General features: G+C 43.5%; 1 long non-coding RNA gene across 1 annotated transcript; it reads right to left on the bottom strand.

Moving 5' to 3' along the window:
- Positions 1-56,589: 56,589 nt before the first annotated feature.
- On the bottom strand, positions 56,590-59,812 carry LOC123188622 (uncharacterized). The gene is made up of 2 exons (XR_006494969.1): positions 57,382-59,812; positions 56,590-57,161 (listed from the first exon to the last, which is right to left on the bottom strand). It is a non-coding gene; the product is annotated as an uncharacterized lncRNA (long non-coding RNA).
- Between the last annotated feature and the right edge of the window lie 12,277 nt (positions 59,813-72,089).

Here is a 72,089-nt window from a genome sequence, read left to right on the forward strand (position 1 = left end):
GTCCCTGCTGCCGCCGCTGCTCACTGGCGAGCCTGTGCGCGGCGGCTGCTGCTGCTCTCGCGTCGTGCATGTCCCTGCTGCTGCCGCTACTCGCTCGTGCCTTTTCCTTCTGTTAGTTTCCTGTCTAGGTAGCCGAAATCACTCTGAAGCTGTGAACCGAACGCGTGTGTTTTGAATCTTCTGAACTGAATGCTTGAAAGATCGGTTTGTCCTTCTGAAAAGATTTGCTTGCTTGTCACTGTTTGAATTGGTTATTCCTCAGTTATAGTGCTTGATGGATTTGATAATCTGTGATAGCCTTACTCATATAGGACTAATGAAATCCAATTGCATACTGAAATCTGCTTGGTTATTCTTACTCATCTATTAGCTTTGCAGTGGCATACACATGAATAGATATCTCAACATATATTTGAAGAGTAACCAGCCTTCCGCAGTTGGATGTATTCTGAACATATGAGTTTATCTCCTGAACCCATGGTTACTTACTGAACATAGAGTAGCACGACTGAAAGTATATATACTGTATTGTACTTTCAGTAATATAGATGCCAATATCATTACCTTTTTCAGCTAGGGGGTAGTACGGATTCACTTTGGTATAAATCTGATTGATAGTTACTGCTCTGGTCTTGATTTCTTTGCACAAGCCTACTTACAGTAGCAGTGCTTATACGTATTTGCTTACCTTTTACATCAGAGTTAAGGTAAACTCAAGTATAGAACTTTTTTGCAAATATTGAAACCCCTGCTCAATTGCTTCCCGTGCTCGACATCAAGTGCGGGTCCTCTGCCCCTGCGGAGTTTGCCATAGGCCGCCAACACATGGGCCGTCGACACATCGTCGTGTTCCTTCCAGGGCTCCAGACATGGATGGGCATGGATTTCTCCTAGGTGCTCGTCGGGCTCTTGGAAAAGAGCATGGTGGAGAGGCTGTGGACCCTGAGAATGGTTTTGTCTGAATTGTTGTCTGCTTTTGCGTGGCAGATGTTGACATCTGAATTGAATCTGGGTTTGATTTTCTCATTTGCCGCTCTGTGCATGATCTAGCACTGTTAATCTCTTGCAAGCGTTGGAAAACTACTTGCCACTTCTTCTTGGATTCGTCAAAGAAGGTGACTAATTGCTGAAATTTGATGTTCTGTATACAGAATCAAGACATGCCTCTGTAGATTTTTTTAAGGCAACTAGCTACTTGGGTTGTGCAAATCAACAAGTACTCCTACAGATACCATCAGAACTAAGGTTATTCTTAATTAAGTAGCTCGCTAGATTACTTTTAAGGATTTTTCTCCACATGAAAAAAATAAACTTGAACTTCAAATCTTCTATTGAAACTCCTTTTCTATGTATGAACCTCAGGAGATAACTTCCAGTAGACCTGGCCAATGGAAATCTCAATTCTCTTAGCATGTAAGCTCTCGTTCAGGTATTCTATTCGTAACTCAGCGCATCTTTTTTCAGAAGTTTTATGTCTAACTCCCAAACATCTTTTGTCAAGAGTAAGAATGCAGCTGTTGAGAACTTGACATAAATGGTTGCTTGCTGCAAGAAGAGTGGTATCAATATTACCATAGAAGTAGACATTGTTTGAATTATTCTTGATTACTACAAACATCATATGTCGAGAGTAAGACTGTAGCTGTTGAGAACTTGACATAAATGGTTGCTTCCTGCAAGAAGAGTGGTATCATTATTACCACAAAAGTAGACATTGTTTGAATTATTCTTTATTATTCATATCATGTTAATAGCTCTTTGTTATGTTCTTAACTGGGAATCCTTGCTCCTTGACCCCCAGTCAATTGTAAAAAAAGTGATTTATCAGAATCTTATGGTCTTTTAGTTTGTTCTGAGCCTCTGAGGTTCCTTAGTTTCACGTCTGAACGATATTAGTACACTCAGTTTCAGTTTTGCAGTTGATTTGCTTGCTTGTGTATATGTGCATGTATACTGTGAGAGAGGGAGAGATAATTCTGTTCTAGCAGTCGTATTCTGTGACAAATCTACTCCCCTCCACTCCATTTTTGATTGCCTAAAATCAATTGCAAATTGGGAGCAGCAGAGCAAATGTGAAAAAGTTCAAAGCAGGTGCATGTTTTTGAGATTTAGAGGACGTGTAAGCTGGGAGATGGCTTGCATGCTTTATAAGTATGATTAAATGGATTAGGAACTTGTTTCTGTGTTTGCAACACAATGCAATTATGACAAACTATATGTAATTAAACTAACTGCATATATTTTGGACTCTAATTACATGGCTAGGCAATGTATATTGTGCAAAATTCATAGATTCATGCTTAAATGAAGTGTAATATATTTTCTCGGTGGAAAGATTTGTGCACGGGGACGGAGGTGATCAAGGGAAGCAGTCATGAGCGAGGTATTTGAGGGCTACGAGTGCCAGTAATGCGAGGTCTCAGAAGCCTCCACACTTGATGGAGGTATGTGTCCACCCGCCCCCTGTGCCTAATTCTGTCGGTGAATTTCATCCCCTTTTCACTGCCATCATCATTAGTAAGACGAAACTGATAGCAACGAAAAGGGGGAGAAATGTATTGAATCGAGGAGCACATAGGTAGACCAAAAATTGCAGACACCACCAGCAAAGCAAAGCTATACATTGAAAGTGAAATGGCGTCCTCTCCAGACAACATTTGCAAGGTTTGTGTCACATTTCAGAAACAAAGAAGTGCCATGGTCGATTGTTGCTTGAGGAGATACGATTGTTGTCAAGGTTGCCTGAGGATGTGTGTGGCTCCGAACAAGCTCTCTTCCATACAATCCAAGTTCTTTCACTTACATTATTTGTCTACTAGCACTTATTTTATGTGATGTGTGATTTCCTCCTTTTCAAAGTCATTGATGAACTAGCCTGACCTAAAATTGATTAGACTTATGGTTACTTGGTAATGATTTTAGTTTGCTAGGACTTTTTATGCCTGAAAGAAAGCAAAATGCATATATGCTAGGATCAGGAATTCTTTAAGTTATCTTAATATATTTCTTTCTGGTTTGATTTGAGTATCGTTTTTTCATGCAGTTAATTTGCTGCATAGGTGTCTTCCTAAGATGCTATAAGGATCACATAACTTCGTTTACCGAATACAGCGCCGATGGTGGCAGGATACGCTTTCTATCTGCAGTTGTCCAACTTTAGGATGGTGGCCACCTGTTTCTTAATTGTAAACTGATCAAGCAACGATGGCGAGCACTGCTGCTTGAGGATATCAGACTTAGACTGCTCCAATGTACATCTTCCAAAGAAATTCTGTCTATAATCCTTGACCTGCTAGAGGAGAGGAAGCTGCTATCCATCGCTTTGCCCTAGTGTTGGTGGATGGAATGGAACAAGGGCAATCATTGGGAGCGACGGCTGGAAGTTGAAGCTTTTTGATACACTATCCGTCACCACACTGATGAATGGACAGAGTTATTGAGCGCTAAGCCTACAGAACCGATCATGCGGCAGCATAAGTGGGAGAAGCCTCCAAGCAATATGGTGAAAATAAACGCCAATGCTGCATTTGCTGAACAAAGAGGAGTTGGAGGCTGGGGCCTAATCTGCAGAGATGACGCTCAAGACATCCGTTTTGCAGTGGCTGGAGCCCATCATGATCTGCACTGCGCCCTACAAGCTGAAGCGGTTGCTCTTTCCAAGGCAGTGACTCTGGCGGATAGGTTAGGAGTTGGGCGCGTCATTTTTGAAACTAACTGTATGGTCCTTAAGAAAGTAATGAACTCAAACGACTATGAGTTGGCACAACTGGGTGTTTTGTTTAGTGATATCAGGTTCAGACTTAGGACCCATTTCATTGAGGCTCATGTGGTGTATGTGCCGAGACAGTGTAATGGATCAGGGACCAGCACATGTGCTGGCGTCCGTAGGTGCAAGTTTAGCTGATGGTGGGTACCGTGAGTGGTTCACCAATTACCCCAATGATGTAATCAGTGCTGTGACCAGCGACCAAGCCGTGTTGTAATGGAATACAAGTGTTTTATTTCAAAAAGAGGTCATATTAGGTCAACATGATATATAAAATCGTCTTTACTTAGCTAGCTGAAACTCGCGGACTATGTATTGTCTGCTACAGTATATCAAGTAGGCAGCCTTGCAACCACAAAAGTTGCAGACTTCTCTGTGTATATATGTATTTTGTGACCTATTTTTGTTGATCTTACTAATTTGAGTTCACGGTAATTTAGTTACTCTCTCCGATCTATATCACTTGTCGCTGGTTTAGTACAACTTTACATGAATTATTAAACTTTGGAATAATGTGTAACAATTGATACGGATCTCAAAGGACATCCTTTCTATTGTTTTTTTTTTGCAAAAAGGCCTCAGGCTAAATATTAAGTAACACGTGTCCTTACAAACCTGGAAGAAGGGGCTGCAAAGTTGTTCATGTAGACCATGAGAGGACATGTAGATACTCCGAAGACCACAAGAACTGGTTTAATTTAGACAGATCCCTAGGAAACCTAAACATAATAGATCCGGAAGACCCGCCGGGGAAAAAGATCCACACGCCCTTCAGTGACGATGAGCACACTAGAAGTGGCACGTAGTGGTACGCGGAGTAGTTTTTAAGATATTTTTTGCCCGATGCAACGCACGAGCATGTACTAGTACGTATAGAGAGGACTCGACATGCTAGCTAGTAAGCAAATGAAGGAAACCATTAAGTACAGAAAATCATCATGAACATATACAGAGAGAAGTGATCGACCTCTCCTTCTCCGAGAGATTGGTCGAACAACAAGTTTTCGTATATCTATCCGACACTACTGGCTACATATATACAATATAAGATCTCTTACAATCCCTAGCATCTTAACTCAACTTCCACATGGTATTCTCCGTCTTTATCTATGATGTGGTCAACAAAGAATGCCGCCAATTCCTCTTGAATTGCTTTTATGCGATCTTGTGGTAGGAGTTCATCCCGCAGCTGCCAAAGCTAATTTGAAGAAGGGGGTCAATACATATATATGAATGAAACTCAACACAAATGATGGTAATAAAATAAAATTGTGAATATTATTTCTTACGCACTTCATAATCTTCTTTAGAGTAGCCCTGCTTAGAGGTCGCCGCGTTGTAGATGTACTCGCAAATGTAGTATCCACAAAAATTATTCCCGCCTTCCTGCCACAACCACTTTATGAGAAATAGAGGTCAATCAAACTTATAATCAAGCATTATAAATGGTATTGATGAAACTAGCTAGCTAGAATCAATGAGAGATGCACGGAACTAGCTAGTAGTACTTACTTTCAGGTGTGTAAATTGCAGCTTCCCCGGCAGTCCCGGAGCTTCTGCGGTGAACACTTTCCAAACCCTGTGAGACAAAGAAAATAATTATTACTTGATATCAGGAAATGAACAAAGTTGCCAATATGGTGCGATAATGATCGATTGAACTTACTTCTCGAACATTTCAGTCATGGCCACATACTCCTTGGGATCTTTTTGTCTTGAGTCTAAGACGGTTACTAGTCCCTGCTCAAGCATAATCTCTAGGAGAATAAAGTGGAAGCTGCGCACGCATGCATAACTCATCAATTACATTACTATAACCAAGAGTAATAAGGGAAACCGAATATGCACAAGACAGTAACACTCACTTGAAGTTGTAAGGAAAGAGTATTTTATCTTTGTCTGGATTTTGAAGCAACGATTTTAGCAAGTTGGCCTCGGCTTCTTTGGCATCATGTTTAACCGTCCATTCATCTATGATATTTGTGTTAATGAACCCAATATCATATATTTGTCTTTTCTTGAATTCGACGATCTTCAATCTGCATAATATAGCAAGGATAATTATATATACATGCAATGAAAGAGCTGAGCTATATATAGAGACTTAATTACAGAAGTAGTACTTAAAGACAATAGCAAGTGATGATTATTTTATCGAGGGCCTTCTGATTGAAAAACTGGAAGAACTCCTCAAATGGAACAGACAACAGATCAATTCCAATTAGGTCGTGCTCCTCTTTAACTCTCAGCGTCATAATATCCTTCCCAGACTTGCATGTGTTCATGTGCCGCTTATGGAATCTTCGCATCATCGTTGTTAGAGGAGGAGTTCCAGGTTTGACGAGAGGCTTCCCGTACCGGTATTTGTGTTCGTCCACCTCCATTGAATCAAAATGTGCAGAGTCGGGCAGGTAATCACCAGGATTGGTACCAGGCAGCACCCCCGGCAGATTTGCGACGATATTGCTAGACACCTTCAGTGGAGGGGGGGCATGATTGGTTCGCCTGTTCGCCGAGCTAGTGAATTTTTTCCCACTTGTTTGTTCTTGTAACCTTTTGTCACTTGAAGTTGTTCCCGACCGACGCGCTTCTTGTGCTGCCTTTTAAGAGCGCGGACATGGTTGTCATCTGGCGGAGGCGGTGGTGGTCGCTTTAGGGCATCCAAAGTGCGCTTAAATTTCACTGGATCTATCTTCTCCTCCGGAGGTGGATGTTTCTTAGCTCTTTGCGTTTCAAAGATGTCTTTCACATAGGCTTGACAGATCTCCGCGTTTTCCTCCACGGTCCTCTCGTATGGTAACTTCTCTAGAGGCTTGAGAGATGGACCGAATTTGTATTGCCTCCTGCCTCTGGCTGTACTGCTAGACACTGGAGCGGCTGTCTTCCTTTGTTGCTTATGAGGCGGAGAAGAAGGAGGCAAAGTGCTACGACGCGCCGGAGTAGCCGGAGTGGCAGCGACTCTCTTTCACCCTTGCTGACAAGGTGGAGGAGGAGGCGGGCTGCTCGGACGCGTCGGCGCAGGCGGAGTGCCGCCACGTGCCGGAGCAGGCGGAGAAGGAGGCGGAGTGCCCTAATCACTCGCCAGAGGAGGAAGCGAAGGAGGAGGCGGAGTGCCCTGACTTGCTGGAGTAGGAGGAGGAGGCGGAGGCGTCTAGTTCGAAAGGTTGATGAGCTCCTTCTGCCATAGACATGGAGTCTTCAGAGCAAGACCCAGCCGAGTCTCCCCTTCACCGGTAGGGTGGTCAAGCTCGAGCTCCTCAAATCCCTCCGTTATTTCATCCACCATCACAACAACATATCCTTCTGGAATCGGACGACAGTGAAAAGTTGCGCCGGGTTCAGGAGGTGGAACAAAGCCGACAACCGCCTTGACTTTGAAGTTTTGCCATTGTGTCATAAGGTGGCAATCTTGAGCCTCCATGATAGCATCCATGGGGTAGCTAGCAGGAGCCGTGAAGACAGGCTCCTGAAGCGGCTCGGTGGAAGCCACGCTGCTTTTCCGCTGAGATGGCGGGGTAGCTTCGGCAGGTCGCTTTGGCAGGTCGCTTGCTGTGAACTGTCTGTTCCTCTAGCCCTTGTACCCTTGCGTGCAGCTTCTGTAATTGGGTCTGCTCCACTTTCCTCCTCTCCCGGGTTTTGTAACCGCCTGCATCGAGAAACCCAGCCTTCCATGAAACGAAGCCTGGCGTGCCTCGTGTCCGTCTAGGGTGCTCAGGATTCCCGAGGGCCTGTGTGAGCTCGTCGTTCTCTCTGTCGGGAACGAACGTCCCTTGCTGCGCTACGGCGATATACTCCTGAAGCTTCATGATGGGTATTTCTAGTTGTTGGTTCGTCCAAACGCACTTCCCTGTTTCCGGGTCCAATGTTCCCCCAACCCCGAAGAACCAAGTCCTTGAACGGTCTGGCCAGTGCAATGTCTCTGGTTCGACCCCTTTATCAAGCAGGTCATTCTCAACCTTGTCCCACAACGGCCGGGCTTTGAGGTAGCCACCTGACCCTGTGCGATGGTGAAGCTCCTTTGCAACATTTTTCTTGTTTGTCGCTGACATCTTCTTACTCTTCTCCGATGTCTTGTGGGACACAAATGCGTCCCAGTGATCTCTTATCTTCTCAAATCGGCCAGTGAATTCTGGAGTCTTGTCTTTGTCAACAAACATTGTTTTCAGCTCATTCTTCCACCTCCTGAATAGATCTGCCATCTTCTTAAGAGCATGAGCCTTGACCAATGGCTCTATAGCTGGCTTCTCCGGATCCTCCTGTGGCGGTAGGGTGAAATTTGCCTTCAGCGCGGTCCAAAGATCATCTTTCTGCCTATCATTGGCATAAGACACCTGAGGGTCTTCGTTCTTAGGCTTATACCATTGGTGGATGCTGATCGGGATCATGTCCCTAACAAGAACCCCGCACTGAGCAGAAAATGCTTCCTTGGTCCGGATGGGTTCAATCGGTTGGCCATCGTGCGTGATTGCTGTGATTGTGAACCTTTCATCCTAGCGCAACTTTTTCTACGGGCCTCGTCTCGTTACCGAAGTTTTGCTCGATACGGGGGGCTAGAAAAGAAGAAAGAAGAGAGTTAATATGTGTGCGTACCAAAACAATTAATGCATCAATTAGCTACACTACAAAAAAAGACACATCTGTGACATTTTGGGCCGAACGAAATTTTTTTTGTCATACTTATGACACTTCTATGACGATAATTGTGACAAAACCCGGTATCATCATATATGTGGTGGGGTCCTACTTCTATGACAAAAAATCATGACAGAAAATGGGCTTTTCATCCTGGGCGGGCCGGAGACGCAGCTGCATGACATTCTTTGGGCCGTCCATGACAGAAAAAATCGTGGTAGAAGCAAGGGCGAGGAAAATATCGGGGTGTTCCCAGTTACGGTGGGTGGTCGGGGCCGAGCGATGCGCATTTCTCTCGTACACGCACGCGCGTGGGTGTGAGGCGTTGGGCTCTAACTGAACCCGAGCGATTGCACTGCAGGCTACGCGTTACTGAACCCGAGCGATCGATCGATGGCTGTTAACTGAACTCGATCGAGCGATTCCTTCGCTACTGCTGCTAACTGAAGCCGATCGATGCTGCCTCTGGATGAAAAGTGAGCGTTGCTAGGGGGGTTTCGATGAACAGTTCCCGGGTGGGTGGATGAACAGGACCCCATGGTGTTGCCTCTGGATGAACAGGACCCCGATCGATCGAGCCGGTTGGGGCTGGATGAACAGGACCCCGTGGAGGGCTGGATGAACAGGACCACCCCGTGGAGGGTAGGATGAACAGTAGATGGTGGAGGGCTGGATGAACAGTAGCCCGTGGAGGGGTGGTTGAACAGGAGCCCGTGGAGAGGGCTGGTTGAACAGTAGCCGGTGGAGTAGCGCGCGGTGGAGGTTGGATGAACAGGAGCCCGTGGATGAACAGTCATAGGTGGAGGCTAGAGGAGGTCGACGGTGGATGAACAGTAGCCCGTGGAGGCTGGAGGGGGTCGACGGTGGAGATGAACAGTATACCGTGGAGTCCCGTTTTGCGGTACGCCACACCCCTCCCTATGAACAGGACCCCCGTTTCGACCGTAGCGCTCCAGCACAAGTCTGTTTCCTCTGTTTTGCGGTGCGCCACACACCTCCCGATCAACAGGACCCCCGTTTGGACCGTAGGAGGTTCGTTTCCTCCATTTTGCGGTACACCAGACCCCTCCCGATGAACATGATCCCGTTTCGACCATGGTCGGTCAAACACAAGGCCGTTTCCTCTGTTCTGCGGTACGCCAGGCCTCTTTTCCATCGGCTATTCCATCCAAGCCCTCCCGATGAACACGATGACGCATTCCGTTCCGACCCAGCCGGTTGGCTCCCCATGAACACGACGATGACGCAGTTTCTCCGTTTCGACCCAGCCATGTACACGAGCCCTGGCCGTACGTATGCGCGAGTAGGCGTTCAAGACCCTACCCGTATGTACGTACGTGGCCGTATTTTCTTTCTTGCACACTGGCCGCTGTACGTACGTGTACATGCTATGTGTGCGCCTCTATTACAACACGTGCGCGCCTCTACATCGACCAGTATATACGTACACGTGCACGGCCAGAATGACAACACTACGTACGCTTCGACCAGGTGGGTCCCGACTGTCAGGCACTTCCTTGCGTGCGAAGATGTAGCTGGTGGGTCCCAGGAGTCAGGGGGCGAATCGTTTTTTTACTCAGACGCACTTCCTTGCGTGCGAACATGTAGCTGGTGGGTCCCAGCAGTCAGGGGGAAATATTTTTTTGCGAAATATGGTGGCCCGTCTGGCGGGTCCCCGTTGTGATGAGGACATGGCTACCACAGTTACACCCATATCCCCTGTTGTTTTACCTCTTGGAACAGTTGCTAGAGCTCAGATACACCAATTAAATTATCAGGTACTTTCGTTTCTTGGTAATGTTTCTAGTGTTCATGAGAATATGATGCTGCCTAACTTAGATACATTTGTGTTGCTTGCAATTGAAGGGCCTAGCACGGACAAGAAGGATGAACATTGGAGCATGGTAAAGCACGGAGATGAAGGTGCGTGCAAAGAGAACAAGAACGGAGGTTCAAGTGGAGATTTCCGGACTTTGAAGCCACCATGATGACATACAAGAAGATGGACGAAATATACAAGATGGCCTTTCATAAATTTCCTCCATAGCTTATTATTGGTGTCGCGCCACCTTATTTTGGGCCAGGCCCATGTAATCTATTTTTAGAGTCCATATTATAGGGGAAACGACTTAGGAGGTGTTTTAGTCCCACCTTGCCAAGGGTGGACAAAATCCCCTCTCTTTTCCCTATATATATAGCCCTTAAGGCTTCATTTAGACTTGGGTTTTATTTAGTTAAAAGTTAGCCATCGCTGCAACTTCGTGTACTTCGTTTGTGTCCAACGACCAGACCAAGACCGCTTATGAAACCCCACTTTTATCAATACTTCATCCATACTCGCAATATTCAGATTGCTTAATCATATTCTTGCTTGTTCTTTGATTGCTTGCAGGAATAGACCTTCGTGGTCAGGTTGATCGTGCTCCAACGTGGTCAATAACCTCCCGGAGTTGGTTTACCGATTGCTAAGGCGCAACGTCGTGCACGTTTGTAGTCAGATCGTCAAAGTCGTCTCCACGAAATCGATAGTTATCATCTCATCGAAGGATCGGGACCCTCGCCTCTATCACGTTATCAGGTGGAGGAATAATTATTTTGCGCGTAATAAGGAGGCACTTCCTTACTGCGGCCGTGGACCCAGCTGTCAGCCTCTCCATGTACAGTCCACGTCCGATGGAAGCCGTTCCTTGACCACGTTGACCATGCTGCGCCGAGAGAACCAGGGCGGTGGACGACGGCGAGGCCTAGGAAGGGGACGACGCGGAGCCGGGGAAGACGCGGCAGTGGAAGCCCACACGGAGAGGAGTACGAGGGTTCACTGGTTCGACTACGGTGTGAGGCTGCCATCGCCGCAGGGCCTGGCCAGCGGTGGGAATAGTAGGGTGAGGCCTCCGTGGTAGCACAACTGGCCATGGGAGGCAGGAGCATGCGGCACGACCGGTGCTGCTTTGGGCGGCTGGAGCAAGAAGACCAGAGGTTGAAGAAGCACTACGGCCGTTGGATGGACATCATACGGTCAGTGGAGCTAGAATCGTTCATATTGACTAAGTTGACAAAGCACTCCGTCCCCGTCAACTTAATAGGCCAACAAGTTAGCCTCCCACCAAGGTGGGTCCCAACTAGTAGGGGGAGTATTCATTTTTTTGTGCGTAATAAGGAGGCACTTCCTTGTGTGCGAAGATATAGCTGGTGGGTCCGACCTGTCAGCGGTGGGAACGTTTTTTCGCGAAATACAGAGGCCCTTCCAGTGGGTCCCAGCTGTCAGGTGGAGGAATCATTATTTTGCGCGTAATAAGGAGGCATTTCCTTGCGTGCGGCTGTGGACCCAGCTGTCAGCCTCTCCACACACAGTCTACTTCCGATGGTGTCGTTCGTTGACCATGTTGACCACTCCGCACCGAGCACATCCAAGGTGGTGGACGACGGCGAGGCCCCGGACAGCAACGAGCCGGAGATGGGAAGACGCGGGAGTAGAGTCGCAGACGGAGAGGTGTACGAGGGTTAACTTGTTCTGGTGCGGTGTGGTTCGGCAGTCGGTGGAGAAGAACAGGAGGTGTGGAGGGGTGGAGGGATGGCCTGGCCAACGGTGGAGTAGCGCTTCATAGCGAAGCGTGCTAAGCAGAGCTGCTAGCAGCAGGAGGCGGGAGCAGGTGGTCCCGGCGACGCTGGAGGAAGAAGACAAGAGATTGAAGATGGATGCCGGTCGTTGGATGTAAATCCAACGGCTAACGATGTCAGAATCATTTGTTGACTAAGTTGACAACAACTTGCATTGGCTTCGGCCTACTGGCCCACATTTCAGCCTCCAAAAATGTGGCACGTATTCAACCCATTTTTTCAGAATTTACAGCCTTTTTTTGCGGGGTAGAATTTATAGTCCATTTGATTTTTTGTGAATTATAGTCCATTAGCTGGGCTAGGTGAACAAATAATGTAGCGTCCATACGGCCCATTTATGTTTTTCCTAAAAAATTACAGGCCATTTGCACTTTCTCGAAATACACGATTTTGCTGGGCTGATTCTAATTATAATGTTGGGGTGGGCGCAACAATGTTATCAAAAAATAAACAGGGGCTGAGCATTTTGTTATATATATATATATATATATATATATATATATATATATTTAAATAATAAGTGATTTATTATTACATTGGTCCTTAAATCTTACCAAGCTTTTGTACACAATCACCAGGATTTTCGTTGCCAAAAAAATCCAGCATTTTATTGTTAAGAAATTATTTTTATAAGTTAACAAGATGTGGGATATTGTTTTCTTACATATGTAAGTATCTGTTAAATATATGATGACAATAACAATAATATATAATATCATATAAAATAATTGAAATATATATAATATAGTTAGAAGGGAAACATAAGTTGGACCGGGCGTTCCTATTCTTATGTAGAAAAATAGAACAGACCTCTGCGTTTTCTTTAAAAAAAATATAAATTGGGTTGCCGATGTTTCAGGAAAAAACCTAGGATGGGAGGTCCATAGGTCGGTCGATACACGACGGCCCTCAAGAAAATGCAAACAAGCCTATGGACCTCCCATCCGAGGTCGTGGGCTGCGCATGTTTAAAAAGGAAGCCTGGACAGGGTAGCCTAAAACCCAGCTGATACTTGCTGCCCCAGTGATAATAAATAATACCTGCCAGCTCCCCGGCTTCGTTGTGAATTTATCTCCTATAGTAATTACGTTGAAGCACCTAAAAAAATGTAACTATGTTGACAAACCCGTGGGCCCCAACGTCAGTATAGCATTAGGAGGAAGTATTTTTTTGATGAGGCACTTGCTTGCGTACGGCCATAGACCTGGTGGGTCCCGACTGTCCGCCTCTCCACGTACAGTCCTCTCCAGATTCCTCTCGTTTGTTCAGCATGTTCACAACGGCAGACAGCGGCATCGCGGCGAGCGCACAAAGGCGCAGGAGGAGATCCGACCACCTGAGGAAGCGCCTTATAAGTAACGAAACAACTGAACTAGCCCAGTGGCCGAGTGACACTACCCGACAGCTGTTCCGCCCGGTTTCGATTCCACATGTGCAGAGAAAATATCTCCAAATTTTTTGCCTCTGCCTTTATTGACATGTGGGTCCCAATTGTCATCTATGCACACCACGTCCTACACTTGCCAAAACTTTGTCCCTCGTTTTCTCTATTTTTTGCACACTCGACATCGTGTGGGCATTTTGAAAATAACATATCTTTTTGTTTGTGCATCATATGAAGATGTGCTATGCATGAATGTTGATCAGCATGATGTTAACTGGCTGGTAGTTCTAGTTTCGACCATGAATACAACTTCCAGCATGATGTTAACACTATTTGAAAAGGCCGCATTAATATAAATGCTCTGCCTCTGAAAGTTGCAGTTTCTTATCTGAAACTGAACCTGGAGTTTCTTATCTGAAACTGAAACTTGCAGTTTCTTCTCTGAGAATCACATTGTCTGCACTTTTATACTCCTATGAAACTACATTTTTTAAGTGCTAAAAATAGAGATCTAGAATTCATAAAATACTTCATATGCTCAATACTGCAAATCTAAAATTCAAAAGACATTCATATCTGAAAGTACTCTCAAAATACACAACACAAAACACAATTCACAACCTGCAAATACTAACAACCCTAAGCTCCTCCTGACAATTCACAACCTGCCCGACTATTGGTCTGGGGGGCAATCCCTCCTATTCCTCGACGGCAGACAGCCGCCCCGTGAGATGATGTGAACGGCGAGGGAGAGGATGGCGGGGAAGCATCGTTGGGCCAACTGTTTTTCTCCTCTTGCAGTTGGGTTCGGTCGACGAAGACTCCACCGGCTCGCTCTGGCACGACACCCTCACAAACGGCACCCTGTAGATGCTCGATCCTTCAATCTCTGGTGGATGCTCCATCTGGGATCGATACTCCCACCACCGCTCCCTCACGACCGAATTCGGTGAATCTGTTTGCTCCATGGCCCAGAGGAGCAGCTCTATGTACTCCCACGTGACTCCCTCCGGGAGTATCGCCGCCTTTTTGCTCTGTTGCAGATATTTGGCCATGGATGTCGCCGTCGCCGCTAGTTGGTCCTTGTTGTCAAACCAAGACTGTATCTCCAACATCCTAGCTAGCTTCACAGGGTCGCCGTCTGCGATCCTCACGTATCGGTTGTACTCCTCCATCGATCTACTTATCCACAACACCTTCACTCACCGGCGGTGGTTTTTGAATGGAAGAGGAGAGGAGCAGCGCTGGTTTTGGTTTAGAACAGGAGAGGAGCGACGCTAGTTTTGGATTGGAACAAGAGAGGAGGGGAGGTGGTTTTGAAATGGAAGAGGAGAGGAGCGGCGTTGGATTTAGATTGGAACAGGAGAAGAGCAGCGGTGGTTTAAGAGGAGAAGAGCGGAAGAGCGGCGCTGGTCTTGGAAGTATTTTTTTTGTTTTGCATATTTTGGGTCAAAGTTTGACCACGTATTGTATTTCACAAGCAAAATGTGAATGCATGTCACCCAAAATTGTATCGTTTGGTTCGTATCTGAATGTACTTTCAAATTATATTATTTTTGCAATGTATAACATATATTTTATTTGCGAAAATCATGGTCAATTATGACCCAGAATAAAAGGGAGACTAGTTAATGTGGGGTCGCTTTCTTAATTGATGGGTAAATTGATTTTGATTTTGATCCAGTCACAGTGCGCCGGCCCTCTCGTCTAATCCTAAATCGCTGCCACACGCTCCTCTCCCTCTTCTCCATTGCAAAACCACCTCCTCTCCTCTCCATCATCTCCATTCCAAAACCACCGTCTCGCCTCTCACTCTTCTCCATTGCAAAACCACCTCCTCTCTCCTTGGATGAGGATCCCCTGACGTAGCCATCCTGCCATTGAGACACTGACACATGGGTCCCACCAAGCGCGAGGCCCACCTATCAGCGATCAAAAGGTAGGGGAACCTCTCCTCTCCATCATCTCCATTCCAAAACCACCGTCTCGCCTCTCCCTCTTCTCCATTTCAAAACCACCCCTCTCCTCTGCATCATCTACATTCCAAAACCACCATCTCGCCTCTCCCTCTTCTCTATTGCAAGACCACCGTTTCTCCTCCCATCTTCCAAAGCTAGCACCGGACCACTCAGAAGGACATCTATGGAGGGGATGCAGCAGCGAATCAGGCAGATCGCCGGCGGTGACCAGGCAAAGTTAGCCAGGTTGAAGGAGATCCTTACTTGGTTTGACAATGAGTGGGAGATTTCGAGGACGGTGAGCGCCATGTGGCAATTTATGCGAAAGAGCGAGATGACGGCGATGTACTCCTCGGTGGCAGTCACGCCGCAGTCCTTCAAATTCATTGAGTATCTCCTTTGGGCGATGGAGCAGACAGATTCTCCCGAGGCGAAAGTCAGGCGGAGGTGGCGGGCGTACAGGTCGAAGGTCGAGCACCCAGAGGATAACGAATCGATCGAGTACAGTGTGCCGTTCGTGAGGGTGCAGAGCCAGCCGGAGCCACAGGAGTATCCGTTCTCCCACCGCAAGAGGAGGCCGGATGGCGCGACGTCGCTTCCCCGCCGTTCTCCATGGTTCCCTCGATGCTCGCCTCGTTTCAACGGCGTCGGTAGGGTTTAAGGTAAGCTTCGCACTAACCTAATCTTCCATCTGCTCATGCTTACAATCAGTGTGACAACTAATAAAAATCATGCTTACAATCATTCTCCAAGTACTACGCCAATCACCCTAAAATAGCTCTGGACCTTTGGGTCAAAGTTGTGACACTGTGTACAAATAAAGAAAAATAGATTGGTGCTTCTTTCAGAAAAGACTACACCCCTAGAAAATTGCCAATATAAGCTATTAGTATTTTTTTAAGTATAAGCTACTAGTATTTGGTTAGACAATTTGCTGCCGAGAAAGATCCGTCCACAGTGAGCACCACACATCCCAGTGATGGTGGTGGATGCCAATGCTTAGATGGAGCAGGGTTGGTGTCGGTAATTTTTACTTGGCACCTCGCACTCTGCATATATGCCGGTTCCATCCATACATTTATGCAGTTCCACCAAAATGCAGTTGAATAACCCTGTTTGCACAAATAATGAAAAGGCGTGATTAGATTATAGTGGCACTAGTTGATGAAACATACACTAATAAACAGAAGAAAATATTACATCATACTGGAAATCGACCCAAGTCTCCCCGATACACCTTCTGCCAGTGATGAACATCAGTGTATAGCAGTAGTAAAAGGAGGGGCCTTGAGACATTCAAATCTCTATTTTTGTGAAGATCAACTAAAATTAAGCACCCCAGTTTGCAGAAACGCTTAAACATTAACAATGGGACTAGTTGATGAAACATACATTAACAAAGAGAAGCACTTTCTTTATCTACATTGGAAATGAAATGATAGAGAGGACAATCGCTCTATTTTAACTGTATTATTACTTCATTTTATCAGTGACACTAGGGTCGAGCAGGTGGCAAACAAGGTGTACCATGCGTCGCAAGGAAGAAGGCCGGGGGTGCTTAGACTAGGATGCTAAAGCTGGCTGTTTCAGTCCCTATCTTCCCCCTGATGTTTGTGTGGTAGCATTTGGGTTGTAATCCAAACTTGGTCGAGCTGGTGCTACGTCCCCCTACCAGCCTAGCTTATGTGGCGAACTTGTCTCCTGCTAGTAGTCGGTCCATTCTAGTAGTAGTTGCATAACTGCCCGTTGAGGAACGTAGTAATTTCAAAAAAATTCCTACGCACACGCAAGATCATGGTGATGCATAGCAACAAGAGGGGAGAGTGTTGTCCATGTACCTCGTAGACCAAAAGCGGAAGCGTTAGCACAACGCGGTTGATGTAGTCGTACGTCTTCATGATCCGACCGATCAAGTATCGAACGCACGATGTTCAGCCCGATGACGTCCCTCGAACTCCGATCCAGCCAAGTATTGAGGGAGAGTTTCGTCATCACGACGGCGTGGTGATGATGATGATGATGTTCTACCGACACAGGGCTTTGCCTAAGCACCGCTACAGTATTATCGAGGTGGACTATGGTGGAGGGGGGCACCGCACACGGCTAAAAGATCAACTGATCAATTGTTGTGTCTCTAGGGTGCCCCTGCCCCCGTATATAAAGGAGCAAGGGGGGTGCGGCCGGCCTAGAGAGGGGCGCGCCAGGAGGAGTCCTACTCCCACCGGGAGTAGGACTCCCCCCCTTTCCTAGTTGGATTAGGACTTGGGAGGGGGAAAGAGGAGGGAGAGAGGAAGGAAGGGGGGGGCGCCACCCCCCTCTCCTTGTCCTATTCGAACTAGGGGGAGGGGCGCGCGGCCCAGCCTTGGCCGCCTCTCCTCTTCTCCGTAAAGGCCCACTAAGGCCCATTAACCTCCCGGGGGGTTCCGGTAACCTCCCGGTACTCCAGTAAAATCCCGATTTCACCCGGGACACTTCCGATATCCAAACATAGGCTTCCAATATATCAATCTTCATGTCTCGACCATTTCGAGACTCCTCATCATGTCCGTGATCACATCCGGGACTCCGAACAACCTTCGGTACATCAAAACATATAAACTCATAATATAACTGTCATCGAAATGTTAAGCGTGCGGACCCTACGGGTTCGAGAACTATGTAGACATGACCGAGACACGTCTCCGGTCAATAACCAATAGAGGAACCTGGATGCTCATATTGGCTCCCACATATTCTACGAAGATCTTTATCGGTCAGACCGCATAACAACATACGTTGTTCCCTTTGTCATCGGTATGTTACTTTCCTGAGATTCGATCGTCGGTATCTCAATACCTAGTTCAATCTCGTTATCGGCAAGTCTCTTTACTCATTCCATAATACATCATCCCGCAACTAACTCATTAGTTGCAATGCTTGCAAGGCTTAAGTGATGTGCATTACCGAGAGGGCCCAGAGATACCTCTCCTCCAATCGGAGTGACAAATCCTAATCTTGAAATACGCCAACCCAACAAGTACCTTTGGAGACACCTATAAAGCACCTTTGTAATCACCCAGTTACGTTGTGACGTTTGGTAGCACACAAAGTGTTCCTCCGATAAACGGGAGTTGCATAATCTCATAGTCTTAGGAACATGTATAAGTCATGAAGGAAGCAATAGCAACATACTAAACGATCATGTGCTAAACTAACGGAATGGGTCGTGTCAATCACATCATTCTCCTAATGATGTGATCCTGTTAATCAAATGACAACTCATGCCTATGGTTAGGAAACATAATCATCTTTGATCAACGAGCTAGTCAAGTAGAGGCATACTAGTGACACTCTGTTTGTCTATGTATTCACACATGTATTATGTTTCCGGTTAATACAATTCTAGCATGAATAATAAACAATTATCATGATATAAGGAAATAAATAATAACTTTATTATTGCCTCTAGGGAATATTTCCTTCAGTCTCCCACTTGCACTAGAGTCAATAATCTAGATTACATAGTAATGATCCTCACACCCATGGAGTCTTGGTGCTGATCATGTTTTGCTCGTGGAAGAGGCTTAGTCAATGGGTCTGCAACATTCAGATCTGTATGTATCTTGCAAATTTCTATGTCTCCCACCTGGACTAGATCCCAGATGGAATTGAAGCGTCTCTTGATGTGCTTGGTTCTCTTGTGAAATCTGGATTCCTTCGCCAAGGCAATTGCACCAGTATTGTCACAAAAGATTTTCATTAGACCCGATGCACTAGGTATGACACCTAGATCAAATATGAACTCCTTCATGAGGACTCCTTCATTCACTGCTTCCGAAGCAGCTATGTACTCCGCTTCACACGTAGATCCCGCCACGACGCTTTGTTTAGAACTGGAACAACTGACAGCTCCACCGTTCAATGTAAACACGTATCCGGTTTGCGATTTAGAATCGTCCGGATCAGTGTCAAAGCTTGCATCAACGTAACCATTTATGATGAGCTCTTTGTCACCTCCATAAACGAGAAACATATCCTTAGTTCTTTTCAGGCATTTCAGGATGTTCTTGACCACTGTCCAGTGATCCACTCCTAGATTACTTTGGTACCTCCCTGCTAGACTTATAGCAAGGCACACATCAGGTCCGGTACACATCATTCCATACATGATAGAGCCTATGGCTAAAGCATAGGGAACATCTTTCATTTTCTCTCTATCTTCTGCAGCGGTCGGACATTGAGTCTTACTCAACTTCACACCTTGTAACACAGGCAAGAACCCTTTCTTTGCTTGATCCATTTTGAACTTCTTCAAAACTTTGTCAAGGTATGTGCTTTGTGAAAGTCCAATTAAGCGTCTTGATCTATCTCTATAGATCTTAATGCCCAATATATAAGCAGCTTCACCGAGGTCTTTCATTGAAAAACTCTTATTCAAGTATCCCTTTATGCTATCCAGAAATTCTATATCATTTCCAATCAGTAATATGTCATCCACATATAATATCAGAAATGCTACAGAGCTCCCACTCACTTTCTTGTAAATACAGGCTTCTCCAAAAGTCTGTACAAAACCAAATGCTTTGATCACACTATCAAAGCATTTATTCCAACTCCGAGAGGCTTGCGCCAGTCCATAAATGGATCATTGGAGCTTGCACACTTTGTTAGCTCCATTTGGATCGACAAAACCTTTCGGTTGCATCATATACAACTCTTCTTCCAGAAATCCATTCAGGAATGCAGTTTTGACATCCATCTGCCAAATTTCATAATCATAAAATGCGGCAATTGCTAACATGATTCGGACAGACTTAAGCATCGCTACGGGTGAGAAGGTCTCATCGTAGTCAATTCCTTGAACTTGTCGAAAACCTTTGGCAACAAGTCGAGCTTTGTAGACAGTAACATTACCATCAGCGTCAGTCTTCTTCTTGAAGATCCATTTATTCTCAATTGCTTGCCGATCATCGGGCAAGTCAACCAAAGTCCACACTTTGTTCTCATACATGGATCCCATCTCAGATTTCATGGCCTCAAGCCATTTTGCGGAATCTGGGCTCACCATCGCTTCTTCATAGTTCGTAGGTTCGTCATGATCTAGTAACATGACTTCTAGAACAGGATTACCGTACCACTCTGGTGCGGATCTTACTCTAGTTGATCTACGAGGTTCAGTAACAACTTGATCTGAAGTTCCATGATCATCATCATTAACTTCCTCACTAATTGGTGTAGGCATCACAGAAACCGGTTTCTATGATGAACTACTTTCCTCCCACTCACTTCTTTCGAGAGAAACTCCTTCTCTAGAAAGGATCCATTCTTAGCAATGAATGTCTTGCCTTCGGATCTGTGATAGAAGGTGTACCCAACAGTCTCCTTTGGGTATCCTATGAAGACACATTTTTCCGATTTGGGTTCGAGCTTATCAGGTTGAAGCTTTTTCACATAAGCATCGCAGCCCCAAACTTTAAGAAATGACAACTTTGGTTTCTTGCCAAACCATAGTTCATAAGGCATCGTCTCAACGGATTTTGATGGTGCCCTATTTAACGTGAATGCGGTCGTCTCTAAAGCATAACCCCAAAGCGATAGCAGTAAATCAGTAAGAGACATGATAGATCGCACCATATCTAGTAAAGTACGATTACGACGTTCGGACACACCATTACGCTGTGGTGTTCCGGGTGGCGTGAGTTGCGAAACTATTCCGCATTGTTTCAAATGTAGACCAAACTCGTAACTCAAATATTCTCCTCCATGATCAGGTCGTAGAAAGTTTATTTTCTTGTTACGATGATTTTCAAGTTCACTCTGAAATTCTTTGAACTTTTCAAACATTCCAGAATTATGTTTCATTAAGTAGATATACCCATATCTGCTTAAATCATCTGTGAAGGTGAGAAAATAACGATATCCTCCACGAGCCTCAACATTCATTGGACCACATACATCTGTATGTATGATTTCCAACAAATCTGTTGCTCTCTCCATAGTTCTGGAGAACGGCGTTTTAGTCATCTTGCCCATGAGGCACGGTTCGCAAGTACCAAGTGATTCATAATCAAGTGGTTCCAAAAGTCCATCAGTATGGAGTTTTTTCATGCGCTTTACACCGATATGACCTAAACGGTAGTGCCACAAATAAGTTGCACTATCATTATCAACTCTGCATCTTTTGGCTTCAACATTATGAATATGTGTATCACTAGTGTCGAGATTCATTAAAAATAGACCACTCTTCAAGGGTGCATGACCATAAAAGATATTACTCATATAAATAGAACAACCATTATTCTCTGATTTAAATGAATAACCATCTTGCATCAAACAAGATCCAGATATAATGTTCATGCTCAACGCTGGCACCAAATAACAATTATTTAGGTCTAAAACTAATCCCGAAGGTAGATGTAGAGGTAGCATGCCGACCACGATCACATCGACTTTGGAACCATTTCCCACATGCATCGTCACCTCGTCCTTGGCCAGTGTTCGCTTAATCCGTAGTCCCTATTTCGAGTTGCAAATATTAGCAACAGAACCAGTATCAAATACCCAGGTGCTACTGCGAGCTCTAGTAAGGTACACATCAATAACATGTATATCACATATACCTTTGTTCACCTTGCCATCCTTCTGATCCGCCAAATACTTGGGGCAATTCTGCTTCCAGTGACCAGTCTGCTTGCAGTAGAAGCACTCAGTCTCAGGTTTAGGTCCAGACTTGGGTTTCTTCTCCTGAGCAGCAACTTGCTTGCTGTTCTTCTTGAAGTTCCCCTTCTTCTTCCCTTTGCCCTTTTTCTTGAAACTGTTGGTCTTATTGACCATCAATACTTGATGCTCCTTCTTGATTTCTACCTCCGCAGCCTTTAGCATCGCGAAGAGCTCGGGAATTGTCTTATCCATCCCTTGCATATTATAGTTCATGACGAAGCTCTTGTAGCTTGGTGGCAGTGATTGGAGAATTCTGTCAATGACGCTATCATCCGGAAGATTAACTCCCAGTTGAATCAAGTGATTATTATACCCAGACATCTTGAGTATATGCTCACTAACAGAACTATTCTCCTCCATCTTGCAGCTATAGAACTTATTGGAGGCTTCATATCTCTCAGTCCGGGCATTTGCTTGAAATATTATCTTCAACTCCTGGAACATCTCATATGCTCCATGATGTTCAAAACGTTGTTGAAGTCCCGGTTCTAAGCCGTAAAGCATAGCACATTGAACTATCGAGTAGTCATCAGCTTTGCTCTGCCAGACGTTCTTAACGTCGTCAGTTGCATCAGCAGCAGGCCTGGCACCCAGCGGTGCTTCCAGGACGTAATTCTTCTGTGCAGCAATGAGGATAATCCTCAAGTTACGGACCTAGTCCATGTAATTTCTATCATCATCTTTCAACTTTGCTTTCTCAAGGAACACATTAAAACTCAACGGAACAACAGCACGGGCCATCTATCTACAATCAACATAGACAAGCAAGATACTATCAGGTACTAAGTTCATGATAAATTTAAGTTCAATTAATCATATTACTTAAGAACTCCCACTTAGAAAGACATCCCTCTAATCTTCTAAGTGATCATGTGATCCAAATCAACTAAACCATAACCAATCATCACGTGAAATGGAGTAGTTTTCAATGGTGAACATCACTATGTTGATCATATCTACTATATGATTCACGCTCGACCTTTCGGTCTCAGTGTTCCGAGGCCATATCTGCATATGCTAGGATCGTCAAGTTTAACCTGAGTATTCTGCGTGTGCAAAACTGGCTTGCACCCGTTGTGATAGAGGCGGGGTGTCCCGATCTTTCGATGAGATGATAACTATCGATTTGGTGAAGATGACTTTGACGATCCGACTACAAACGTGCATGACGTTACGCCTTAGCAATCGCTAAACCAACTCTGAGAGGTTATTGACCACGCCGAAGCACAATCAACCTGACCACGAAGGTCTATTCCTACAAGCAATCAAAGAACAAGCAAGAATATGATAAAAGCAATCTGAATATTGCGAGTATATATGAGGTATTGATAAAGGTGGGGATCCGTAAGCGGTCTTGGTCTGGTCGTTGGACACAAACGAAGTACACGAAGTTGCAATGGCTAACTTTTAACTAAACAAATCCCGAGAGAAAAGCTACTAGATGGATCTACTTATATAGGAGCAAGGGGTGGCGGACAAGGAGGTGGGAGGACGTCCCAAGGCAGCCTAAAACTAACCCTAGGTCGTACAAGGCCAATGGGCCCAAGTGGAGGTGACGTAACACCTTTGGACTTGTAGTTTGACTCGGATTCTGGTGCAGCGTCAGATTGTTTCGTCCATAACTCAACGCTCCGGACGGATTTTAAGGTGATTCCACTTGGGTTGGAAAGAGCATGAAATCTACTTTCCAACAAAAAAGAATCACCCAATTCGGAGTCCGTATGAAAACGTTGTTGGCGTTTTGAGTCTGGTATATCTGTGCAGTCCGAATCTGAATCCAGAACGTGAGAGACTTGGACTCTATCTTCTCTTGACCCAAAAGTGACGTGAGAGGACTTTTTGAACAGCACCTAAACTTCTCCTTTTCCCTTATCTTCATATGTGGATTGTACAAATAACCCATACACCTGCAATTAGACAAAACACAAAAGTATGTGAAGTATTTTTGTTCTGGATAACATAAATAGATTATTGAATAATTTGCACTAGAAATCACCTGACAAATATGCATGTATGCAATATTTTTGGTCTTATCCAAGGCAGTCATGTCCTCATCACGTTGTAGATGGACGTAGAGCTTATCACACCAGATCATCACGTCATGTCTGGGCACGACGAACTTTGGCAACGGTGCATACTCAGGGAGAACACTTTTATCTTGAAATTTAGTGAGAGATCATCTTATAATGCTACCGTCAATCAAAGCAAGATAAGATGCATAAAAGATAAACATCACATGCAATCAATATAAGTGATATGATATGGCCATCATCATCTTGTGCTTGCGATCTCCATCTCTGAAGCACCGTCATGATCAGCATCGTCACCGGCGCGACACCTTGATCTCCATCGTAGCATCGTTGTCGTCTCGCCAATCTTATGCTTCTACGACTATCGCTACCGCTTAGTGATAAAGTAAAGCATTACAGGGCGATTGCATTGCATACAATAAAGCGACAACCATATGGCTCCTGCTAGTTGCCGATAACTCGGTTACAAAACATGATCATCTCATACAATAAAATTTAGCATCATGTCTTGACCAAATCACATCACAACATGCCCTGCAAAAACAAGTTACACGTCCTCTACTTTGTTGTTGAAAATATTACGTGGCTGCTACAGGTTTAGCAAGAACCGTTCTTACCTACACATCAAAACCACAATGATAGTTTGTCAAGTTGGTACTGTTTTAACCTTCGCAAGGACCGGGCATAGCCACATTCGATTCAACTAAAGTTGGAGAAACTGACACCCGCCAGCCACCTGTGTGCAAAGCACGTCGGTAGAACCAATCTCGCGTAAGCGTACGCGTAATGTCGGTCCGGGCTGCTTCATCCAACAATACTGCCGAACCAAAGTATGACATGCTAGTAAGCAGTATGACTTATATCGCCCACAACTCACTTGTGTTCTACTCGTGCATATGACATCTATGCATAAAACCTGGCTCGGATGCCACTGTTGGGGAACGTAGTAATGTCAAAAAAATTCCTACGCACATGCAAGATCATGGTGATGCATAGCAACGAGAGGGGAGAGTGTTGTCCACGTACCCTCGTAGACCGAAAGCGGAAGCGTTAGCACAACGCGGTTGATGTAGTCATACGTCTTCACGATCCGACCGATCAAGTACCGAACGCACGACACCTCCGAGTTCAGCACACGTTCAGCCCGATGACGTCCCTCGAACTCTGATCCAGCCGAGTGTTGAGGGAGAGTTTCGTCAGCACCACGGTGTGGTGACGATGATGATGTTCTACCGACACAGGGCTTCGCCTAAGCACCGCTACAGTATTATCGAGGTGGACTATGGTGGAGGGGGGCACCGCACACTGCTAAAAGATCAACTGATCAATTGTTGTGTCTCTAGGGTGCCCCTGCCCCCGTATATAAAGGAGCAAGGGGGGTGTGGCCGGCCTAGAGAGGGGGCACGCCAGGAGGAGTCCTACTCCCACCGAGAGTAGGACTCCCCCCCCTTTCCTAGTTGGATTAGGACTTGGGAGGGGGAAAGAGGAGGGAGAGAGGAAGGAAGGGGGCGCCGCCCCCCTCTCCTTGTCCTATTCGGACTAGGGGGAGGGGCGTGCGGCCCAGCCCTGGCCACCTCTCCTCTTCTCTGTAAAGGCCCACTAAGGCCCATTAACCTCCCGGGGGTTCCGGTAACCTCCCGGTACTCTCCTGTAGAGCTACCTCTCCGACAATCGGAGTGACAAATCCTAATCTTGAAATACGCCAACCCAACAAGTACCTTTGGAGACACCTGTAGAGCACCTTTATAATCACACAGTTACGTTGTGACGTTTGGTAGCACACAAAGTGTTCCTCCGGTAAACGGGAGTTGCATAATCTCATAGTCTTAGGAACATGTATAAGTCATGAAGAAAGCAATAGCAACATACTAAATGATCGTGTGCTAAGCTAACGGAATGGGTCATGTCAATCACATCATTCTCCTAATGATGTGATCCCGTGATGAGGACATCAATACCATTGTTACACCCACAGCCCCTACTTCTACATATACGGGACCAATTACTAGAGCTCGCGCACGCCAATTAAATTATCAGGTACTTTCGTTTCTTGGTAATGATTCTAATGTTCATGAGAATATGATGCTGCCTAAATTGGATACATTTGTTTTGCTTACAAATGAAGGGCGTAGCTTGGAGAAGGATGAACATTGAAGCAAGAACAAGCATGGAGATGATGCTATGCGCAAGGGGAACAAGAACGGAGTTACAAGTGATGATTTTAGGACTTTGAAGCCACCATAATGGGTGCATGAAGCCTTGGACGAAATATACAAGATGCCACTTCATAAATTTCATCCCGAGGCTATTATAGGTGCTGCGTCACCTTTTTATTGGGCCAGGCCCATGTAATTTCGAAATACATAAGTATAGGCTATTTTTAGAGTCCGTATGTGTGGGGAAACCAGAGATAGGGTTGATTTCGGACCCCTCCACCAAGGGCCACGAAATTCCCCCTCTCTTCCTCCATATATACAGCCCTTAGGGCACCGTTTAGACTTTGGGTTTTGTTTAGATTAAAGTTCGCCATAGCTGCAACTTCGCGTACTTCGTTTGTGTTCAACGACCAGACAAAGGCGTCACAGAACCCCACCTTGATCAATAAAGCTTTCATCTTATATTCGCAATATGCAGATTGCAATCTTAGTTTCTTGCTTGTTTTTCGTTTGCTTGCAGGAAACAGACCCTCGTGGTCAGGTTGATCGTGCTCCGGCGTGGTCAATAACCTCTCGGAGTTGGTTTAGCGATTGCTAAGGCGCGACGTCCTCGCACGTTCGTAGTCGGATCGTCAAAGTCGACTTGCACCAAAGCGATATCCATCATCTCATCGAAAGACGGGACACCTTTGCCTCTATCAAGTGGTATCCGATTTCCAGGTTGTTCGGTGAGATTTTACAGTTTTTCGTAGTTTAGATCGAGTCTGTTCTTCATACCTACAGTCCACGAAAAAGCCACAAAAAATAGGGTTAGTTCATCATATCCGAACCAATCAGAGCCTTTGCATAATCTTTTTAGGGTTTTGCTTTGTTGAATTTGCGGTTGCATCGTCGTGTCTAGTTGCTGGTCTTAGAGTCTAGTCTTTTAGAGTTTCGAGTTCTGGTCATAAGTTGTCACGCCGCCGCCGCACCATCATCATCGCCCCTGCCATCTACCACCACCGCTTATCCGCCACCGCTTCGAATCTGTATCCATATACCACCACCGCTGTCATGTACCACCACCGCTGCCATCTACCAACATATATCCACCACCAATCCGAGTTCTTGTCATATTAGGTTTGTTTTCGAGATCCATCTAGATTCCGATTCGTGTTTCCTTGCCGGAGTAGGTTTCAAAAAAAAAGAGTCCAGAAACCACCCTCCTTTTAGGCCCAAAATTTTTCGAAAACGCATTTTTCGAAAAAAATTCTGGCTATCCTATTTTTAGGTGTTTCTGAGTGTTTTGAGACAGGTGCCATTATAGGAAGTTTTTTTTGACCCGTTTCCAGTTTTTGGGTCCGGGCAGTCGAAAAAAAAAATTGGTCGAAAAAATTTCGTGCCCATCCTGTCAGTTTGAGCTAGGAAGAGTTTTGAGACACTCGCCATTATAGTGATTTTTCGCAAAAAAAAAAGCAGCGCAAAAAAAGCGAAAAAAAAATTCCAGAGTGTGCTTTTCCCTTGTTTACGTGCCGCGCCGTGATTTTGTTGGTGTTCTAGGCTCGCGTCTCTAGCACAGTCTAGCCTAGGACCAGCACAGTACCGTCGTTGAGCGTTTATTCAACTTTGCATCTCTGAATTGATTATTGCTGACCCTTTTTGCTACCATATTATAAGCCTTCCCAGCTCCACATACATCTACGTCGTGCGGTTGACTCTCCCTGATAATCGCTCTATCCAAGCTCTGAGAGTTTTTGACTACAATGGTTGCCGATCACCGCCTGCTGCTGGGTAAGAACTGGTAAGAATTTGAGATTTGCTTGACGGATTTGTGACACCCACCACCACCTCTTGTTAGTAGTCTGTAGGATCATATTCTTGTGTGTTTCTATTGCTGCTAACCATGCCAGGATCACAAGCCGACGAGACTGACTAGGAGAACATGACAAATAAGGATTTGCATGATAAATTTCAGCAAATGATGAGTGGACAGGTGCAAGATGTGCTAAACAGATTTGAAGAGGCCATGAAGAAGATAGATGGCATGGAGAAGACGTTCGAAACAAAGCTCGATAACAAGTTTAATGAATTGCTCGTGCTTCTTCCACCACCACCACCCGCTGCACCTAACGCACCTCTCCAACAACAACAACAACGACGACTACCTCCACGTCGCGAAACAGACCTTCACCGAGCGAGCCGTGTTCCTCTTGCGTTTGGCCAAACTGTTGGTGCTGCTGTTGATACTTCTGTGGCTCCTGCTGCTGATGCGGAGGAGGATGATTATGTGGGAGATTACGAGGATGAGGTTGCTCAAAATCAGAACTACGTGCAACCACCTGCACCACAACCACCAGGTCGTCCACATGCAAATAATCCCAATGGTAGGGCTTTCCCTCAGGTACGAGATCGTGACCATCTTCCTAAACTGAAATTGAATATTCCACCTTTCGAGGGTAGATATGTTCCTGATATATATCTTACTTGGGAGTTAGAAACTGAACAACGATTTACATGTTTACAATATCCCGAGGAGAGACAGGTTGCCGCTGCTGTTTGTGCTTTCACTAGTTTTGCATGTGTATGGTGGTCTGAACATTGTAGATTATATCCTATTGGAACTACTTGGGTTGCTTTGAAAACTGCTATGCGTACTTGTTGGGTCCCACCATATTATCAACGTGAATTGCTTAAAAAATTACAGCTCTTAAGACAAGGAAAAAATTCTGTAGAAGAATATTATCAGGAATTACAAATTGGCATGATTAGATGTGGTATTGTTGAGGAGAATGAAGCTATGCTTGCACGTTTTCTGGGTGGATTAAATAGAGAGATTCAGACCATTCTAGACTATAAGGAGTATACTAATATCACTTGTTTATTCCATCTTGCTTGTAAAGCTGAACATGAAGTGCAGGATCGACAAGCATTGGCGCGAACTAACTTTTCTGCAGGCCGACCTTCATCATGGACACCACGTGCATCTTCTACTTCAACTGCACCAACACCTCCATCAGGTGCCACCTCCAGCCGTGATACAAGAAAACAGGCACAACCACCATTATCTGCCAAGAGCGCACCTGCAGGGCCTGCACAATGTTCTTCTTCTTCCATAGCATCAACAGGGCATACAAGTGATATTATTTGTCGTCGTTGTAAGGGAGGAGGTCATTATGCGAGAGAATGCAAATCTCCGCGTGTGATGATTGCTACCGCGGATGGTGGATATGAGTCCGCTAGTGACTATGATGAGGAGACTTTGGCTCTTATTACACGTGAAGAACATGGTGGAGATGATTCTGATCATGAGACGCAATACATGGCTCCTGAAGATGCTGACAGGTATGAATGTTTAGTTGCTCAACGTGTTTTGAGTGTGCAGGTCACACAAGCTGAGCAAAATCAGAGGCACAATTTGTTCCATACCAAGGGAGTTGTGAAGGAACATTCTATGCGCGTCATCATAGACGGAGGGAGCTGCAACAACTTGGCTAGCATGGAGATGGTGGAGAAGCTTTCTCTCACCACAAGACCACATCCACATCCTTACTACATCCAATGGTTCAACAACAGCGGCAAGGTTAAGGTAACACGTACTGTTCGTGTGCATTTTAGTATCTCTACATATGCTGATTATGTTGATTGTGATGTGGTACCTATGCAAGCATGTTCCTTATTACTTGGTAGACCATGGCAATTTGATAAAAATTATGTACATCATGGTAGAAACAATCACTATACTCTTGTTCATAAGGATAAAAATATTACTTTGCTTCCTATGACTCCTGATTCCATTTTGAAAGATGATATTAATAGAGCTAATAAAGCAAAACAGGAGAAGAATAAGAGTGAAAATCAGATTGTGGCAAAAGAATTTGAGCAACAAATGAAGCCTAATAATAAACCATCTAGTGTTGCTTCTGAAATTAAATTGAAAAGTGCATGTTTATTTGCCACCAAATCTGATATTGATGAGCTAGATTTCAGCAAATCTGTTTGCTATGCTTTTGTGTGCAAAGAGGCATTATTTTCATTCGAGGACGTGCCTTCCTCTTTGCCTCCTGCTGTCACTAACATTTTGCAGGAGTTCGCTGACGTCTTTCGACAAGACGTGCCACCGGGATTACCGCCTATTCGAGGGATTGAGCATCAGATTGACTTAATTCCCGGTGCTTCACTGCCAAACCGTGCACCATACCGTACCAATCCAGAGGAGACGAAGGAGATTATGTGTCAAGTACAAGAGCTTCTAGACAAAGGTTATATACGTGAATCCCTTAGTCCTTGTGTTGTTCCTATTATTCTAGTGCCGAAAAAGGATGGTACATCACGTATGTGTGTTGATTGTAGAGGCATTAATAATATTACTATTCGTTATCGTCATCCTATTCCTAGGCTAGATGATATGCTTGATGAATTGAGTGGCTCTACAATATTCTCCAAACTTGATTTGCGTAGTGGATACCATCAAATTCGTATGAAATTGGGAGATGAATGGAAAACAGCATTTAAAACTAAGTTTGGATTATATGAGTGGTTAGTCATGCCTTTTGGGTTAACTAATGCACCTAGTACTTTCATGAGATTAATTAACGAAGTTTTACGTGCTTTCATTGGACGATTTCTGGTAGTTTACTTTGATGACATATTGATTTATAGCAGATCTTTGGAAGAACATTTGGAACATTTACGTGTTGTTTTTATTGCTCTACGTGATGCACGTTTGTTTGGTAACCTTGGGAAGTGCACCTTCTGCACCGACCGAGTATCTTTTCTTGGCTATGTTGTTACTCCACAGGGAATTGAAGTTGCTAAGCCAAGATTGAAGCTATTGAGAGTTGGCCGCAGCCCAAAACGGTCACACAAGTGAGGAGTTTTCTTGGCCTCGCTGGATTCTATAGGCGTTTTGTGAGAGATTTCAGCACCATTGCTGCACCTCTCAATGAGCTTACAAAGAAAGATGTGCCTTTTCTTTGGGGTACCACACAGGAAGAAGCCTTCTCGGTATTGAAAGATAAGTTGACACATGCTCCTTTACTCCAACTTCCTGATTTTAATAAGACTTTTGAGCTTGAATGTGATGCTAGTGGAATTGGATTAGGCGGTGTGTTATTACAAGATGGCAAACCTGTTGCATACTTTTCTGAAAAATTGAGTGGGCCTAGTCTGAATTATTCTACTTATGATAAAGAATTATATGCTCTTGTTCGGACTTTAGAAACATGGCAACATTATTTATGGCCCAAAGAATTTGTTATACATTCTGATCATGAATCTTTGAAACATATTAAAAGTCAAGCTAAACTGAATCGTAGACATGCTAAATGGGTTGAATTCATTAAGACTTTTCCTTATGTCATTAAACACAAGAAGGGAAAAGAAAATGTTATTGCTGATGCATTGTCTCGCCGCTATACTATGCTTTCACAACGTGACTTCAAAATATTTGGTTTGGAGACCATCAAAGATCAATATGTGCATGATGATGATTTTAAAGATGTAATGCAGAATTGTAAAGAAGGAAGAATGTGGAACAAGTTCGTCGTTAATGATGGATTTGTGTTTCGTGCTAACAAGCTATGCATTCTAGCTAGCTCCGTTCGTCTTTTGTTGTTGCAGGAGGCGCATGGAGGAGGATTAATGGGACACTTTGGCGTGAAGAAGACGGAGGACGTACTTGCTACACATTTCTTTTGGCCAAAGATGAGATGGGATGTTGAGCGTTTTATTGCTCGCTGCACTACATGTCAAAAAGCTAAGTCACGACTCAATCCTCATGGTTTATATATGCCTTTGCCTGTACCTAGTGTTCCTTGGGAGGATATATCAATGGACTTTGTTTTAGGTTTACCTCAAACAAAGAAGGGGAGGGATAGCATATTTGTTGTCGTGGATAGATTCTCGAAAATGGCACACTTTATACCATGTCATAAAAGCGATGATGTTGTTAATGTTGCTGATTTGTTCTTCCGTGAAATTATTCGCTTGCATGGTGTGCCAAATACTATTGTTTCAGATCGTGATACTAAATTTCTTAGCCACTTTTGGAGATGTTTATGGGCTAAGTTGGGGACTAAACTGCTTTTTAGTACTACTTGTCACCCCCAAACTGATGGACAAACTGAAGTAGTCAATAGAACGTTGTCTACTATGCTTAGGGCTGTTTTGAAGAATAATAAGAAAATGTGGGAGGAATGCTTGCCTCATATTGAATTTGCTTATAATCGTTCATTGCATTCTACTACTAAGATGTGCCCTTTTGAAGTTGTGTATGGTTTCCTACCTCGTGCACCTATTGATTTGTTGCCTCTTCCATCTTCGGAGAAGGTTAATTTTGATGCTAAACAACATGTTGAATTGATTTTAAAAATGCATGAGTTAACTAAGGAAAACATTGAGCGTATGAATGCTAAATATAAACTTGCTGGAGATAAGGGTAGAAAACATGTTGTGTTTGCACCTGGAGATCTTGTTTGGTTACATTTGCGTAAGGATAGATTTCCTGATTTGCGCAAATCAAAGCTAATGCCACGTGCTGATGGTCCCTTTAAGGTGTTAGAGAAAATAAATGATAATGCATATAAACTTGAGCTGCCTGCAGATTTTGGGGTTAGTCCCACTTTTAACATTGCAGATTTGAAGCCTTATTTGGGTGAGGAAGATGAGCTTCCGTCGAGGACGACTTCATTTCAAGAAGGGGAGGATGATGAGGTCATCAATACAATTGTTACACCCACAGCCCCTGCTGCTATACATACTGGACCAATTACTAGAGCTCGTGCACGCCAACTAAATTACCAGGTACTTTTGTTTCTTGGTAATGATTCTAATGTTCATGAGAATATGATGCTGCCTAAATTGGATACATTTGTTTTGCTTACAAATGAAGGGCCTAGCTTGGAGAAGGATGAACATTGGAGCAAGAACAAGCATGGAGATGATGGCATGTGCAAGGGGAACAAGAACGGAGTTACAAGTGATGATTTCAGGACTTTGAAGCCACCATAATGGGTGCATGAAGCCTTGGACGAAATATACAAGATGCCACTTCATAAATTTCGTCCCGAGGCTATTTTAGGTGCTGCCTCACCTTATTATTGGGCCAGGCCCATGTAATTTCGAAATACATAAGTATAGGCTATTTTTAGAGTACGTATGTGTGGGGAAATAAGAGATAGGGTTGATTTCGGACCCCTCCACCAAGGGCCACGAAATCCCCCCCCCCCCTCTTCCTTCATATATACAGCCCTTAGGGCATCGTTTAGACATCGGGTTTTGTTTAGATTAAAAGTTCGCCATAGCTGCAACTTCGCGTACTTCGTTTGTGTTCAACGACCAGACAAAGGCGTCACAGAACCCCACCTTGATCAATAAAGCTTTCATCTTATATTCGCAATATCCAGATTGCAATCTCAGTTTCTTGCTTGTTCTTCGTTTGCTCGCAGGAAACAGACCCTCGTGGTCAGGTTGATCATGCTCTGGCGTGGTCAATAACCTCTCGGAGTTGGTTTAGCGATTGCTAAGGCGCGACGTCCTCGCACGTTCATAGTCGGATCGTCAAAGTCGACTGCCACCAAAGCGATATCCATCATCTCATCGAAAGACGGGACACCTTTGCCTCTATCATAGATTCAGGTAACAAATCTTCCCCCACCCCCACCCCTTTCTTCCTTGTTTGAACCAAGTACTACTAGATTCGAGTGCATGAACTAGTTTTACCTCTTAACAGTAAAAAATTAGGTGGTTTTCGAACAGCCGATCGATCCTATCTACACGAGGGGGCCTGAGAAATAGTAAAAGATACAAGTGCAGCGATGTCAGGAGCTCGGGAAGTAGAGCAAGGCCGGTTTCGAAGGAAGTTATTCCTGAGGGTCGCCAGGATGTCGCTAGGTGGGTGGCGGGAGGCCGGATCTGCCCACACTACGGCAGCGAGGAAGAAGGGGTGGGAGACCCTCCCTCGCTAGCGATGCTTGGGAGAGAACGGCAAGGCACGCTGATCGGGACGCGCCGGCAGTGGGTAAGAGCCATCGCCGAGGACGACCGCGTGAACGTTGCACCTTCTCACCTTCCCCGGCGGAGAGGATCCGGCTAGATCTGTGACCAGCGGTGAGTACAGAGAGAGAGGGTGTGGCCACCGCTGTCGTGTTTAGATCTGGAGAGGACGAGACAGTGTGAAGAGAGCAACACTAGCAAGAAAGCGCGGAGGCTCCTGCCTATATAGTGGAGTACTAGTTTTCTTTTGTCTACCGGCCGGAGCCGGCTTGACCTCGGCAATGACTGTCGAGAAGTCTTCATGCACGTGCCCCGGAGGCGCAGTTGTCGTCATTCTGATCTGAAGCACCGGATTATAACATATAACACGAAAAAATGCCACATGACAAGAAATCATAACCTCACTGCCCAAAGGAGACAAGATGAATCCCGACGGACAAACTAGACGAGGATCAAAGCTCAAATGAAAGATAAACTTGTAGAAAAGGGGTCCGTCGATAGATGTCCTAATTAACATAGCCGGCTTGGCCTAGATGGCAGTCGAGTAGTCTTCGTGCATGTGCCCCCATTGACTAGCCCAACTCAGTTGTCGCTGTTTAACCCTCGCAGTGATCCGAAGCACATGACACCTAATTTTGTGAGATGACAAGAAACCTTTTTTTAGATTTCTCACTAGAACTACAGACCTGTACAACACAGCGTGCATGATATGTAGATGATAGCCAATCCAGGCGTGTCTGCTGGAGTCTGGTCATATGCATGGATGAACTGATCTTTCGTGTCTTGCAGGGATCATCCAGGTACCAACGTATGTACTTCTATTAACTCACCCGACTTGCGGGGCCGGGGAGTGTGCCTATGGTCGGTTCTCAATTGCGGTCCCACATGTGTGTGCAAACGCAATATGACACGCGTTCCATTCGGAGAGCGGCCTGCCAGACCGATCGACCGTCTGGGGTGCGACGCGAACGCGGCGGGCGTGCTGTATACTCCGTACATGTGTACCGCCGTTTTCTTGAGGCTTTGCTCCATGGTGCAATCCATGGATACAAAATTAGTATACCGTGCTATTTAAAAGTCGAGGGCGGGGCTTTTCCCGTGCTATAGGCGGGGCAGTTCTGCCTAGTCGATTCGACAGAGACGCGAGAAGATGAGGGAGTAGGCTGCTACAAATGTAGGGCTGTGTGATTTGACAATGAGTTACTGCTGGACAGGTGGGGCCCGGTGATTTGACTTGCCATTATCATTTTAACTACGGCGCTATGACCGGCTTGAGTCTCCCAATTCCTGTCCACCTCCATACAGGTGCCTCTCCCGATGCTCCACCATGTAGAGGCTGGCTCTTGCTTGAGAGCCCACTCCTCCACTTTTTCCTTGCCTCTTTTCCCCACATATGCAAAAATGCCATGTAAAGCGGGCTTATAGCCCACTATTGTACTTGATCATACAGGTGCTAAGCCTGCCACATAGGCATAAAGTCTGATGTGGTAAGTTAATTAAGAAGAGAGAGACTAGTTTGGTGACCCCAGGAAGAAACGGTGATAAGCGCGTGTACCTAGATGAAGCAAACTTAGCAACAAAAAACTAAGCACCTATGCATTGGGGACTTGAGTTGCTAAGCTATTTAATGCCCATAGCACCTCATCTAAGCACCATTTCATTGGAAGAGGTCACTCCTTGGCAAATGCAATAAATACTACGAAGAAAGAGATAGAGAGAAGTAAACAAAAATACTCTCATAGCCAACCTTATAGCTAACCTTGTTGTATGAGTGACTAAGTGATGACTATGTATGACATGCCAACATCAGATAGCCTAACGCACCGTGTTAAATCTCCAAGGGCGCGACCGCACGAGTGAGGCGACGGTCGTGGTAGGCGCGACCATGATACGGGCTGCTGGCAGCCCTTGGATCTGAGATCGAACGGTCGCATGCTAAGTTGCTGAAAATTTACAGAATAACCCTCTAGGATAGGATATTCACCCATAGGTCTAGAATCACGCCATGCAACCGTTCGATCTCAGATCCAAGGGCTCTCGGAAGCCCATATCATGGGAGAATGGAAAGCTTCGTATCACCTGTAATTTTCCCGACGCTTGACATGACATCGAAAGCCATTTAATTGGGCGTCGAGTAGACATGACATCTAATTGGGCCCCCATGGTACTGTGCATGAATCCATTTATCCACCAAGCAAGCCACTACCCTGCCATTCGCACGCGCCCCCCACTCGACATTTTTACAATCGATAGACCGCTCCTAGTCGTCCCGTCCTTTCACATTATGGCAGTCCCACTAATCCTAACCCTCCTCCCAAATCCATGGCGTCCCAAATCTCCATGATCGGCGGTGAGTACAAGGTTAGAACCATCACTGACGATGAGTTTGACGTCATCTACACCCATTCTTCCACAATGGTGAAAGAATGCCTTGCTTGCTTCAAACGCATGTTCGAAAACTCAAATGATGAGTGGGTCGCTGGGCTAGATGTTGAGTACACCACAGTCCTGGGAAGCGAGAAGAAACTAAAGGAGGCAGAGAAGAAGAAGCCCGCCGTGATCCAGGTTTGTGTGCATGACTTATGCTTGGTCTACCACATATGCCATGCCGACATTGAGTGCGAGGAATTTAAGAACTTCCTCAAGGGCGGCCGAGTCAAATTTGTTACTGTTGAACGACAAGGAAATCCTGGGTCGGATAGGACTCGTTGTAGGCGACCCCTTCGACCTCCAGAAGGAAGGGCTGGTGCCCTTCCTTGATCAGCCTTCAATGTTGACCCTGGCAGGAGCCATGGTTCATCCTATGTACGGCGAACTGAAGAAAGCTCCGCACACGTTTCATCGTGCATGGCAGTGGACTGTACTAGATATAGACCACATCTACTACGCTGCAATGGATGGCTACCTTTGTTTCAATATCTACAAGGGTTGGATGAAGAGCAAGAGCCAAGTGTGCGGTTCAAGCAAAGAAGTATCGCCCAAGAGGAAGAGGGACAAGGACGAAGTCGAGGACGTGGACGAGGACTCCAAGTAAGGTGGCAGTGTCGTTGCTCATGGTGGTTCTAATGCAGTGTCTACCGGATTAGTTGCTTAGTTTAATTTCTGGTGTGCTTAGTTTTATTTGAGAGGTGTGTTGTGCTGATCCCCCAGCAGAACTATGTTATGTTTCTTCTTGTTATATTTCGTACATTTCATCTTTTAGTTGGTATAGTACTACCACTCTATTCTTGACATTATATACGTACAATATATATGGCCAACATCATATAGCCAGCAGTTTAGTTGTCAAAGAATTTCAGGGTGCTTAGTTTTGTCAAAGAATTCCAGGATGCTTAGTTTTATTTGAGGGGTGTGTTGTGTTGGACACCATTAACTTATCATTGTGAGAATTGGCTTATTTTTGTCATGTAACATGGTCAACGGGTTTGACGTGAAAATAACAATGTCTAATGGCATTTCTGAGCAAACATCTAACTTAACGATGGCATTTTTAGATATCTAATTGCATTTTTGAGCAGGCATCTCACGGGTCGATGGCATTTTTTGAGTAGTTGTAACTTCTAATGGCAAACTGAGTAGTGATACACAACTAGTGGCATAGATAATAAGAACCCAAGAATTAAATAGGGCTAATTTATTTATTTCTTTATACCTTTGTGTGCGAAACAATATATGCTGCCTCCCGCCAGATTTTCTTTACAGAGGCAACATTGAACTATATGAGTGCCCTGTTAAATTTTGGAATTATTCCGGGTTCGTTTGGCCTTTTTTATACATTAATTGAGTTTCTGGTCATTTAATGTGCATAATTCAAATTTTAACTACAAGCACATGCTCCTGTGCACCAAAGTTGACTGAAAATCACATGTGTGTCCTCGGGTGAATTTCTAGGTCGCATGCAAGAAATGGGAATGAAATTCAAACATCTGGGCATCGTGGTTCAGCCGAGAACATTAAGAAGCTTGGTTTTAAAATTCTTGTAAATCCAAAACACGCCTGAAAATCATGAAACTTGGCATGGTGTCATGTCATGGTACTACCATGCTGTGGTAAAAAAATTGCAGAATAGGAACAATATTTGGTATAAGTTTCTTACAAACCGGAGCTTCTCTCAAGAAGGCTCGTGGTTCTGAGAGGGAACGTGTTACCTTTGTGTGCATAATTCAAATTTTAAATACAAGCACATGCTCCAGTGCACCAAAGCTGGTTGAAAAATCACACGTGTGTCCTCGGGTAAATTTCTAGGTCCCATGCCAGAAATGGGAATGAAATTCAAACGTCTAGGCGTCATGGCTCGGCTGGAAACATTGAGAAACTTGGTTTTTTAATTCCTGTAAAGCCAAAACACGCATGAAAATCATGGAACTTGGCTTGGTGCCATGACATGGCACCAACATACTGCGGTAATTTTGCTGTCTGATTTGCGAAGGCGCGCACATTAACAATCAACAAAGTCATTTTGGAACAAGTGTTGTCACGTTACAATCGGAAACACAAGTATTATTGAAACCGCGGGCGTTCTATTTACCATTTACGTGCCGCCACGCGTCCCCTTTTTTATTAGTTAGGAGGCGTCGTGCAGGGTAGCTATTTGAGTACGGGAGGCGTGCGATCAGACCCCTGCACGAGCTTATCGGGAGGAGAGCTCTTTGACCTCCATCTGTCGTCCACCTCTCTCCCAAGGTCTCCATTAATGGCACCCGAGCCTCTCTTTAATGGCGTGGCAATGTCTCACTCGACTAAGATTTAAGAGAGAGAAAAGAAAATATGAAAAGAAAATTTTGCACGGATCTTGATGTAAGATCCGACGGACCTATATAGCATCTACTACGACTTATAGCAAGACTGATGAATATATATATATATATAAGGACGACGAGAGTGGATAATAATTGTCTTACATAATTAGGAAGATAATTAAAAAAGCCACACGTGGCTATGCCCGAAATACACAAGGGCAAAAGAAGAAGGAAGACGCATACAACGATCTAGCTCGTTGTTCTCTACTTTCTTTATGCGCTGCAGGTCGTGAAGACTAGCTCTCGCGGCGGGTGATGATCTCTTTCATCAGTTTCATGTCCTTAATACGCCTGTCCTCTACAACACGGCAGCGGTCTCCTCCTCCTGCTTCGCCCTTCCAGTGATCTTCGCCCTCAGTAGGTCACGCTCGCCCCGGAGCTTCGCATTGCCCTCCCCCAGTTGTCGGATGACACTGGTAGCCTCGTCCTGCATCCTTGCCCAGCTGGAGATCTGATCCATCTGGCTATGGACTATCGCATGCATGCGCCTGTAAGAGTCCCCGCCTGCCCGCGAGAAATTTTCCCAGGCCGCCGCGGCGCGGCGGGACCTCCCTGCTGCTTTGGCGGCGCGGCAGGACATCTCTGCTGCTTCCATGGCGTGGCCGGACCAGTCTGCTACATCAACGGCATGACGGGACCTCTGTGCTGCTTCGGCGGCGTGGCGGGACCTCTGTGCTACTAATTCTGCACGGCTGGACATGTCGGTTGCTTTCGCGGCGAGGCGGGACATCTCTCGTGCTTCCTATTCCATGCTCACCTCTCCCTGGTGGAAATCTCTCGACCCAAAACTCACGCTGGCTATGGCTTGATTGACTTGATTGTTTTTTGTGGATGAGGAGTTGAGGAGGAATGTGCAGTCATCTTAGCATAGTAGTATTTATAACCGAGTACTACTAATACGCTCCTAAGTGGTAAACCATTTAGGTTGTGATTGGTGTGAACAGGTTTGCAATTAAATATAGCGTGGTAGTAGTAGTAATTTGGAATGTGACAAGACGCGCTCAAAATTTATTGACGGTTCTAGTTTTGAAGTGCAGCACTATTCCCGGATGGCGTAACATCGACACGTTTTCTCGGCCGTGGTGTAGCATATGCCATGGTACTAGTTCTTTTTCTACTGCTGTGTACGTGCAAAAACTGGCACCGTCGGATACATATCTTACGCTTGGCGTTCGACAGGAATAGCCTCGTGGCGAGCTATAGACTAGTCTTTTTTTCAGACGCATTACACCTATCTCTCGGGACTTCTCGCACGCACCATCACTGCTCCCTAGGTCGATGCCACCCACATACAGTTGTACTCTGAGAAGAGGTGCAAGCACGCACTCGTCCTCTCTCACACACGCATCTATAGCTACGAATTGTAGTGTTCTCAACCATCCGATTGGCTCTATCATAGGTTTCACGTTGCTCCTTGGCCTTGAGATTGAGATGTTTTAAACGCGGAGGCTAAGATGGAGGCGCGAGGTTTTGGTTAATGTGCGGGCCGCACACGGCACCAACACGACATGAGCTTCGTCTGCCTGGTGCGCATGCAGTCGAGTGAGTTGTCCAAGTATAGACACAACTAGGCCCTTGTTGGTATGCGCGCCTCGACTTTGGCTGGTCATAGTGGAGAGTAACATAGACCAGTTACTAGTCTATGTTACTAGTACCTTCATAGTGGGTAGTGTCATATAGTATATGCATAATTTGGCGACGAGCGCTCTCTATATGTACCACCTTTTTTCTTTAATTACATCTTGTTAGTTTTGCTCCATCGCGCAATCCTCAATACTACTACTGTACAAATGTATACATTTTTTAAAAGGCTAGAGGGCAGGCTAGTCTAGCTTGGTCCTTTTCACGAGAGGCGAGGACCTTTGTGATTTGACGGCTCATTACTGCTGGAAGGCGGGGCCTTGTGATTTGACTGCTCGTATAAATGTGCCGACGACCTGAGGAGGAACAAAGAACCGTGTGATATACTCAAGTTTTCCACTGGAGTACGACGGAGGAGCACGAAACACACAACCCAGTGCCATATCCTCTACTCTCTACTCTTATTATATATTACTAGCAAGAGGCATTGTTCTATTGGCGATAAAGAATGATCTAATTTGCTAGTCATCTCATTTTTAGCATTGTTCTATTCATGCCTCGCAGAGAAGGTGACACGTGCGGCGAAACACCCGAAGCAAAATAAGAAACACAGGAGCAAAACAAGAAGGAGGATTATCACCCCAAAAAAAGAAGGAAGACGCACACACAAGTCTGGGGCGCTGCTCTCACTACATGAAGGGTTGCTGGCCGCGGAGTCGTAACTGCTTCTTCATCGCCTCCATGACCTCCATCTCCTTGCGCGTCTCCTCCGCCATCTTCATCATTGTGTCCATGACGCGGGATTTCTCGACGCGAGCCTTCATCATTTGTTCCACGGCCGCATTACGTACCTTGACAGCAGCCGGGTGCTCGATGCGGAGCTTCGCCAACTCCTCCTTCTGTTCCATGACTAGGGCCTGCAACATCCTCATCGAGGAACTACTATTCTCATGCAGCTTCTTCCAGCCGGCGTTCTCCTCCTTCAGCAGGTTGAGCTCGTGGCAGAGCTTCGCCTTGTCCTCCTGAAGTTGCAGGATTTCGTCGGTCGCCTTCTTCTCTGAGGCAATGCTCTTCTTCAGAAGCATCACCAAGCCAGCGGTCAACCCCCTACTCATTGAGCTCAGCGGGCATGTCGTCAAGGCTCTCGTTCAGCAGCTCCACCAAGCTGTGGATGAACTCCTTCTGCTTATTGAGGTGCTTATTGAGCTGATTGGGCATGCCGTCGAGGGATAATGACTCCAGCGCCGCCAGCTCGGCATGTTCACCTCCGCGTCTAGGGCGCTCCCGGGAGCCATCGCCTGCCCGTGAGAGATCTTTCGAGGTCTCTGCGTGGCGTCGAGCCCTCTTTTTTTCTGCAGCCTTGGTTGCCGCTCCCTTGTTACGAGTAGTTCTCGACCTAGAGCTCTGCACACCGGCCATGGCAAGGACGGACGAAGAAGGAGGACTTATGAGGAGGAAGGTAGAGTAATTTTCGGTTAGGTAGTTCCCCTTTTTATAACCTAAGTACTAGCACTAGTACTAAAACCTGCATAGTGGGAACACGTTCAGGTTTGGTACGTACTGGTAGGTGTGAGCAGGCTTGCACTTAATTTTAGCACTAGTACTTTCGAATGTGATGGGAACAAGGTAAAGATTAATTGATGGTTTTTGGTTTCGAGGCCCGAAACGGCTCCCGATGAGTTTAGTGGAACATAAATTTCAAGTAGACTACACCGCTCAGATGCGTAAATATTATGTTACTGTCAAAAATTGGCACAAAATACGAAGGAGACCAATGGAAGTACTACTAGCAACCCATGATTTAACTACTCGCATGCGCGCAGTGGAGTAGTAATGTCTTTCTTCTGCCCTCACGTCCGCTCAATTTGCATGTGTTGTATTAATTGACCATCAATGAAGTGAAGGACTTTACACGCGTCAAATTATCACATGGGGTGGATCTTGGTACAAAATTGCATCCGCCCGTGTACCCGCGTGTGCGTGCGAGGGAATGAGTGCGTGCGTGGCGTGCATGCACATCTTCACTTCATGCATGTACTGCCAGTGCGGCTCAGGGAGGACGAGTACATTCTTCTGGAACCAGCAGCACGTCACTGTGATCAATCTACCCAAGGATGTCGCGACAACACCTCCACATGTGCCACGTGGCTTCATGAACTGTAAGAGAGACACTGTGTAGCGTGCCATTGTGTTTTGCACATCCTTGAAGTACTAGTAAGGTACACGTGCATTGCACGCGTCAGATTTTGCAACCAAATTACGAATAAATACCACACTGTAGCATGTAAGCTCTGAGTCATATATGCCTGATGTAGACCTTCATTTAATTCTTATAGTTCATCCCATTCAAAATCAATTAGTTTTTATAAAAAACCTAGGGCCTCTTTGATTCGTAGGATTTCCAAAATGCGGGAATAGGAAGATCATGGGATTAGAGTGGAATGTCGTCTTGAATCCTACAGGATGGTACGAGTGTTTGATTGTGCATAGAAAAAACGCAGAATTGTTTCAAAGAGGTTTGAGTGGATGGGGTGTTTCCTATGAAATCTAGTGCAAATGAATCATATGGAAAAAAGTCCTATGGTTTACAATCCTATGAATCAAACAACCAAGATAGGAAAAATTCCTAAGGATTAGAATCCTCCAAAATTCCTTCGAGAATCCTTTAAATCAAAGAAGCCCTTAATCTATTTTACGATTCATGGAATTGTGCATTGTAAAGCATAAAGTAAAAATAAATAATGGCAATTCAACTAGAAAAAAAGTTTGGGCAGTTATGATACGGAAGATTCTAGAACAAAGGAGAACCATTGTTGTTTTGAGATTTGTGCATTATGCTTAAGTTCAACCATGGAGTCTGCTAGATATTACATGTGGCAAAATCCGATGGGGGGCTAGAAGATGGTGCGATAGGCCGAGTGGAGGGATACTATGAAGGAGTGCACAATTGCGATATTTAGAGAGAGGGGGCGAGAACTGCTACCTCTTGAGCACTACATTGGATTTCCCCGAAGAGGAAATGATGATGCAGCAAAGTAGCGTAAGTATTTCCCTCAGTTTTTGAGAACCAAGGTATCAATCTAATAGGAGGCTACACGCGAGTCCCTCGTACCTACACAAAGCAAATAACTCCTCGCAACCAACGCGAATAGGGGTTGTCAATCCCTTCACGGTCAATTACGAGAGTGAGATCTGATAGAGATGATAGATAATACTTTTGGTATTTTTGTGATAAAGATGCAAAGGAAAATAAAAAGCAAAGTAAAAAGGCAAAGCAATAGTAAAGTGATGGAAGATTAATATGATGAAGATATACCCGGGGGCCATAGATTTCACTAGTGGCTTCTCTCAAGAGCATAAGTATTTTACGGTGGGTGAACGAATTACTGTTGAGCAATTGACAGAATTGAGCATAGTTATGCGAATATCTAGGTATGATCATGTATATAGGCATCACATCCGAGACAAGTAGACCGACTCCTGCCTGCATCTACTACTATTACTCCACTCATCGACCGCTATCCAGCATGCATCTAGAGTATTAAGTTCAAGAAAACAGAGTAACGCCTTAAGCAAGATGACATGATGTAGTATGATAAAAAAACCATCTTGTTATCCTCGATGGCAACAATACAATACGTGCCTTGCTGCCCCTACTATCACTGGGAAAGGACACCGCAATATTGAACCCAAAGCTAAGCACTTCTCCCATTGCAAGAAAAACCAATCTAGTAGGCCAAACCAAACTGATAATTCGAAGAGACTTGCAAAGATAACCAATCGTACATAAAAGAATTCAGAGAAGATTCAAATATTGTTCATAGATAATCTTGATCATAAACCCACATTTCATCGGTCTCAACAAACACACCGCAAAAGAAGATTACATCGAATAGATCTCCATGAGAGAGGGGGAGAACATTGTATTGAGATCCAAAAAGAGAGAAGAAGCCATCTAGCTACTAACTATGGACCCGAAGGTCTGAGGTAAACTACTCACACTTCATCAGAGAGGCTATGATGATGTAGAAGCCCTCCGTGATGGATGCCCCCTCCGGCGGAGCTCTGGTGATGAGGACATCAATACCATTGTTACACCCACAGCCCCTACTGCTACATATACGGGACAAATTACTAGAGCTCGCGCACGCCAATTAAATTATCAGGTACTTTCGTTTCTTGGTAATGATTCTAATGTTCATGAGAATATGATGCTGCCTAAATTGGATACATTTGTTTTGCTTACAAATGAAGGGCCTAGCTTGGAGAAGGATGAACAGTGGAGCAAGAACAAGCATGGAGATGATGGCATGTGCAAGGGGAACAAGAACGGAGTTACAAGTGATGATTTCAGGACTTTGAAGCCACCATAATGGGTGCATGAAGCCTTGGACGAAATATACAAGATGCCACTTCATAAATTTCGTCCCGAGGCTATTATAGGTGCTGCGTCACCTTTTTATTGGGCCAGGCCCATGTAATTTCGAAATACATAAGTATAGGCTATTTTTAGAGTCCGTATGTGTGGGGAAACAAGAGATAGGGTTGATTTCGGACCCCTCCACCAAGGGCCACGAAATTCCCCCTCTCTTCCTCCATATATACAGCCCTTAGGGCACCGTTTAGACTTTGGGATTTGTTTAGATTAAAAGTTCACCATAGCTGCAACTTCGCGTACTTCGTTTGTGTTCAACGACCAGACAAAGGCGTCACAGAACCCCACCTTGATCAATAAAGCTTTCATCTTATATTCGCAATATCCAGATTGCAATCTTAGTTTCTTGCTTGTTCTTCGTTTGCTCGCAGGAAACAGACCCTCGTGGTCAGGTTGATCGTGCTCCGGCATGGTCAATAACCTCTCGGAGTTGGTTTAGCGATTGCTAAGGCGCGACGTCCTCGCACGTTCGTAGTCGGATCGTCAAAGTCGACTTCCACCAAAGCGATATCCATCATCTCATCGAAAGACGGGACACCTTTGCCTCTATCAAGTGGTATCAGATTTCCAGGTTGCTCGGTGAGATTTTACAGTTTTTCGTAGTTTAGATCGAGTCTGTTCTTCATACCTACAGTCCACGAAAAAGCCACACAAAAAAATTAGGGTTAGTTCATCATATCCGAACCAATCTGAGCCTTTGCATAATCTTTTTAGGGTTTTGCTTTGTTGAATTTGCGGTTGCATCGTCGGTCTAGTTGCTGATCTTAGAGTCTAGTCTTTTAGAGTTTCGAGTTCTGGTCATAAGTTGTCACGCCGCCGCCGCACCATCATCATCGCCCCTGCCATCTACCACCACCGCTCTGAATCCGTATCCATATACCACCACCAATCCGTATCCATATACCACCACCGATCCATATCCATATACTACCACCGCTACTACCACCGCTGCCATATACCACCAACATATATCCACCATCAATCCAAGTTCCTTGCATATTAGGTTTGTTTTCGAGATCCATCTAGTTTCCGATTCGTGTTTCCTTGCCGGAGTAGGTTTCGGAAAAAAAAAGAGTCCGGAAACCACCCTCCGTTTAGGCCCAAAAATTTTCGAAAACGCATTTTTCAAAAAAAATTCTGGCTATCCTATTTTTAGGTGTTTCTGAGTGTTTTGAGACAGGTGCCATTATAGGAAGTTTTTTTTGACCCGTTTCCAGTTTTTGGGTCCGGGCAGTCGAAAAAAAAAATTGGTCGAAAAAATTTCGTGCCCATCCTGTCAGTTTGACCTGGGATGAGTTTTGAGACACTCGCCATTATAGTGATTTTTCGCAAAAAAAAGCAGCGCAAAAGAAAGAGCGAAAAAAAATCCAGAGTGTGCTTTTCCCTTGTTTACGTGCCACGCCGTGATTTTGTTGGTGTTCTACGCTCGCGTCTCTAGCACAGTCTAGCCTAGGACCAGCACCGTACCGTCGTTGAGCGTTTATTCAACTTTGCATCTCTGAATTGATTATTGCTGACCCTTTTTGCTACCATATTATAAGCCTTCCCAGCTCCACATACATCTACGTCGTGCGTTTGACTCTCCCTGGTAATCGCTCTATCCAAGCTTTGAGAGTTTTTGACTACAACGGTTGCCGATCACCGCCTGCTGCTGGGTAAGAACTGGTAAGAATTTGAGATTTGCTTGACGGATTTGTGACACCCACCACCACCTCTTGTTAGTAGTCTGTAGGATCATATTCTTGTGTGTTTCTATTGCTGCTAACCATGCCAGGATCACAAGCCGACGAGACTAACTAGGAGAACATGATGAATAAGGATTTGCATGATAAATTTCAGCAAATGATGAGTGGACAGGTGCAAGATGTGCTAAACAGATTTGAAGAGGCCATGGAGAAGATAGATGGCATGGAGAAGATGTTCGAAACAAAGCTCGATAACAAGTTTAATGAATTGCTCGCGCGTCTTCCACCACCACCACCCGCTGCACCTAACGCACCTCTCCAACAACAACAACAACGACTACCTCCATGTCGCGAAACAGACCTTCGCCGAGCGAGCCGTGTTCCTCTTGCGTTTGGCCAAACTGTTGGTGCTGCTGTTGATACTTCTGTGGCTCCTGCTGCTGATGCGGAGGAGGATGATTATGTGGGAGATTATGAGGATGAGGTTGATCAAAATCAGCACTACATGCAGCCACTTGCACCACCACCACAAGGTCGACCTCAGGTATATATTCGTAATGGTAGGCCTGCACCACCACCTCAGGTACGAGATGATGTCCATATTCCTAAACTGAAATTGAATATTCCACCATTTGAGGGTAGATATGTTCCTGATATATATCTTACTTGGGAGTTAGAAACTGAACAACGATTTACATGTTTACAATATCCTGAGGAGAGACGAGTTGTTGCTGCTGTTTGTGCTTTCACTAGTTTTGCGTGTGTATGGTGGTCTGAACATTGTAGATTATATCCTATTCCAACTACTTGGGCTGCTTTGAAAACTTCTATGCGTACTCGTTGGGTTCCACCATATTATCAACGTGAATTGCTTCAAAAATTACAGCGCTTAAGACAAGGAAAAAATTATGTGGAAGAATATTATCAGGAATTACAAACTGGCATGATTAGATGTGGTATTGTTGAGGAGAATGAAGCTATGCTTGAACGTTTTCTGGGTGGATTAAATAGAGAGATTCAGACCATTCTAGACTATAAGGAGTATACTAATATCACTCGTTTATTCCATCTTGCTTGTAAAGCTGAACGTGAAGTGCAGGATCGACAAGCATTGGTGCGAACTAACTTTTCTGCAGGCCGACCTTCATCATGGACACTGCGTGCATCTTCTACTTCAACTGCACCAGCACCTCAATCACGTGCCTCCTCCAGTCGTGATACAAGAAAACAGGCACAACCACCATTTCTGCCAAGAGCGCACCTGCTGGGCCTGCACAGAGTTCTTCTTCTTCCATGGCATCAACAGGGCACACAAGTGATATTATTTGTCGTCGTTGTAAGGGAGGAGGTCATTATGCGAGAGAATGCAAATCTCTGTGTGTGATGATTGCTACCGTGGATGGTGGATATGAGTCCGCTAATGACTATGATGAGCAGACTTTGGCTCTTATTACACGTGAAGAACATGGTGGAGATGATTCTGATCATGAGACACAATACATGGCTCCTGAAGACGCTGACAGGTATGAATGTTTAGTTGCTCAACGTGTTTTGAGTGTGCAGGTCACACAAGCTGAGAAAAATCAGAGGCACAATTTGTTCCATACCAAGGGAGTTGTGAAAGAATGTTCTGTGCGCGTCATCATAGATGGAGGGAGTTGCAACAACTTGGCTAGCATGGAGATGGTGGAGAAGCTTTCTCTCACCACAAGACCACATCCACATCCTTACTACATACAATGGTTCAACAACAGCGGCAAGGTTAAGGTAACACGTACTGTTCGTGTGCATTTTAGTATATCTACATATGCTGATTATGTTGATTGTGATGTGGTACCTATGCAAGCATGTTACTTATTACTTGGTAGACCATGGCAATTTGATAAAAATTCTGTACACCATGGTAGAAACAATCAGTATACTCTTGTTCATAAGGATAAAAATATTACTTTGCTTCCTATGACTCCTGATTCTATTTTGAAAGATGATATTAATAGAGCTAATAAAGCAAAACAAGAGAAGAATAAGAGTGAAAATCAGATTGTGGCAAAAGAATTTGAGCAACAAATGAAGCCTAATAATAAACCATCTAGTGTTGCTTCTGAAATTAAATTGAAAAGTGCATGTTTATTTGCCACCAAATCTGATATTGATGAGCTAGATTTCAGCAAATCTGTTTGCTATGCTTTTGTGTGCAAAGAGGCATTATTTTCATTCGAGGACGTGCCTTCCTCTTTGCCTCCTGCTATCACTAACATTTTGCAGGAGTTCGCTGACGTCTTTCCACAAGACGTGCCACCGGGATTACCACCTATTCGAGGGATTGAGCATCAGATCGACTTAATTCCCGGTGCTTCACTGCCAAACCGTGCGCCATACCGTACCAATCCGGAGGAGACGAAGGAGATTATGCGTCAAGTACAAGAGCTTCTCGACAAAGGTTATATACGCGAATCCCTTAGTCCTTGTGTTGTTCCTATTATTCTAGTGCCGAAAAAGGATGGTACATCGCGTATGTGTGTTGATTGTAGAGGCATTAACAATATTAGTATTCGTTATCGTCATCCTATTCCTAGGCTAGATGATATGCTTGATGAATTGAGTGGCTCTACAATATTCTCCAAAGTTGATTTGCGTAGTGGATACCATCAAATTCGTATGAAATTGGGGGATGAATGGAAAACAGCATTTAAAACTAAGTTTGGATTATATGAGTGGTTAGTCATGCCTTTTGGGTTAACTAATGCGCCTAGTACTTTCATGAGACTAATGAACGAAGTTTTACGTGCTTTCATTGGACGATTTGTGGTAGTCTATTTTGATGATATACTGATTTATAGCAGATCTTTGGAAGAACATTTGGAACATTTACGTGCTGTTTTTATTGCTCTACGTGATGCACGTTTGTTTGGTAACCTTGGGAAGTGCACCTTTTGCACCGACCGAGTATCTTTTCTTGGCTATGTTGTTACTCCACAGGGAATTGAAGTTGATAAAGCCAAGATTGAAGCTATTGAGAGTTGGCCGCAACCCAAAACGGTCACACAAGTGAGGAGTTTTCTTGGCCTCGCTGGATTCTATAGGCGTTTTGTGAGAGATTTCAGCACCATTGCTGCACCTCTCAATGAGCTTACAAAGAAAGATGTGCCTTTTCTTTGGGGTACCGCACAGGAAGAAGCCTTCTCGGTATTGAAAGATAAGTTGACACATGCTCCTTTACTCCAACTTCCTAATTTTAATAAGACTTTTGAGCTTGAATGTGATGCTAGTGGAATTGGATTAGGAGGTGTGTTATTACAAGATGGCAAACCTGTTGCATACTTTTCTGAAAAATTGAGTGGGCCTAGTCTGAATTATTCTACTTATGATAAAGAATTATATGCTCTTGTTCGGACTTTAGAAACATGGCAACATTATTTATGGCCCAAAGAATTTGTTATACATTCTGATCATGAATCTTTGAAACATATTAAAAGTCAAGCTAAACTGAATCGTAGACATGCTAAATGGGTTGAATTCATTGAGACTTTCCCTTATGTCATTAAACACAAGAAGGGAAAAGAAAATGTTATTGCTGATGCATTGTCTCGTCGCTATACTATGCTTTCACAACTTGACTTCAAAATATTTGGTTTGGAGACCATCAAAGATCAATATGTGCATGATGCTGATTTTAAAGATGTAATGCAGAATTGTAAAGAAGGAAGAATGTGGAACAAGTTCGTCGTTAACGATGGATTTGTGTTTCGTGCTAACAAGCTATGCATTCCAGCTAGCTCCGTTTGTCTTTTGTTGTTGCAGGAGGCGCATGGAGGAGGATTAATGGGACACTTTGGCGTGAAGAAGACGGAGGACATACTTGCTACACATTTCTTTTGGCCAAAGATGAGACGGGATGTTGAGCGTTTTATTGCTCGCTGCACTACATGTCAAAAAGCTAAGTCACGACTCAATCCTCATGGTTTATATATGCCTTTGCCTGTACCTAGTGTTCCTTGGGAGGATATATCTATGGACTTTGTTTTAGGTTTACCTCGAACAAAGAAGGGGAGGGATAGCATATTTGTTGTCGTGGATAGATTCTCGAAAATGGCACACTTTATACCATGTCATAAAAGCGATGATGCTGTTAATGTTGCTGATTTGTTCTTTCGTGAAATTATTCGCTTGCATGGTGTGCCAAATACTATTGTTTCAGATCGTGATACTAAATTTCTTAGCCACTTTTGGAGATGTTTATGGGCTAAGTTGGGGACTAAACTGCTTTTTAGTACTACTTGTCACCCCCAAACTGATGGACAAACTGAAGTAGTCAATAGAACGTTGTCTACTATGCTTAGGGCTGTTTTGAAGAATAATAAGAAAATGTGGGAGGAATGCTTGCCTCATATTGGATTTGCTTATAATCGTTCATTGCATTCTACTACTAAGATGTGCCCTTTTGAAGTTGTGTATGGTTTCCTACCTCGTGCACCTATTGATTTGTTGCCTCTTCCATCTTCGGAGAAGGTTAATTTTGATGCTAAACAACGTGCTGAATTGATTTTAAAAATGCATGAGTTAACTAAGGAAAACATTGAGCGTATGAATGCTAAATATAAACTTGCTGGAGATAAGGGTAGAAAACATGTTGTGTTTGCACCTGGAGATCTTGTTTGGTTACATTTGCGTAAGGATAGATTTCCTGATTTGCGCAAATCAAAGCTAATGCCACGTGCTGATGGTCCCTTTAAGGTGTTAGAGAAAATAAATGATAATGCATATAAACTTGAGCTGCCTGCAGATTTTGGGGTTAGTCCCACTTTTAACATTGCAGATTTGAAGCCTTATTTGGGTGAGGAAGATGAGCTTCCGTCGAGGACGACTTCATTTCAAGAAGGGGAGGATGATGAGGACATCAATAACATTGTTACACCCACAGCCCCTACTGCTACATATACGGGACCAATTACTAGAGCTCGCGCACGCCAATTAAATTATCAGGTACTTTCGTTTCTTGGTAATGACTCTAATGTTCATGAGAATATGATGCTGCCTAAATTGGATACATTTGTTTTGCTTACAAATGAAGGGCCTAGCTTGGAGAAGGATGAACAGTGGAGCAAGAACAAGCATGGAGATGATGGCATGCGCAAGAGGAACAAGAACGGAGTTACAAGTGATGATTTCAGGACTTTGAAGCCACCATAATGGGTGCATGAAGCCTTGGACGAAATATACAAGATGCCACTTCATAAATTTCGTCCCGAGGCTATTATAGGTGTTGTGTCACCTTTTTATTGGGCCAGGCCCATGTAATTCCGAAATACATAAGTATAGGCTATTTTTAGAGTCCGTATGTGTGGGGAAACAAGAGATAGGGTTGATTTCGGACCCCTCCACCAAGGGCCACGAAATTCCCCCTCTCTTCCTCCATATATACAACCCTTAGGGCACCGTTTAGACTTTGGGTTTTGTTTAGATTAAAAGTTCGCCATAGCTGCAACTTCGCGTACTTCGTTTGTGTTCAACGACCAGACAAAGGCGTCACAGAACCCCACCTTGATCAATAAAGCTTTCATCTTATATTCGCAATATCCAGATTGCAATCTTAGTTTCTTGCTTGTTCTTCGTTTGCTCGCAGGAAACAGACCCTCGTGGTCAGGTTGATCATGCTCCGGCGTGGTCAATAACCTCTCGGAGTTGGTTTAGCGATTGCTAAGGCGCGACGTCCTCGCACGTTCGTAGTCGGATCGTCAAAGTCGACTTCCACTTTCGATGAGATGATGGATATCACTTTGGTGGCAGTCGACTTTGACGATCCGACTACGAACGTGCGAGGACGTCGCGCCTTAGCAATCGCTAAACCAACTCCGAGAGGTTATTGACCACGCTGGAGCACGATCAACCTGACCACGAGAGTCTGTTTCCTGCGAGCAAACGAAGAACAAGCAAGAAACTGAGATTGCAATCTGGATATTGCGAATATAAGATGAAAGCTTTATTGATCAAGGTGGGGTTCTGTGACGCCTTTGTCTGGTCGTTGAACACAAACAAAGTACGCGAAGTTGCAGCTATGGCGAACTTTTAATCTAAACAAAACCCAAAGTCTAAACGGTGCCCTAAGGGCTGTATATATGGAGGAAGAGGGGGGAATTTCGTGACCCTTGGTGGAGGGGTCCGAAATCAACCCTATCTCTTGTTTCCCCACACATACGGACTCTAAAAATAGCCTATACTTATGTATTTCAAAATTACATGGGCCTGGCCCAATAATAAGGTGACGCAGCACCTATAATAGCCTCGGGACGAAATTTATGAAGTGGCATCTTGTATATTTCGTCCAAGGCTTCATGTACCCATTATGGTGGCTTCAAAGTCCTGAAATCATCACTTGTAACTCCGTTCTTGTTCCCTTGCGCATGCCATCATCTCCATGCTTGTTCTTAATCCAATGTTCATCCTTCTCCAAGCTAGGCCCTTCATTTGTAAGCAAAACAAATGTATCCAATTTAGACAGCATCATATTCTCATGAACATTAGAATCATTACCAAGAAACGAAAGTACCTGGTAATTTAGTTGGAGTGCTCGAGCTCTAGTAATTGGTCCAGTATGTATAGCAGCAGGGGCTGTGGGTGTAACAATGGTATTGATGTCCTCATCATCGTGCCCGCCTCTTGGCTTTCTTGAAGTAGGGTCCAAGTCTCCTGGATCATATTCGGTGAGAAAATCACGTTCCCGAAGGTTTCATTCCGTTTGGACTCCGTTTGATATTCCGTTTCTTCGAAACTCTGAAATAGGCAAAAAAACAGCAATTCTGGGCTGGGCCTCCGGTTAATAGGTTAGTCCCAAAAATAATATAAAAGTGGAAAATAAAGCCCAATATGGTCCAAAACAGTAGATAATATAGCATGGAGCAATCAAAATTTATAGATACGTTGGAGACGTATCAGACATCCCCAAGCTTAATTCCTGCTCGTCCTCGAGTAGGTAAATGATAAAAAAGAATTTTTGATGCGGAGTGCTACTTGGCATAATTTCAATGTAATTCTTCTTAATTGTGGTATGAATATTCAGATCCGAAAGATTCAAGACAAAAGTTTATATTGACATAAAAATAATAATACTTCAAGCATACTAACAAAGCAATCATGTCTTCTCAAAATAACATGGCCAAAGAAAGTTATCCCTACAAAATCATATAGTCTGGTATGCTCTATCTTCACCACACAAAGTATTTAAATCATGCACAACCCCGATGACAAGCCAAGCAATTGTTTCATACGCAATACATGAGCGTGAGCCATGAATATAGCACTATATGTGGAATAGAATGGTGGTTGTGGAGAAGACAAAAAAGGGGAAGATAGTCTCACATCAACTAGGCGTATCAACGGGCTATGGAGATGCCCATCAATAGATATCAATGTGAGTGAGTAGGGATTGCCATGCAACGGATGCACTAGAGCTATAAGTATATGAAAGCTCAACAAAAGAAACTAAGTGGGTGTGCATCCAACTTGCTTGCTCGCGAAGACCTAGGGCATTTTGAGGAAGCCCATCATTGGAATATACAAGCCAAGTTCTATAATGAAAAATTCCGACTAGTATATGAAAGTGACAAAATGAGAGACTCTCTATCATGAAGATTATGGTGCTACTTTGAAGCACAAGTGTGGTAAAAGGATAGTAACATTGTCCCTTCTCTTTTTTCTCTCATTTTTTTATTTGGGCTTTTTCTCTTTTTTTATGGCCTCTTTTTTTTCGTCCGGAGTCTCATCCCGACTTGTGGGGGAATCATAGTCTCCATCATCCTTTTCCTCACTTGGGACAATGCTCTAAAAATTATGATCATCACACTTTTATTTTCTTACAACTCAACAATTACAACTCGATACTTAGAACAAAATATGACTCTATATGAATGCCTCCGGCGGTGTACCGGGATATGCAATGAATCAAGAGTGACATGTATGAAAGAATTATGAATGGTGGCTTTGCCGCAAATACGATGTCAACTACATGATCATGCTAGCAATATGACAATGATGGAGCGTGTCATAATAAACGGAATGGTGGAAAGTTGCATGGCAATATATCTCGGAATGGCTATGGAAATGCCATGATAGGTAGGTATGATGGCTGTTTTGAGGAAGGTATATGGTGGGTGTATGATACCGGCGAAAAGTGCGCGGTAGTAGAGAGGCTAGCAATGGTGGAAGGAAGAAAAGTGCGTATAATCCATGAACTCAACATTAGTCATGAAGAACTCATATACTTATTGTGAAAATCTACAGGTTATCAAAGCAAAGTATTACGCGCATGCTCTTAGGGGGATAGATTGGTAGAAAAAGACCATCGCTCGTCCCCGACCGCCATTCATAAAGAAGACAATCAATAAATAAATCATGCTCCGACTTCATCACATAACGGTTCACCATACGTGCATGCTACGGGAATCACAAACTTTGACACAAGTATTTCTCAAATTCACAACTACTCAACTAGCATGACTCTAATATCACCATCTTCATATCTCAAAACAATTATCAAGCATCAAACTTTTCTTAGTATTCAATGCACTCAAAAGAAAGTTTTACAAATCTTGAATACCAAGCATATTAAATTTTTAAGCAAATTACCATGCTATTTAAGACTCTCAAAATAATCTAAGTGAAGCATGAGAGTTCAATAGTTTCTATAAAACAAATCCACCACCGTGCTCTAAAATATATAAGTGAAGCACTAGAGCAAAACTATATAGCTCAAAAGATATAAGTGAAACACATAGAGTATTCTATCAAATTCCAAATCATGTATGGCTCTCTCAAAAGGTGTGTACAGCAAGGATGATTGTGGTAAACTAAAAAGCAAAGACTCAAATAATACAAGACGCTCCAAGCAAAACACATATCATGTGGTGAATAAAAATATAGCTCCAAGTAAAGTTACTGATGGAAGTAGACAAAAGAGGGGGACGCCTTCCTAGGCATCCCAAAGCTTTGACTTTTTGGTGTCCTTAGATTATCTTGGGGATGCCATGGGCATCCCCAAGCTTAGGCTCTTGCCACTCCTTGTTCCATAATTCATCAAAAGATTTCATCCAAAACTTGAAAACTTCACAACACAAAACTCAACAGAAATCTCATAAGCTCCGTTAGCGAAAGAAAACAAAAGACCACTTCAAGGTACTATAATGAACTCATTCTTTATTTATATTGGTGTTAAACCTACTGTATTCCAACTTCTCTATGGTTTATAAACTATTTTACTAGCCATAGATTCATCAAAATAAGAAAACAACACACGAAAAACAGAATCTGTTAAAAACAGAACAGTCTGTAGTAATCTGTAACTAACACAAACTTCTGGAACTCCAAAAATTCAGCCAAAATAGGACGACCTAGGCAATTTGTTTATTGATCATGAGCAATTGAAATCACTATTTTATCACGTTCTGGTGATTTCTAACAATTGTTTTCGTGAACAGAAAGTTTCTGGAAATTACAGCAAGATCAAATAACTATCATCCAAGAAGATCCTATAAGTTTAACTTGGCACAAACACTAATCTATTTATATATAAAAAGTACTTGACGGGTTCACCGTAAAAAATATAATTACCCTAGAAATTACTACAATAATTAGACACATCTGGCCTTTATTTTAGCAGGCCTAATACCATCAAAGAAATCAGAGCGGTTAGATCTTCATTAACGAGGTGGACCCATGCCCTCCGTACAATCACAAGCAATCTCTCGATTCTGTTGAACCATCCCATGGATTAAAAAAGTCACAGCCATGCCACAATTAAAAAGCCTGATCGACACGTGTTTAAAAATACACAGCCATAAAAAAAATGGGTCATCACATGTTAAAAATGTACTCAAAATACATGGCCATAAAAAAAAGCTGATCATTACACGTTTAAAAAAATATACTCTCATGGTCCCAGAAAAAGTCAAACGATCATTTACAGGATGCAATGACTAAACTCTCACAATCCTATGCAAAGATACAATCTCTCCAAACATAACCAAACTCTACCAATATTGTACAGAGATACAATCTCTCCAAGCAGAAACAAAATCTCACGTTCACGTACATATATAAAATCTCTCTGCATCCAAGTAACATCTCTTTCCATCGAGCAAGAGTGGTCAACTCAGCCATCCCTAAAATACCTTCCCCAGGCAATGGTTCGACCATCTCAAAAATTCATTGTCCTTTAGATTTCAGAAGAGTACCCTTATTACATCATCTTCCTCTAGCAAACAACACTTCGATGTCAACTTCCTCCAACAAGTTGCGCTTCAGCATTGTCTTCCTGCATCAGTCACAAGCCCCTCAATCGTAATCTGCTCCATCAAGAGATCAGACCATCTTTAGTAAGTACCATCTCACAGAGTTATAGCGTGCTCCTCTACTATAATCTGGGATTGTGGAATGGCCTCCATAGGTTTGAAGTCTATTAAGAAGCAAAGGGTAAGAGTAATGCAGTATGGTATCTACTTACAGTTTGTAGATCAGATAATGGTTCACATAATATTTGGATTGAGTACCTCAGTAATTATGTCTAATAAAGTACCTCATTAATCAAGTACAGATGGCATAAAAATAATGAGAAAAGTAAGGCGAAAAGTAATAAAAATAATGAATCTTCACAAACTTGAGCATTAATCTGCAACCTGTGGTGGACCAACCATTGGGACGAGCAGGGTTGGCCAGCCCAGGTACTCCCCTGTCCAAAGACCAGCAGGTGCATCGCCATTGATCTTTGTAGTCATCCATCGCCCAAAAAAAACACAAATTCAGGTCTACCACTGTCTGTAATAATATTATAATATCATCCTCTTGAACTTTATCTTTGCATTCTCTATTGTGCAGGAATAAACAATGACAAGAAATGGTGGGCCGCATAGCAAGGAATTCGAGAAACATGTAAAAGGTGGTTAAAACAAATCAAATATGCAATCCAACAAGGTGATCCGTTACTAATCGTGATTCTTTTATATGTGGTATCACAAGAATGTTACAACTAAAAAGACAACAATTCCAGTTAGGCACAAGAGGTTCCTAATTGATTTTAGCTTGGACAAGAAAACGATATTTAAAACTATTATCTTATTGATGTAAATCCAGACAATCAACAAAACAGCAAGATTGGAAAGTAGAATGAAACTGCAAGAAAAGATAAATAAACAGTCTTCGATCATAATGGGATGCCCCACAATACACAACCACACAAAAAGGACAACCTTTGATCAACTTCAAGTAAAAAAATCTTCACAAGTTTTACCTTATGTGTGTTATCATCCCTTTGGTTCTAAACTTTACCACTAATGATGCACAGGAAGCAACATTATGTTGCATATGCCTTGCACATCAATTCTGCTGTAGTCGCATTCAACAGATATCTACTGGTCAAATATCAAGCACATATAAATGTAGAGGTGTGCAACAGATCCCTATCAATAAAATACCTTTTTTAATACATAAATAAAGGTGATGACCAAGCCACAGTGCTAATTGTTGGAAAATAGTTCAATTTGAAGTGCACTTCAGAGATCCCTACGTCAAAAGATTGCCTTTCCACTTGGAAAATGAGCAGCAAGTCATCTTTTCAGATTCTACAGATTTAACAAAGATTGCAAGGAAAGAAAGAGTAGGAATCGCCAAATTTACACACTGGATGGATGTGTGAAGAAGCCAGTGAATTAACATATGCACAGTTGTTACATTTTATATGTACAACACGATCAGACCTATTTTCAAATTTACTTTTAAATCTTAATTTGTCTTTCGAAAATATTTAAATTATAGCTAACCATGAATATACTAATTATTTCTTAAGTTTGCTGAATATTAATAGGGGTAGAGGGGCCTGACACTGCCAATATCGTCCCAAGCCCGGAAAAAAAGTGGAGGGGGCATAAACATATTAACACTACGCTGTACTCTGTATTTTGCATTCATAACTTACTATCATCATTTAGTACCTTTACCATAAGTCAATCGAAAGAAAATCAAGGGCAACCAGTATAGATGATGGTATAAAAAACATAAACAGGAACGTTAGTCACTGAAAAGCAATACCTTATTTAATTATATTAGTTCAATCATACAAAGACAAAAAAAGGATAAGAGGAAGGAGGACATGTGGGTGAAAATATTCAATGACCAAGCCAGGTTGCCTCTGTCGACAACAAAGACAAATTTTTGGCCTGCCTCGCTTTTGGACAGTGACGACGTGTCCGAGTAGGAACTTGGGGGCAACATTGTCCCCACCAACCTCACACTCGCGCAGGATAGAAGCTAGCGCATCCCCTACATGCATGTCGGTGGCAAAAGCACCTCCAATTTAGTTATCATGTCTGCGTGGACATATGTTTACATTCTTTCCAATTTCACTCACTAATTATTATCTACCTCATTCAACACCTATGGAGCCCTTAAAAAATCACATGCTTTTTCAAGATTTTAAGGAAAAGTGAAGAAACATTTTTCACTAAACAGTCATTTCCTTAATTACTTTATATTGAATCGCAGAAACAAAGGACATGGTTATGAAAAAAATAAATATATGACAGTCAGGAAAAGGGAAAAGGGGACCTTCGAACTTCGAAGAATGTCGCCGATGTGGAGGATGCGTTTCGCTGGCGCTCTAGGGGCAGAAAACGTCTCCACCATCCTCATACTAAAGATGGATCAAAGCTGGCTGCGAGAGGCGAAATCCATGCCCACATCACCTGCACGGACGTCGAGAGCAACAACACCGTGCAGATGGATGATCTAGCCTACTCCCTTGCGCAGCTCCACCTTGGGCCCTGCTACCCCTCCATCGCTGTTTACCAGCCTAGACCGAGGAGGCGTACGTGGAGACAAACCAGCCGCCGTTGAAGTTCATCCTATGGCCGCACTAGCAAATCGAGCTGCCGGGGTGGCCGCAGGTGAGGACGAGCAAGCTGATGGCACCGAATCAAGGAAGCAAGCTGACGACAGCTATCCGGCGGCAGCAATTTTGGAGTGAGCGGAGAGAATGAGGAAGAGAGAAAGGGGATCAGGAAAGAGCAACTTGCGACTGTGTAAGAGTGTACGTGGAAGAAGATACGTTTGGGGGGTTGTAGTAAAAAGGATGTGTGGTTGCTTTGTCAGCCTGTTTGGCTAAATACCAGAATATTCTACCGCATGGTATATGTGGTTAGCAAAATCAAAATTCATATAAATACCAGAATATTCTACCTCAAAAATCCCATAATATTCAACCAGCAGAAAAATTTACCTTTTTTTACAACATGATAGGGAACGCAAACAACTAGCATGATGGGACCCATAAAACCAATAACGTTGTGTACATGTATATTGTAACTGTGCACAGTGATTTTTTTCTAACAAAAATACAGTATTGCTAAAACACATCTAATAAAAATACTGTGGGCGAGTTTCCTTTTTCCAAAGAGTGAACAATCCCAAACCAAACTATGCCAACGTGAAAATACAAGCTATTATTGGCACCACTGAGCGCGCACATTTTACTTTCCAAGAAAAAGTGAGTTTTATTTCACTGAAATGGGATTACTGTCGATAAGACAAGTTCTAAAGCAAGGTTTGTTATATAGTGCAACCAACAAGTGATGCTACATGAGGAACAACGAAATTAGTTTTTAGACTACATGCAACTATATTTTAATTGTGTGCACGCGTCTTAAGTTAACTACATCCAATGACCATCGAAAATCTACAAAGAAAGTTTTAAGTGGATATGTATAATATATAAATACACTCTTAACTTTTTATACTGAATCAAAACAAAATCACTTACAGTACAAAAATCACTATATATCGAAAGAAATACCTACCAATCTTACGCAATGTTGGAAAATCTGTATGTGCCTACCAACACAAAAACAATGAGAACTATTAAATTTGTGTTCACAAAAAAGTATAACTAAGCAACATTACAAAAATACAGAAATTATACAAATATATTTTGCACAACAGAGCTTATTGGTCCGTCATGCATAACTAAAACGTAAATGATGAAGGGGTAATCCATATATGTATATATCAGTAAAAGCTCAAACATACAAAACATAAAATATACATACATTCTTATATTTCAAAATGGCGTCAGATTTAATTCCAAATTTTCTTAGGATAAATGAAAATCAAGTGATCTCATCAATCAACTCTATAAACTTCTAGCCCGCGCATCGAGCGGGCCACTTTGCTAGTTAAAACATAAAAACACATCTAACCAGAGGCTAGATCAAAGATTTATTCAACGACAGAAAGAAAATAAATTGGGTTGTCTCCCAACAAGCGCTTTTCTTTAAAGCCTTTTTAGCTAGGCATTGAGATTTTAATGATGCTCACATAAAAGACAAGAATTGAAGCACAAAGAGAGCATCATAAAACATGTGACAACCACATCTAATGATAGAGGCAAAGGTGTCCCGTCTTTCGATGAGATGATGGATATCGCTTTGGTGGAAGTCGACTTTGACGATCCGACTACGAACGTGCGAGGACGTCGCGCCTTAGCAATCGCTAAACCAACTCCGAGAGGTTATTGACCACGCCGGAGCACGATCAACCTGACCACGAGGGTCAGTTTCCTGCAAGCAAACGAAGAACAAGCAAGAATCTGAGATTGCAATCTGGATATTGCGAATATAAGATGAAAGCTTTATTGATCAAGGTGGGGTTCTGTGACGCCTTTGTCTGGTCGTTGAACACAAACGAAGTACGCGAAGTTGCAGCTATGGCGAACTTTAATCTAAATAAAACCCAAAGTCTAAACGGTGCCCTAAGGGCTGTATATATGGAGGAAGAGAGGGGGAATTTCGTGGCCCTTGGTGGAGGGGTCCGAAATCAACCCTATCTCTTGTTTCCCCATACATACAGACTCTAAAAATAGCCTATACTAATGTATTTCGAAATTACATGGGACTGGCCCAATAAAAAGGTGACGCAGCACCTATAATAACCTCTGGACGAAATTTATGAAGTGACATCTTGTATATTTCGTCCAAGGCTTCATGCACTCGTTATGGTGGCTTCAAAGACCTGAAATCATCACTTGTAACTCCGTTCTTGTTCCCCTTGCGCATGACATCATCTCCATGCTTTCTCTTGCTCCAATGTTCATCCTTCTCCAAGCTAGGCCCTTCATTTGTAAGCAAAACAAATGTATCCAATTTAGGCAACATCATATTCTCATGAACATTAGAATCATTACCAAGAAACGAAAGTACCTGGTAATTTAGTTGGCGTGCGCGAGCTCTAGTAATTGGTCCAGTATGTATAGCAGCAGGGGCTGTGGGTGTAACAATGGTATTGATGTCCTCATCATCCTCCCCTTCTTGAAATGAAGTCGTCCTCGATGGAAGTTCATCTTCCTCACCCAAATAAGGCTTCAAATCTGCAATGTTAAAAGTGGGACTAACCCCAAAATCTGCAGGCAGCTCAAGTTTGTATGCATTATCATTTATTTTCTCTAACACCTTAAAGGGACCATCAGCACGTGGCATTAGCTTTGATTTGCGCAAATCAGGAAATCTATCTTTACGCAAATGTAACCAAACAAGATCTCCAGGTGCAAACACAACATGTTTTCTACCCTTATCTCCAGCAAGTTTATATTTAGCATTCATACGCTCAATGTTTTCCTTAGTTAACTCATGCATTTTTAAAACCAATTCAGCACGTTGTTTAGCATCAAAATTAACCTTCTCCGAAGATGGAAGAGGCAACAAATCAATAGGTGCACGAGGTAGGAAACCATACACAACTTCAAAAGGGCACATCTTTGTAGTAGAATGCAATGAACGATTATAAGCAAATTCAATATGAGGCAAGCATTCCTCCCACATTTTCTTATTATTCTTCAAAACAGCCCTAAGCATAGTAGACAATGTTCTATTGACTACTTCAGTTTGTCCATCAGTTTGGGGGTGACAAGTAGTACTAAAAAGCAGTTTAGTCCCCAACTTAGCCCATAAACATCTCCAAAAGTGGCTAAGAAATTTAGTATCACGATCTGAAACAATAGTATTTGGCACACCATGCAAGCGAATAATTTCACGAAAGAACAAATCAGCAACATTAACAGCATCATCGCTTTTATGACATGGTATAAAGTGTGCCATTTTCGAGAATCTATCCACGACAACAAATATGCTATCCCTCCCCTTCTTTGTTCGAGGTAAACCTAAAACAAAGTCCATAGATATATCCTCCCAAGGAACACTAGGTACAGGCAAAGGCATATATAAACCATGAGGATTGAGTCGTGACTTAGCTTTTTGACATGTAGTGCAGCGAGCAATAAAACGCTCAACATCCCGTCTCATCTTTGGCCAAAAGAAATGTGTAGCAAGTACGTCCTCCGTCTTCTTCACGCCAAAGTGTCCCATTAATCCTCCTCCATGCGCCTCCTGCAACAACAAAAGACGAACGGAGCTAGCTGGAATGCATAGCTTGTTAGCACGAAACACAAATCCATCGTTAACGACAAACTTGTTCCACATTCTTCCTTCTTTACAATTCTGCATTACATCTTTAAAATCAGCATCATGCACATATTGATCTTTGATGGTCTCCAAACCAAATATTTTGAAGTCAAGTTGTGAAAGCATAATATAGCGACGAGACAAAGCATCAGCAATAACATTTTCTTTTCCCTTCTTGTGTTTAATGACATAAGGGAAAGTCTCAATGAATTCAACCCATTTAGCATGTCTACGATTCAGTTTAGCTTGACTTTTAATATGTTTCAAAGATTCATGATCAGAATGTATAACAAATTCTTTGGGCCATAAATAATGTTGCCATGTTTCTAAAGTCCGAACAAGAGCATATAATTCTTTATCATAAGTAGAATAATTCAGACTAGGCCCACTCAATTTTTCAGAAAAGTATGCAACAGGTTTGCCATCTTGTAATAACACACCTCCTAATCCAATTCCACTAGCATCACATTCAAGCTCAAAAGTCTTATTAAAATCAGGAAGTTGGAGTAAAGGAGCATGTGTCAACTTATCTTTCAATACCGTGAAGGCTTCTTCCTGTGCGGTACCCCAAAGAAAAGGCACATCTTTCTTTGTAAGCTCATTGAGAGGGGCAGCAATGGTGCTGAAATCTCTCACAAAACGCCTATAGAATCCAGCGAGGCCAAGAAAACTCCTCACTTGTGTGACCGTTTTGGGCTGCGGCCAACTCTCAATAGCTTCAATCTTGGCTTTATCAACTTCAATTCCCTGTGGAGTAACAACATAGCCAAGAAAAGATACTCGGTCGGTGCAAAAGGTGCACTTCCCAAGGTTACCAAACAAACGTGCATCACGTAGAGCAATAAAAACAGCACGTAAATGTTCCAAATGTTCTTCCAAAGATCTGCTATAAATCAATATGTCATCAAAGTAAACTACCACAAATCGTCCAATGAAAGCACGTAAAACTTCGTTCATTAATCTCATGAAAGTACTAGGTGCATTAGTTAACCCAAAAGGCATGACTAACCACTCATATAATCCAAACTTAGTTTTAAATGTGTTTTCCATTCATCTCCCAATTTCATACGAATTTGATGGTATCCACTACGCAAATCAACTTTGGAGAATATTGTAGAGCCACTCAATTCATCAAGCATATCATCTAGCCTAGGAATAGGATGACGATAACGAATAGTAATATTATTAATGCCTCTACAATCAACACACATACGTGATGTACCATCCTTCTTCGGCACTAGAATAATAGGAACAGCACAAGGACTAAGGGATTCGCGTATATAACCTTTGTCGAGAAGCTCTTGTACTTGACGCATAATCTCCTTCGTCTCCTCTGGATTGGTACGGTATGGTGCACGGTTTGGCAGTGAAGCACCGGGAATTAAGTCAATCTGATGCTCAATCCCTCGAATAGGCGGTAATCCCGGTGGCACGTCTTGTGGAAAGACGTCAGCGAACTCCTGCAAAATGTTAGTGACAGCAGGAGGCAAAGAGGAAGGCACGTCCTCGAATGAAGATAATGCCTCTTTGCACACAAAAGCATAGCAAACAGATTTGCTGAAATCTATCTCATCAATATCAGATTTGGTGGCAAATAAACATGCACTTTTCAATTTAATTTCAGAAGCAACACTAGATGGTTTATGATTAGGCTTCATTTGTTGCTCAAATTCTTTTGCCACAATCTGATTTTCACTCTTATTCTTCTCCTGTTTTGCTTTATTAGCTCTATTAATATCATCTTTCAAAATAGAATCAGGAGTCATAGGAAGCAAAGTAATATTTTTATCCTTATGAACAAGAGTATACTGATTGTTTCTACCATGGTGTACAGAATTTTTATCAAATTTCCATGGTCTACCAAGTAATAAGGAACATGCTTGCATAGGTACCACATCACAATCAACATAATCAGCATATGTAGAGATACTAAAATGCACACGAACCGTACGTGTTACCTTAACCTTGCCGCTGTTGTTGAACCATTGGATGTAGTAAGGATGTGGATGTGGTCTTGTGGTGAGAGAAAGCTTCTCCACCATCTCCATGCTAGCCAAGTTGTTGCAGCTCCCTCCATCTATGATGACGCGCACAGAACGTTCTTTCACAACTCCCTTGGTATGGAACAAATTGTGCCTCTGATTTTGCTCAGCTTGTGTGACCTGCACACTCAAAACACGTTGAGCAACTAAACATTCATACCTGTCAGCGTCTTCAAGAGCCATGTATTGCGTCTCATGATCAGAATCATCTCCACCATGTTCTTCACGTGTAATAAGAGCCAAAGTCTCCTCATCATAATCACTAGCGGACTCATATCCACCATCCGCAGTAGCAATCATCACACGCGGAGATTTGCATTCTCTCGCATAATGACCTCCTCCCTTACAACGACGACAAATAATATCACTTGTGTGCCCTGTTGATGCCATGGAAGAAGAAGAACTCTGTGCAGGCCCAGCAGGTGCGCTCTTGGCAGATAATTGTGGTTGTGCCTGTTTTCTTGTATCACGACTAGAGGAAGCACCTGATTGAGGTGCTGGTGCAGTTGAAGTAGAAGATGCACGCGGTGTCCATGATGAAGGCCGGCCTGCAGAAAAGTTAGTTCACGCCAATGCTTGTCGATCCTGCACTTCACGTTCAGCTTTACAAGCAAGATGGAATAAACGAGTGATATTAGTATACTCCTTATAGTCTAGAATGGTCTGAATCTCTCTATTTAATCCACCCAGAAAACGTGCAAGCATAGCTTCATTCTCAACAATACCACATCTAATCATGCCAGTTTGTAATTCCTGATAATATTCTTCTACAGAATTTTTTCCTTGTCTTAAGCGCTGTAATTTTTGAAGCAATTCACGTTGATAATATGGTGGAACCCAACGAGTACGCATAGCAGTTTTCAAAGCAGCCCAAGTAGTTGGAATAGGATATAATCTACAATGTTCAGACCACCATACACATGCAAAACTAGTGAAAGCACAAACAGCAGCAGCAACCCGTGTCTCCTCGGGATATTGTAAACATGTAAAACGTTGTTCAGTTTCTAACTCCCAAGTAAGATATATATCAGGAACATATCTACCCTCAAATGGTGGAATATTCAATTTCAGTTTAGGAATATGGACATCATCTCGTACCTGAGGTGGAGGTGCAGGCCTACCATTACGAATATATACCTGAGGTCGACCTGCTGGTGGTGGTGCAGGTGGCTGCACGTAGTGCTGATTTTGATCAACCTCATCCTCATAATCGCCCGCATACTCATCATCCTCCTGGGTACCAGCAGCAGCAATAGCAGGAGCCAAAGAAGCATCAACAACATGAACAGCAGCACCAGAAGTTTGGCCATCCTCAATAGGAACACGCTTCGCTCGTCCATACTGATTTGGAAGGATGCGTTGTTGTTGTTGTTGGAGAGGTGCGTTAGGTGCAGCGGGTGGTGGTGGTGGAAGACGCGCGAGCAATTCATTAAACTTGTTATCGAGCTTTGTTTCGAACGTCTTCTCCATGCCATCTATCTTCTCCATGGCCTCTTCAAATCTGTTTAGCACATCTTGCACCTGTCCACTCATCATTTGCTGAAATTTATCATGTAGTTGTTTGTTCGTTAAGTTCTCCCAATCAGTCTCATCGGCTTGTGATCCTACCATGGTTAGCAGCAAATAGAAACACACAAAAATATGATCCTACAGACTACTAAGAAGTGGTGGTGGGTGTCACAAATCCGTCAAGCAAATCTCAAATTCTTACCAGTTCTTACCCAGCAGCAGGCGGTGATCGGCAACCGTTGTCGTCAAAAACTCTCAAAGCTTGGATAGAGCGATTACCAGGGAGAGTCAAACGCACGACGTAGATGTATGTGGAGCTGGGAAGGCTTATGATATGGTAGCAAAAAGGGTCAGCAATAATCAATTCAGAGATGCAAAGTTGAATAAACGCTCAACGACGGTACTGTGCTGGTCCTAGGCTAGACTGTGCTAGAGACGCGAGCCTAGAACACCAACAAAATCACGGCGCGGCACGTAAACAAGGGAAAAGCACACTCTGGATTTTTTTTCCGCTCTTTTTTTTTGCGCTGCTTTTTTTTTGCGCTGTTTTTTTTTGCGAAAAATCACTATAATGGCGAGTGTCTCAGAACTCTTCCCAGGTCAAACTGATAGGATGGGCATGAAATTTTTTGTTGACAATTTTTTTTTCGACTGCCCGGACCCAAAAACTGGAAACGGGTCAAAAAAAACTTTCTATAACGGCGACTGTCTCAAAATGCTTAGAAACACCTAAAAATAGGATAGCCAGAAATTTTTTCGACAAGTGCGTTTTTGAAATTTTTTGGGCCTAAACGGAGGGTGGTTTCCGGACTCTTTTTTTTCAAAACCTACTCCGGCAAGGAAACACGAATCGGAATCTAGATGGATCTCGAAAACAAACATAATATGACAAGAACTCAGATTGGTGGTGGATATATGGTGGTAGATGGCAGCGATGGTGGTATATGACAGCGGTGGTGGTATATGGATACGGATTCGAAGCGGTGGCAGATAAGCGGTGGTGGTAGATGGCAGGGGCGATGATGATGGTGCGGCGGCGGCGTGACAACTTATGACCAGAACTCGAAACTCTAAAAGACTAGACTCTAATACCAGCAACTAGACACGACGATGCAACCGCAAATTCAACAAAGCAAAACCCTAAAAAGATTATGCAAAGGCTCAGATTGGTTCGGATATGATGAACTAACCCTAATTTTTTTTGTGGCTTTTTCGTGGACTGTAGGTATGAAGAACAGACTCGATCTAAACTACGAAAAACTGTAAAATCTCACCGAGCAACCTGGAAATCTGATACCACTTGATAGAGGCAAAGGTGTCCCGTCTTTCGATGAGATGATGGATATCGCTTTGGTGGAAGTCGACTTTGACGATCCGACTACGAACGTGCGAGGACGTCGCGCCTTAGCAATCGCTAAACCAACTCCGAGAGGTTATTGACCACGCCGGAGCACGATCAACCTGACCACGAGGGTCAGTTTCCTGCAAGTAAACGAAGAACAAGCAAGAATCTGAGATTGCAATCTGGATATTGCGAATATAAGATGAAAGCTTTATTGATCAAGGTGGGGTTCTGTGACGCCTTTGTCTGGTCGTTGAACACAAACGAAGTACGCGAAGTTGCAGCTATGGCGAACTTTAATCTAAACAAAACCCAAAGTCTAAACGGTGCCCTAAGGGCTGTATATATGGAGGAAGAGAGGGGGAATTTCGTGGCCCTTGGTGGAGGGTCCGAAATCAACCCTATCTCTTGTTTCCCCATACACACGGACTCTAAAAATAGCCTATACTAATGTATTTCGAAATTACATGGGACTGGCCCAATAAAAAGGTGACGCAGCACCTATAATAACCTCTGGACGAAATTTATGAAGTGGCATCTTGTATATTTCTTCCAAGGCTTCATGCACTCGTTATGGTGGCTTCAAAGACCTGAAATCATCACTCGTAACTCCGTTCTTGTTCCCCTTGCGCATGACATCATCTCCATGCTTTGTCTTGCTCCAATGTTCATCCTTCTCCAAGCTAGGCCCTTCATTTGTAAGCAAAACAAATGTATCCAATTTAGGCAGCATCATATTCTCATGAACATTAGAATCATTACCAAGAAACGAAAGTACCTGGTAATTTAGTTGGCGTGTGCGAGCTCTAGTAATTGGTCCAGTATGTATAGCAGCAGGGGCTGTGGGTGTAACAATGGTATTAATGTCCTCATCATCTAAGTCTAACATACTTCCTATGCATAGGCATCTTATAGGAAAACAAATCAAGACAAGCAAAAACTAGCATATGCAAGGAAGGGGAAAGAGACAATAGCGATCTCAACATAACTAGAGGTAATTTAGTAGCATGAAAGTTTCTACAACCATATTTTCCTCTCTCATAATAATTACATGCAGGATCATAGGCAAATTCAACAAAATAGCTATCACAAAGTATATTCTCAACATGACCCACATGCATGCAAAGTTGACACTCTTCTAAAATAGTGAGATTATCATTAACTAAAGTCATGACCTTTCCAAACCCACTTTTATCAAAAATTTCATAAGATTGAATATTCTCCAAATATGTGGGATCTAAAGTTTACACTCTTCCAAACCCACTTTCAATATTATTGCGAACAATATTATCAATCTCATATTCATCATGGGGATTAGATAAATTTTCAAGATCATAAGAAGAATCACCCCATTCATGATCATTGCAACAAGTAGTAGACATAGCAAAACTAGCATCCCCAAGCTTAGGGTTTTGCATATTATTAGCACAATTAACATTAAGAAAATTTATAATAAAATCATTGCAATTGTGCTTTTTATTCAAAGATCTATCGTGAGTCACTTCACGGATTTCAGGCAAAACCTTATAAAGATAATCTAGTGCATCGAAATCACTAGGAATTGGTTCATCATAATTGGATCTCTTAAAAAGATTGGCAAGCGGATGAGGATCCATAGATATTGGCTTCTCTGTTTAGGAATAAATACTCAACTATTTCAACCAAACGAGCAAACGAGCCAAGTAAGACATCAAGGCAAACGAAAAAAAGGGCGAATAAAACGACAAGGGTGAAGTGCACGGGGGAGAGGAAAACGAGAGGCAAATGGAAAATAATGTAATGCGAGAGATAAGGGATTGTGATGGGTACTTGGTATGTTGACTTTTGCGTAGACTCGCCAGTAACGACACCAGAAATTCTTCTTGCTACCTCTTGAGCACTGACTTGGATTTCCCTGAAGAGGAAAGGATGATGCAGCAAAGTAGCGTAAGTATTTCCCTCAGTTTTTGAGAACCAAGGTATCAATCCAGTAGGAGGCTATGCGCGAGTCCCTTGTACCTACACAAAGCAAATAACTCCTCGCAACCAACGCGAATAGGGGTTTTCAATCCCTTCACGGCCACTTACGAGAGTGAGATCTGATAGAGATGATATATAATATTTTTGGTATGTTTGTGATAAGGATGCAAAGGAAAATAAAAAGCAAAGTAAAAAAGCAAAGCAATAATAAAAGTGATGGAAGATTAATATGATGAAGAGAGACCCGGGGGCCATAGATTTCACTAGTGGCTTCTCTCAAGAGCATAAGTATTTTACGATGGGTGAACGAATTACTGTTGAGCAATTGAAAGAATTGAGCATAGTTATGAGAATATCTAGGTATGATCATGTATATAGGCATCACGTCCGAGACAAGTAGACCGACTCCTGCCTGCATCTACTACTATTACTTCACTCATCGACCGCTATCCAGCATGCATCTAGAGTATTAAGTTCAAGAAAACAGAGTAATGCCTTAAGCAAGATGACATGATGTAGAGGGATAAATTCATGCACTATGATAAAAAACCCATCTTGTTATCCTTGATGGCAACAATACAATACGTGCCTTGCTGCCCCTGCTGTCACTGGGAAAGGACACCGCAAGATTGAACCCAAAGCTAAGCACTTCTCCCATTGTAAGAAATACCATTCTAGTAGGCCAAACCAAACTGATAATTCGAAGAGACTTGCAAAGATAACCAATCGTACATAAAAGAATTCAGAGAAGATTCAAATATTGTTCATAGATAATCTTGATCATAAACCCACAATTCATCGGTCTCAACAAACACACCACAAAAATAAGATTACATCGAATAGATCTCCACGAGAGAGGGGGAGAACATTGTATTGAGATCCAAAAAGAGAGAAGAAGCCATCTAGCTACTAACTATGGACCCGAAGGTCTGAGGTAAACTACTCACACTTCATCGGAGAGGCTATGATGATGTAGAAGCCCTCCGTGATGGATGCCTCCTCCGGCGGAGCTTCGGAACAGGCCCCAAGATGGGATCTCGTGGGTACAGAAGGTTGCGGCGGTGGAATTAGGTTTTTGGCTCCGTATCTGATCGTTTGGGGGTACGTAGGTATATATAGGAGGAAGAAGTACGTCGGTGGAGCTTCGTGGGCCCCACGAGGGTGGGGGCGCGCCTGGGGGGGTAGGCGCGCCCCCTACCGCATGCCCACCTCCTGGCTTTCTTGAAGTAGGGTCCAAGTCTCCTGGATCATATTCGGTGAGAAAATCACGTTCCCGAAGGTTTCATTCCGTTTGGACTCCGTTTGATATTCCATTTCTTCGAAACTCTGAAATAGGCAAAAAATAGCAATTCTGGGCTGGGCCTCTGGTTAATATGTTAGTCCCAAAAATAATATAAAAGTGGAAAATAAAGCCCAATATAGTCCAAAACAGTAGATAATATAGCATGGAGCAATCAAAAATTATAGATACGTTGGAGACGTATCAAGAACGTGCGCTGTTGCGCGCAGTGGCGGAGCCATGAAAAATGTCACATGAGCTAGGGGGCCAAGCATTGCTAATCCTTTACGAGGAGGGCCAATTCATCAACTTAAACCATTTTTACCAGCAATTGTCTAATGATCACATTCATATTAGCCTTGATATATAATGATGTTAGGGGGGGCAGGGCCCTTGCTGCCCCCTGTCTTCGCCATTGTGCGCGCGTCTGAGAGATGAAGCGGAAGGCATGGATGATGAGAGGGGGGCGTTGGTTATATAATTAATGTGGGTGTATTAGCTATATATGTAATCCAATATAGAGAGGTATAGATTGATCGATGTGGACGTGGGAAAGAGGGTGAGACCTCACTAGATATATAGATTGATCAGTTTATGTGGAAAACTATGAAAGACCTAGCTACACACACACACACACACACACACACACACACACACAAATAGAGGAACATCGATCGTTGCGCATGCACGTGAGAGATAAAGAATGCCCGATATGATGGAGAGGGGTATGTGTGTGTGTGCCTTCATGGGA

This window comes from Triticum aestivum, chromosome 2A (assembly GCF_018294505.1).
Source record: "Triticum aestivum cultivar Chinese Spring chromosome 2A, IWGSC CS RefSeq v2.1, whole genome shotgun sequence".
Lineage (NCBI taxonomy): Eukaryota > Viridiplantae > Streptophyta > Magnoliopsida > Poales > Poaceae > Triticum > Triticum aestivum.